Source organism: Eschscholzia californica, unplaced genomic scaffold, assembly GCF_041429995.1.
Source record: "Eschscholzia californica isolate CP2 unplaced genomic scaffold, dmEscCali1.0.p SCAF_3, whole genome shotgun sequence".
In the NCBI taxonomy this organism is placed as follows: Eukaryota; Viridiplantae; Streptophyta; class Magnoliopsida; order Ranunculales; family Papaveraceae; genus Eschscholzia; species Eschscholzia californica.
In genome coordinates this window covers 42,551,068-42,619,767 of record NW_028238420.1, presented here as the reverse complement: position 1 = coordinate 42,619,767, position 68,700 = coordinate 42,551,068, and the positions used below count along the sequence as shown (strand labels likewise).

Below are 68,700 nucleotides of genomic sequence, written 5' to 3'. Positions count from 1 at the left end.
GTATCATTAGAGATGAAAAGTCGAATTTCATTATAGCAGCAGCAGACTCGGTGCGGTGCCAAAACGTGGAAGAATGTGAAGGACTAGCCATCCTTTTTAGTATACAATGGGCGTTACAATTGAACATCACTCACGCTCACATAGAAAGTGATAATCAAGCTCTTGTCAAGTTCATCAATGGTCAAAGTGTAGGACTCCACTGACAATCCTTAAAGATTATGCAACAAGTTAGATCTCTTATAGATAAATTCGAGGGCATCATGTTCACCTTTGTACCTAGAGACTGTAATGCTCCAGCAGATGCGCTTGCAAAATGGGGAAGAAGAAATGAAGATCGAAAAGTGTGGAATTATGTACCTTCTTTTGTTTCGGTTCTTCTTTAGTTGTCTTGTTTGTATTTTGTACGCTCGTTTTTCATTAATGCAATGTTGCCTCATCAAAAAAAAAACAAACCCTCAAAGTCATAATTGTCAAGTGTCGATGAATATTTTCTTTCCTATATGTCGGTACAGAGCCACTTTAATTTTTATTTGTCTCCAATGGAAATCTCTGAAATACCTCTATTTAATGCACATGTCACTCTTCAACTCAAATAGGTAAAAAAAGTATTGTAGTTAAATAACAAGAGTTTCTATTGGTTAAAATTTTAAATCTAAAATTAGAGAGTCTCTACTAATAAATGGTCCACATCATCATAGAGTGTCTAATAGAGTTTTTCATTGGAGAAGGTTTTTAACAAAATATCTATAAATCTTAAGTGACATTCTAACAGACACTTTAAAAGTCTACTTGTCAAGTGTCAATATAAAGATACTCGGAAAATTTTTTTTTGTCTCCAATGAAGATCTTTAAAATCTCTCTACTTAATACACATGTCACTCTTAAATTGAATAGAGAAAAAGTAGTTAAGAATAAAAGGTTTCAGTCTTAAATTGAAGAACTTTTGGGTTTATAGTCCAAAAAAACCGACCCTAATAAGACATTTAGTCCTCTCTAATCCTATAAAGGGTTTCAAAACCAAAACATTAATGTACATGGATATCTAGCCCATTTGTATCCATCTCGAGAGAAAACACAAATCCCTAGAATACATATTAAATCATAATACCTAAACTAACCTTCCTTAAATATAAAAACTGGTTTACCTTTCAAATCTCCAATTATCTTTTTCCATTTTTATCTCTCACCTTCTCTCTCCAATCACGATTCTATTCAAAGTAACCATTATCTTCATTATCCTCCATAACGGAAGCCTGTTTATTTTCCCTCTCTAAAACCGAATTATCTAATAAATCTCCATTAAACTCAGAAATCTTGTTTCATCTTCATTAGAGCAGTTGAAACCTCCATCGTTTATCTGATTTTACAGTGTGAAAGTCTTTGTTCGTACCATTGATAAGATCTAATATTACTTCTCAGGTTAAAGTAACAGTTACTCTCTATCTGTATCATCTTTTCAAATCTTCATCATTATTCAGTATTTTCTCTCTCTTTAAGATTGATCAAAGATTCAGGTTTGTAATAGTGTCAAGAACAACAGTTTTTGTAATGTTAAAGGTTTTGGTTTCTTCTTTTCTGTTTAATGTTTTTCATCTTCATCTTTAACTTTGTTCATGAATTTCATTATAAGCAAATTTCTCTCTGTATCATCTAATCAAATCTTCATCATTATTCAATATTTTCTCTCTCTTAGATTCATAACCGATTTTATGATGTTAATGTTAAATCCGTCTTTACAATTCATTTTATTCGATTAAGAAGTGTTTGTCTCTATGTATTTTGTTACTTTTTAGTAGTTTTACGTTACAGATTTTGATTTTTAGATCATTTTTTTAAATCTTCATCAAGATTTCCGTACAATTTTTTATGCAGAGAAGATCTCGTAAGATTTGTTATAACTGAATGCAAACGATATATAATTTAAAATAAATTACGGATCGTTTACAATAAATTACATAACATTTTTTATCCAGAGAAGATCTAGTACGATTTGGTTGTAACAGAATGTAAACGATATATAATTTACACAACATTACATGATGTTTACTGAACATAACACATACATAAAAGTAGCATTTAAATTCTTTACTAAAGTTCTAGTACATTACGCAACATCTTCTATATGATGTTTTTATAACAGAATGTAAAATAGATGTATTTTGTTACAAATTATACAAACTTTATAAATAATATCAAAAACATCTTATAAATCTGCATACATTGTATATAATTTATTCAACATTACGCGTATTTTTTTCCCCAAAATAGTTGTCGTTTATAGTACAATAAATGTTCCAAAAATTATATGTAATTTATTGCACATTATACATATTTTTTCACATAACAGTGACCTTGTGATTCAAACTAAAGTTATGTTTGTCTCCTAATTATGAAGTTTAACAAACAGTATGCATAATTTATTCCATTATACATGTCGTTTCTAGTAAATTATATGTTTTGTTGACAAATGTATATGTTTTCTTTTTGTAGTTTTGCTGTTACTTGTGGAATTTCCTACAGAATCATTCAATCTAAGTAAAACCACAAAACTAAAATCTGATGGCTGAGATAAAATATTTACTGAAGTTGGTCAGTTGTTTCCTGATGGTGCAAAAGCATTTCGATATGCTCTTCGACAATATAGTGTAACTGTTGTTTGTCCTCCTCAAGACTACAAATGGAGAGTACATGGATGGGCACCATTTTTGAACCAGAGAAGATTTTGTACGTTTTTTTGTAACAGAATGTAAACGATGTGTAATGTAAAAGAAATTATGTGTACTTTATTGAACATGACACACATAAATGTGATAAACTACGTTGTATACATAATTTTTTTTTGTCAAGTGTCAATATAAACGATGTTGTAAAGTGACACTCTAACAAACACTTTAAAAGTCCACTTGTCAAGTGTCCATATAAAGATACTCTGAAAAAAAAAATTTGTCTCCAATGAAGATCTTTAAAATCTCTCTACTTAATACACATGTCACTCTTAAATTGAATAGGGAAAAAGTAGTTAAATATAAAAGGTTTCAGTCTTAATGAATAGAGAAAAAGTAGTTAAAAAGAAAATGTTTCGATTGGTTTAAATTTTAGAGTGACACTTATTGAGTCTCAAGGAGACACTCAACAAAAACTCAATTACTAATATGTCAAGTATGAATTAAGATTCTCTTTCCTACATAGAACTATTGAGATACTCAAACAAATTACTTCTCCAATGCAACGCTCAAAAGACTCAACATTTACTTTAAATTTACTCTTGATTTTATTTTAATATATAAATTGATGATGTGGGTCAATTGAGATACTCAAAAGTAGGGTCGGTCGCCTCCAAATTTAGGAGGCCCCCAATTTATATAAAATTGTATATATATATATATATATATATAGTATTATATATGTATTCTTTTATGTACATATATTTCAAATCTGTTTGAATAGTAACTAAGGTCAAGGGCTCGACTACCACGACTTACAATATATTTTAGATAATTTTTCTCTTAAAAATAGGCACTAAAAGTAAAAATATAGATACCAAACAAAAAAGTTTACCTAAATCTACTTTCAAAACACAATTAAATTAAACTTAATTAACTGCTCATAGCTTAAAAGACACCTTAATAAAAGAACAAAATCAAATTAAACACATATTCTATTTCAATACACCTTAATAAAAAAACAAAAATCAAATTAAACACATTCAATTTCATTCTCTAGAATCTCGGTTATCACACAATTACATAGAGGCAAGTTTTTTGTTCATTTCTATTACATAGATGCTGTTTGGTGCAACTAATTAAATTCAAAGTATTTGAAATTGATGGAAGGGTGTCTGAATGCGTGGATAGCTTGTAGAATTGTTTTGACCATTCTGGTTAATGTGACTTCTGCGGAGAGAAGTTTTTCAAAGTTGAAGTTAATCAAGTCTTGCTTGCGATCTACCATATCCTAGGAAAGGTTAAATGGATTAGCTTTGTTATCTATATAACATGAATTAGCTGAGAACATTGACTACACAAATGTGATTAGTGATTTTGCATCGAAAAATGCAAGAAGAACGGTGTTTAAGTAGTATTTGATTCATGTATAATTTTATCGACTATAAATTTTATAAAAAAAATGGCAACTTTTATCGACTATAAATTTTATAAAAAAAATGGAACTTTTATATTTTTTTTTCGACTTAAAGTGAAAGGCCCCCGTCGATAAGTTCACCTAAGGCCCCCAAAAGTCAGGGTCGGTACTTGAGTTTTCTTTTAAGTATCTAACATTTACTGTTGCCACATCTTATTGAGATTCAAGTTGAGTGTTGCAACTGGAGAATGTTTTTTTGCTAAAAACTCAAGTGATCCTTGCTGTCAATTTGAATTTTTCAAGTTGATTGTTGCATTGGAGATGCTCTTAAAGTGTCTCTCTTGAGTATCTCTATAATAAATGCTCTCACATCATGATGGAGATTGTAGTGTCAAATAGAGTGTCCTTAAGTGTTAGAGTTTGAGTATCCCATTGGAGATGCTCTTAAAGAGTATCGATGAGACACTATAAACATTTACTGTTGCCACATCATATTGAGATTCAAGTTGAGTGTTGCAGCTGGAGAGTGTTTTTTTGCTAAAAACTCAAATAATCCTAGTTGTCAATTTGAACTTTTCACGTTGATTGTTGCACTGGAGATGTTCTTAGATTGTCTCTCTTGAGTATCTCTATAATAAATGCTCCCACATCATGATGGAGATTGTAGGGTCAAATAGAGTGTCCTTAAGTGTTAGAGTTTGAGTGTCCCATTGGAGATGCTCTTAGAGAGTCTCGATGGGACACTCTAATTTTAGAGTGTCTCTCTTGAGAGCCTTTATTAATAAATTTGAAGGATATATTCCCTCGGTCCGAAGGAATGGTATCCTTCTAAGAGAATGTCCTTTGACCAAGATGGAAATGCGTACGATTTGGCGAATAGGATCATAATGACCTTATACGGAAGATCACTAGTCCGGTCGAATTAGGGGTCGTAATGCTTAGCTAGAAGCCAACTACGAGTGACGGATGACTTCGGTAATCCGCGACTAACATAGACCGGATCCTACAAGGGTTACACATAAGAGTGATGGTTTGAACAGAGAGAGATTGACTAGATATAAAGTGGCAAATAAGTGGAGTGGGTCCATTATTTAGTGTTCGGAAGAGTCCGAACAAGTATACATAAACCCGGGCTAAAAGGGAGGCCCAGGAGTGCCCATAAAGGGGTCGGCCATGTGATGGCCGACCTTAGAAAGGGGTCGGCCAGCACATGGCCGGCTAGACCTTAAGTGGGCCGGCCACAAAGCCCATAATGGGCTATAGTGGTCGGCCACACCATAAGCCCTAGGTTGGGTTTATGTGGGACTTCTAAGGATATGTCTTAAGTGAGATATTTTAGGAATCCTAGTTTGGGACAAACTCCTACACTATGTTCCCTATAAATAGACCTCATTAGACATAATTATGTAAGCAATCAAGAGCAAAGTTAAGAGAGCTTTTCAAGAGAGAAAAAGCAAGAAAGAGAAAAAGGAGTTTTCTCGGTTATCTAGTCAAGAAGAAAGTGTTCTTCATCTCAACCTTCAAAAAGGTCCTAGCTGACTCGAAGGAGGGAGTTCAAGTCATACACTCGGTGTCTCAAGTAGAGGAACTACAGTTGGAGTTCTTGATCTTCCAAATCTAGTCGGAATTTTGTTCGTGGGAAAGCGATTAAGGAATCTTGTTTTCATTCTAGTTCATTGATTAGTCATGTAAATATCGATCCTGGATGTCTAGTGTTAACATATAGATGTTTGAGATTCCGCAATAAACACTAAATAGTGTATTAGACACATACATAACCCTACAAAATTCTCCACATCTTCACAGAGTGTCTAGTTGAGTGTCCAATTGGAGAAGGTTTTTAACAAAATCTCTATAAATCCTAAGTGACACTCTAAGTTTTAGAATTTGAGTGTCCCATTGGAGATGCTCTTAGGTCCAAAAACCACTTTTCTTTGATATAATTAAATCAAAAGGCTCTACTTCAAAGAGCAACTCCAACCTCAAAAGACCTCGGCATAAAAATTGTGCATGTATGAAACATGTGTGTGGGTTTTTTGTGGGTATGTGAAAAACATGTGTGATTTTGTATATGTGCGAAACACGTGTGAGCTATTTTTTTTTTAAAATGCAATTTTTTTTTTGAAAGTTTTGGATATTGGTTTCAATTTATAGGGAACCAACCCAATTTAGGTCATTGGATCTAATCCAACAACCAGGAGACTTCCCCACATGACCATTGGAATCCAACAGTCATGTGGGGAAAGCCTTCAATCGACTCTACAAGTACAGTCGACTGATGGCTTCCTTTGGGCTGATCTCTTAAATTGGACCATAGGGGTTGTGGTCCAAGATTTGAATTTTAGGCATCAGCTCCTATGGTAGGAGTTACTCTAAGGCAAATAGTACGGAAAAAAGTCTCACGACTTCCAGACTCGTTATAGACACCCGAGTCTATTAGAGTTAAAGGACACCCGAGATCCGGAAACAAATCTAATTCTATTAGTCCGATGAAATAAAGAGGATGAGGTCTAGGTTTGAAGTGATTTCTAACGTCCCGCCCAAGTTTAACCTGTTAGTATTTTTGTGACACTGTTTATTAATGTTAAGCCCATAAAAAATGGAGAGGAAGAAAAGTGGTTTACATGTTTTGGTGACATTTATTTAGTATGTTTGAGTTTCTCAAATTTTCATTAAGTTTGAGTGATCTAGTGGCCTTTTTGCGTTGATGCGTTCATTTTGGATAATGCACGAACTGTCCTCCTTTCAGTAGCGCGCAAAGGCACCTTCCTTTTGGATAATGCACGAACTGTCTTGTATCTTGGAAGCAAGAATCTCGAAGGATGTGATGGGTTTGGACAGATTTTGGACACTAGAAACTTAAAAGTTACGCTCTCGAGTCTACACAATAAAGCTAATGATGCCTTTCAACAAAAAAAACGCTAATGATACAATTCCATAATCATATTGCCACGACAAGATTAGGGACTAAGAGCATCTCCAATGCAACACTCAAACTCTAAATCTTAGAGAGCTAGAGTGTCACATCAGACTTTTTAGAGTTTCTCTTCAAAATCCATCTCAAATGCAAAACTCTACTTGAATCTTTAAAGTGATGTGTCAAGATTTATTTTAGAGATCCTTAGAGCATCTCCAATGCAACACTCAAACTCTAAATCTTAGAGTGTCACATCGGATTTTTTAGAGTTTTTCTTTAAAATCTATCTCCAATGCAAAACTCAACATGAATCTCTAAAGTGATGTGTCAAGATTTATTTTAGAGATCCTTAAGAGGACACTCTAAATTTAGAGTGTCCACATGAGGATCTTTAAGTGCCACATAAGCAAATCAATTAGTTTTAAACCAAAATATAGGTTTTTTAGAGTTTTTCTTGAGTGTTGCATTGGAGAAGGTTTTGCAATAGAGTGTTTTTAAATGGCCAAATAGGAAAGAGAGCATTTAAAGATCCATTTTTCACACTTGACACATAGGATTTTTAGTGTTTTTCTTGAGTCTTGCATTGGATATGCTCTTAAGAAGACACTCTAAATTTAGAGTGTCCTCTTGAGGATCTTTTAGTGCCACATAAGCAAATCAAATAAATTTATACCAAAATATAGGTTTTTGGAGTTTCTCTTGAGTGTTGCATTGGAGAAGGCCTTCCATTAGAGTATCTCTAAATGACAAAGTAAGAAAGAGGCCATTTAGAGATCCACTTTTCACACTTGACGCAAAAAAATTTTAGAATTTTTCTTGAATCTTGCCGTGGATATCCGACCCCAACCTTAATAAGGTAATTTTTCTATGTGAGATTTCAAAACTGACTTGGAACAATTGGTTCTAGTCATATATTTAAGAAATAAAGACACCTAAATTATGTAATATCGTCACTAAGAAATAAACAGATAAAATAAAAAAAACACAAAAATAAAGACGGTCACTTTGGAGGCGGAACAGGTGGTCGAGGGTGGGGAAGATAAAGATCGACCTAGTCTCTTATACGACCTATGTTGTTGAAGTCAAATCTTATTGACTAAATATTGTTTTTTCCTTCACTGGATACTAAGGAATGAAATTTCGGTGGAAATTTCGATCGGTCCAAAAGTGAAAACGTTTCGTAGAAATGTTTCGGTCAGTGTGGAAATCTTACAAATCTACATAAATGATAGAAATATGATGCAATTATATATAACAAGATTATTAAACCATAATGAAGCATAAAAATGATATTTAACATTATCTATTAGTTCGAGGGAGTACTAACAATTACACGGTTACTTCCGGGAGTAAATTGAATAATTTTTTGGCTATAACACCTAGACGATAACATTCTTACTGATAATAGTTAATAGTTAACAAACTATGTTAGTTTGAGAAGGTATCATCAATTACACAGTTATATCAGGGGTGTTACTAAGATAACATCAATTTAGGCAGTTAAGTCAAGGCGTAAATCATTCAAATAGATTTAAAAACCATGGAAAACATAACCTAAAAATCAAGAGAGATCTCAGAGAAATGAAGATGAAAAAGACGAAGGAAGGGATATGTTTCTAGTATTAGTTTCTCCGATTTTTTTTGCTAGATTCCTACTATGTAGGTAGAAATCTCCATCATGTCGGTGGAAAGTTCGATATTTCCAACAAATTCGGTGGAAAGTTCGATCATGACGGTAGAAACTATGCAAGAAATAGTTGTAAGTATTATTTCGCGCACCTAATCTCATTTTAGGAAACGTTTCGTGAAATTTCGGTGGAATTTCGGGAAGTTTCATTCCTTGCTGGATACTACTATTTGCATTCAATTTTGTATTCTCTGCAACTTAAACAATATTAATCCTCGAGTGGCCGTCAAAACACAAAAGGTATAAGAAGAAAAATGAGATTAAAGTATAGTATTGCAAAATGAAAACTACTTAATTGAATCATAAATAACTACAAGTTCTAGTTACATCCAACGGAACGTCGCCAATCAATAAGCACAAGGGCAGCGCAATAATGCGCCAAGGCACCGAGTGTCACAAAAACATGAAAAATTTGATGACTATGCCCAACTAAATCAAACCAACCTGGTTTCCATCTCTCAGGAACCCTAGTAACATAAAATAATGTCCCTAAAGCATAAGATAAACCCATGGCTGCTTCATAACTCAAAGTTATATTTCTTCTAGGTTCATTCCAATTCACAATGGTAGCATGAATTGCAGGTATAATGCCTGAAAATCCCATTAGAAAGAAGAGCAAAGCTCGATAAACACGAAATTTATTTGTTGAAAAGACCGGTGTTAATAAGTATATGATGACGAAAATGCCCATGATTGTTATTCCGGATAGGTAGACTATTTGCCAATGTGGGTCACATTGGAAAATTAAGTAAATTGGAGGAAAAAAGGAAGTGATTATCATGACAACTATACCGATATAGTCGAATCTTGATAATAAGAGGTTTAATTTGTGAGAATGACAACAAAATAAGTGACATGCACTACTTGTAAGAAGGCAGAACATTGAACCGGCTAGGAATACAAAAAATGGCCATTCTGTTACCGGCAGTGGCGTTGTTGTTGGTGTTGTCGTTCCTAAGTTGACAGTTACTGTTATTTTCTGAAAGAAAAATATAACACTCTTAACATTAGTAACATAATATGGGTACGTATTTAAATTGTTACTTTCAACAACAAAAGAAGTCTATACTTATATTACTAGTAAGTAGTAACAATTTAAATTTTGGTCAAACATAAATCGTCTAACTAATGGACTAAATTGATGGCTAATTTAAGACTAATTGTGGATTCTCCAATGTTAAGCAAAAACATGAATAATAACCAACAACCCTTAGTTGGAGTGGTAAGAAGTATAATCTTCCACCTAGAGGTCAAGGGTTCGAGGCACACGCTGAACAATTCAAAAAAAAAACATGAATAATAACGTCCAACTCCTATAACAACTACAACAAGTGGACTAAATTGATGGTTAATTTAAGGCTAACTAATAGACAAAATTGTTCAGAGAATGAAGAATGAAGCAAAGAATAAACAAAAAAATTGGCTTACCGCGAAGATATTAGAGTCAAGAGAAACATTTGTCCTCGGATTTATTTTTAGAAAGAACCTGTAACAAGTAATGTTAATAGATGATGAAATAATAAGAAATGAAGAACAAATTCTATTAATAACTAATGATTAAGTGAATATTTAACTAAAAAAGTTAAACTCCTATAACTATAAGGCCATGGTAAATCTAACCGATTATCTGCCAAAAAAGGTAAATTTTCCAAAACAATAAATGATAATGAGTTAGAACAATCATATCCACAAAAATTGAATCTTGTTTTATAGTTATTGTAGTACACTTGTAAGAATAATTTTTTTTGCATAACAATGACAAGGTATTCACTTTGTTGTTAGTGGAATATTACGAAAATATCCATACAACAAAATTATAACAGTACGAGATTCATATTTTTTATTCGCATAAGAAAGAGAGAAATTTGAAGGAAGTAGTTACCTGTTAAAATTGTCAAAAACATCAGCTAGTTGAGGGAATTCAATCAAATTTGTAATGGTTAACCACAAGAACACCATAAAACCGATTAAATGCCTACAAACAAACAAATCAAAACTAATTATCCCATAATCATCATTAAAAAAAAATCATAATTATGTTAACCATTGATTAGAAGAATTACTAATTTTGAGAGAGAGAGAGAGAAAGGGATTTACGTCCAAATGTTGAGGGTTTCATTATGGCAACGGAAGAGACTGAAGAAAGCAATAGAGAGAGGCCAATCTGCTCTATAATAACCCAATATATACTCATTATCTTTCATATATTCTGGCAGTTCCTCATACGTTACCAACTCGTAACGTTTTTTTACCGTTTTATTTATCATAATCTTGTCTTTGTTAGTATTTTCTCTAGAAAATTTCACTTCTTCCATCTGATGAGGATTGGATGATAATCTTTTCTTCCTTTTCTTTTCCACTCAACACCTTCTTGCTGATGAACCTTAGCAATTTGAAGAGTTCATTAGTAGTAGTATTACAAATTAAAGGGAACTCAATGGCTCCTCTTCTTTCTCTCTCTCTGTATATGTCATAGCATGATAAATGCACTGACCAGCAACCAAACCCAACTACCCACATTAAATGGCACCTCAATTATCTGTCAATCTTGCATTTTGCGTACATGATCCTCTCTCTCTCTCTCTCTCTCTTTTTAGGTATCACTATTACCTAACAATTTTGCTATGCGGCACCCTATAAATTTATATTTTTGTTGAAATAGGCTCCCTATCAATTTAGTCCGCTGGTTAGATAATTTGTTTTGAATGACATTTTTATCTTGAATAATGCGGATCTTGGTCAAACTTTCTCGTGTAAGAAGCTAAAATTAACCCGCAGCAAATCAACTGACTAACTTTTCATTTTGGATGACCATTCAACACAAACCATCCAGATCCAAATTTTGATCATTGGATAAGTTGATGGTTAGTGTACTAAGGACGTACCGTGGTACTAACTGAACTACATGTGCTTCTTCGTCGGACTGATCTTTGTATAGGTGTGCATTGATTATATTAAGATCAAAAGATGATATACTAAGCTTAGTACTGTTCCAGCTAATATGAAGTAACTTTTGAATTGGCACAAATGTGTGTAGAAAGGGCATAACACAATATAAATCATCCATTTCTTAAAGTAAACTGTAGTATTAGACTTGATTTTATACATCTCGAATTTATTGAAGAAAGTTTCACGATCTAATGATCTATGGATCTCAGAAGAAATTACTCATTCCGTACTTTGAAAGTAGGATGAGAAGAGTCACGTGATTAGAAAGAAGGTTGAAGCACAAAGTGGTCTTCATTAAACATTTTTAAAAGAAAAAGAAAAGAAAGAAAGGAGAGAAGTAAGAATATTATAGATTGCTTGGAAGATTGAAAATTGCAAATGAGGGGTACAATCCTAATTTTTTAAAACAAAGGGGGTTGGTAATCATTTTTGCCATTATAAGTTATCCTTGAATGGATTAATGGAATAAGCAAATACTACATTTAGGGATAATTCCTTTCCAGACCCTAGGTAACGAACAGTTCCTCTCTTGACCCTAGATTTTAGTACAAATTAAAGTTTAGCCCTTATACTAAAATAATAAAAAAAAAAAAGCAGAGAATATCAGTTTCATCAAAAAATGGATTAGTGTTCTTTTTGTCGATTTCCGTTGGTAAACAAACTGTTGACACGAAATGAACTTTCTTCTTCTTCTTCTTTGCTTTATTTCACACCACTCCTCAAAGTGTCGGTCGAAGATTAAAAAACCCTAATTTCATCTGATTTTTTATTAGGGTTTCTCTTTGATCTCTACAAAGATGTCGTTCTTCTTTGGTTTGTTTATCGGAATTACAGTCGGTATTGGAATTATAATCGCTTTTGTTCATTCTGAAAACATTCGATCAAAACACCGATCTAAATTGGTAAGTTTTTTCGAAAATTTTCTTATCTTCAAAAGCAATTCTGTTTACTTATTTTTGATCAAATTTTGCAGGCGACAACAGTGGCAGCTTTCGCGAAGATGACAGTTGAAGATTCTAGAAAGATTTTTTCTTCAGATAGTTATCCTTCATGGCTTGTATTTTCGCAGAGACAGAAGTTGAATTGGCTTAATCTTGAACTTGAAAAGATCTGGCCTTATGTTAATGAGGTCATTTCCTCCTCCTCCTCCTTCTCTCTCTCTCTCTCTAGAAGTTCTCCTAACTCTCTCTCTCTCTCTATAATCTGTTTATGTTTATTGTGTTGTTTTCGCAGGCAGCTTCAGAGTTGATAAAAACTTCAGTTGAGCCAGTTCTAGAACAATATAGACCTGTTATATTGTCATCTCTTACATTCTCTAAGTTGACACTTGGTACTGTTGCTCCTCAATTTACAGGTTGGTGTTATTGGATCAGATTTTGAGTTTGTATAAAATTTCATGAAAATGTCAGATTCTAGAACAAAAATGCATCTAGGAGATTGTTCTTGTCTTCGAATTTACCTTTTTTTATATTAAAAAATTGAGCATCCCAAGTATGGAACCTGATTTTTTTTGCCTTATCTGGGTAATGTGATGAGATTCTAGGATACAAATTTCGGTACGTTTTACTCTCTGTTGTTGTATCTGGGTAGAAGTAAGCGGCGATGAAGGGGGAATTTTTGTACACGGAGCTGGTTTATAGGCTACTTCGATTGACAGATCACGAGGCTAGTTAGTATAATTCGGAAAGAAAATTGGCCTTATTAAAGGGAACCACGATTAGTAGGCTGGCAGCTTGAGTTAGCTTATTAGTAGTTCTGCCCCTGTTCGTGATGTTTTAGATTGGAATTTGGGGATAGATATGGGGTACGAGAATTTTTGGGGGAAATGTAAATTAAATGTAGTTCTTTTGTGTCTTTGGCTTTTCTTTTGTTTCTTCTCCAATGGTGTAATTATGGTTTCTTACTTCTGGGTGTCTACTATGTTAAGCTTGTGTCTTTGGCTACAGAGTTTAGGGTAATATACCTGTGTCTTAGATTCTTAATATCATTATGACTGGGCAGTGACATCAAGAATAGGTAATACGAAGTTGTCGTCCTTTGCAAGGGGACAGGGCCTATCTATGGTGCTTATAAGGTCCAAATATCAAATTCCTTTGCACCAGGACTTGGCAGACAATAAACACTAGTAACCTAGTTTTATTCACAATCATCAAACTGTTAGTGTTTTTGGTTTTGTAGCCATTTGAATGAACTTAATTGGCCATATAGGATCTTCGAGCATAGAAACTATAAATTAAACTCTATGAAATCTGAATTGTGTATACAGTAAGATGCTCGGACCTTCATTTCATATTCAATTGTTCAACTCGATATTTAGTTGAGTACTCTCAGTAAAGATCCGCTTTCCGAAGAGGTTTATACAAGTCAGTCAAAACAAGTAAAATACACATGAACCTTAAAAAAGAACCACATTAGTTATAGGCACCAACTGCTGCAAAGCAGTCAGAACAATAGTATTGTATACTATACTAAGAGATTGTATAGGTATGCATGAAGAGACTGAATCATTATTGGATATTCATGCTCAAACTAAGTATTTGTATGTGTTGCTTCTGTTAATGGAGTTAGAAACTTTTCATGGATTCGGTTATGGTAAATAAGGGGTTTTACTTCTATCAATTCATCTGGTTTTCTTTCGCATCTGAAGAATTTGCTTTTAAGACTTGTACTTGTTGACTATGATCTTTAGGAGTTTCAATCATTGAAGATGATGGAGATGATGGCATCACCATGGAACTGGAGTTACAGTGGGATGGAAATCCAAGCATCATACTTGATGTTAAGACCAGATTGGGCGTTGGACTACCTATCCAGGTGTTGCATAATTTACAACTCAGGCTTTGTGCAACTTTGCTTTTCTTACCCATTACCGTATATCATTTATTGACTGAAGAGTTTTAGCAGGTTCCTTTGAATTGTACGTACGGAGTTTGTTTAATTAATTATCTTTTTGAACGAAATATGCTGACGATGAAAAGACTTGTCGTAGACTCGTAGCTAAATGTGTTTGCATGAATTTTGAAATTTATGGATGGTCCCTGATCATTCTTTATCACAAGTTTCCAGTTATGTTATGCTTATATTGTACAGATATTCTTTTCATCTGAAGTGGTTATGATGACACTCCATAAGTAATATTCTACTCATTGATCTCAACTTATCAGACTCGTTGAGTTTTTGGGCCTTTCTCCAGTAAATCTGCAATTTGGAAACTAGAACCTTCAGATTTCTAGATGAATCCTTTTCCTTTCTAAATAAGTGAGACTTGACTCCACTCAGACATGAAATGACATAAATTGTTTTGGACTAGACTCCGCGCTTGACATGAATTCGTACATTAACAGCTTCCTTATAGTATGCTTTGGATCCTCAGGATAAGAGTAAAATCATTAATTTATTACGGCATCTATGCGTTTGACTTGTGATTGGAAGTTTCTTCTTTGTGATCCATAATAAAGTCCAGCTTATCCCAAATAGTAAGAGCTTAAAAAGAACACTACCTTGCCTAAAAACAACTTCTATTCCTTCAAATGATCTTCGAATATCCTCATCAGACATACTGAGGACATGTCTATGTAGTATGTTGAATGTATCTAATCATCTGTCATGTATCTCACAGATGCTCCATTCTGTTCCTATTATTTTGCAGTTCTACTTTTGTATCTCAATTGCATTCCTGTTTCCGAAGTTAAAATTCTTACCCATGACCACTAAAGTATACTGTTGGTCTATGTTTTTAACCCCTAGGTGTCTTTTACTGTGATTATAAGACTAAGTAATTGCTCATTTTGTTCCCTCTGTTCCTGCTTATATGTAGTAAATAATTTCTTCTCTTTAACGTGTTTGAGGTTATGTTTTATAAAACTTCGCATGTTTTTTCATATTTTCGAGTTATGACTTAAGGTTATTGAGTTTTTCTGCTTTTACCATAAACTTGGTAAGCTGACCAATTTCTTATTTGGTAATGTAGGTAAAAAATATTGGGTTCACTGGGGTTTTCAGATTAATATTTAAGCCACTGGTTGACGAGTTTCCGTGTTTCGGAGCCATTTGTTATTCATTGAGGCACAAGGTGCAGTTTTCTCTCTGAAAGTACTTTTTTTCAGAAGCTCCTTTGTATTAATTTGGTATCAAGCGGGCCTATGATGATGTCAAACGAACTTGATATGCTGCATATGCAATTTCTTGTGCTGATCTCCTGGGCTCTTAACTTGCAGAAAAAGTTGGATTTTACGCTCAAAGTTGTTGGTGGTGATATATCATCACTTCCTGGAATCAGTGATGCTATTGAGGTTGGTCGCAACTCTTTAGCTAATTTTGTTATTTCTGACAAGCTGGTTTACTCTTTATGAGATAATAATAGTTCAGCTGAGTATCATTTTGTTTCAGGCTAAACAAAATTCTAACGTTGCCCATAATCAATATTCAGTTCCTTTAAATTTTACTAGAGTAAATTTGATGCCAACCGTAACTCCATGAGAGAAGGGGCATACCTTGGTACTAAAAAAAGTTAATCAACTCTACTAGCAAAAGTTAATCAACTTTTACCCATAGGAATTATAAAGAAGAGCAGAAGAGATAAAGAAGACAAAGAGCTTGAAGGAAGATAATAGGTCATAGAAAGAAAAATGTAAATGATGATGACCGACACCTGTAGATATCAGACCCTAGAATAGGAGAAGATAGAGAAAGTCGTGACAAAAGAAGAGAAAAAAAAGAGACCAACTAGCTTGCTCAAGATGAAGAGAAGTTTCACATTTTTCCTCGACAAGACTACCATGCAGCATCACAACATAATTCTAAGGCATAAATATGACGCCCTCCTTGCATCAATAGCATATCACGACGTTCTCGTCCAACAATTTTGTAGATTTGAGTCATGATGGATGGCATAATTGTGACTCGACGCCAGTTGCTCCATGTACAAAACAAAAATGTCTAACTTTGTTGGAACACTAAATGGAATTTTGATTGTGTCTTGTTAAGTAATATGTTGTCGTTTGACTGCTCTGATTTTCTTTTATTTTCTTTTGGATTACTATAAATTGGTATATTTGTCCATATAGGATACAATACGGGATGCAGTTGAAGATTCTATAACATGGCCAGTTCGGAAAATCATTCCCATATTACCTGGGGATTACAGGTGCGATATGCTTTCGTAATACTGATCAGTCATAAGGCCACCACCTACCAACTACCTACTGTTAAGCTCATCAATTTGTTCACTATGTAACTGATTTTGTCATGATCCAGCACCTATAATTTTGCTTGTGACTTTGTGGTTTAGTGATCTAGAGTTGAAGCCTGTTGGAACGTTAGAAGTGAAGCTTGTACAAGCCAAGGAATTAACAAATAAAGACATAATTGGAAAATCTGATCCATATGCTGTATTATATGTGCGCCCATTACATGACAGAATGAAGACTAGCAAAACAATTGTATGTGAACTAGTTCCCCCCTCCTAAATATTTCTTATCATCTATTCTTTTTGGTGTTCGCTGGTGAAAACTTATTTTGAATCTGTTGCTGCAGAATAATCAGTTAAATCCTATCTGGAATGAACACTTTGAATTTGTTGTCGAGGATGAATCTACTCAAAATTTGGTTGTCAAAGTTTATGATGACGAAGGGGTTCAAGCATCTGAACTCATTGGATGCGCAAAAGTGCCATTGAAGGACCTTGAGCCTGGTAAAGTGAAGGACGTGTGGTTAAAGCTGGTCAAAGATTTGGAACTCCAGAGAGATAATAAGAACAGGGGCCAGGTGAACTAGATCTCTTTCTATTAATATTTTCCCATCAACTATCTTTGGCCTGCCTTTTCGCTTTTCAGTATTCGTCCATGTCCATATAATGGTAGAAGAGTAAAACCGGTTTATATTTCTACAATATGTAGTATACTAAAAAAGAAAACAGTAGTTTACCTATTTAGTAAATGGAAGTGGAAAGCAGGTCTGCAGGTGTCGCGGTAGACTGGTCGCAATTAACTGTCTTTAGTTCTTTGTTTGGAATTGTTTTCTTTTATTCATTCAAGGTTACTTGTAGTTTTAATTTCTAGTTAATAGTTTTCCAGAAACTCCTAAGTTGTAATTTTGGATTTATTTGGAGTAGCAAATTTATTTGTTTTACTCATTTGGACTTTGTGAAATTAAGTGGTATGACAAGTGTTGATTATGACTGGGTACTCCAACTTTGATGAAGCTAAGTGGATCCACTTATTGCTTACAAAACTGTGACCCTTGGTGATGGTTCCTTCAATCGTTTTGTAACTGTTCGCAAAATTCTGTGGATAATTTCAGATCTTATCGAGTTACCGGTCATGTCTCCTGGGTTTGTCATATATCTGTATCCTTACTCTGAATATGTTGATCATGTCAGTTTTGTTCTTTATAGGTTCACTTGGAGCTTTTATATTGTCCTATTGGCATGGAGAATGGGTTTGTTAATCCTTTTGCTCAAAGATATTCAATGACAGCCCTTGAGAAAGTCATGAAGGCTGGGACTGATGGAAATGACACTGCTGATGTTGAGAAAGCAAACGCCCAAAGGAGAAGGGAAGTCATAGTGAGAGGAGTACTTTCTGTGACTGTGATCTCAGCCGAAGATGTGCCAGCAACTGATCTAATGGGAAAGGCTGACCCATATGTTGTTCTGATGTTGAAGAAATCAGGAACAAAGAACAAAACTAGGGTAATTTTCCAACTTTACAGGACAAAGGAACTGCCCACGGTTCTTTAAGTTTCTCAATTTTATTTTGTCTTGGTGGGTGTATTAATTTACTCAAAATGTCTATTAGGGGTCTCTTAAATATTCATACCGGAAGACTAATTTAGAAATGTCATATTCTTAGGTTGTGAACAACAGCCTAAATCCAGTTTGGAATCAGACTTTTGACTTCGTTGTGGAGGACGGTTTGCATGATATGCTAATTCTCGAAGTTTATGATCATGACACATTTGGAAAGGTAAACTATCTTTCGAGCATTTCACTAAAAACTGTCCCGAATTTCAGTTTATATAGTGTAAGATTATGTCGCTAAGAACAGTAATTTTCCATTTGGTTGTTATCTGTCATATGTGATTGTTATTCATTGTTGTTTATATCCTTCCAAGTTTAGGCCTCAGACATTCTATGCTTATCCCTAACAGTCTTGTTTGTCCATTACTTCAGGATTATATCGGGCGATGTATCTTGACACTCACAAAAGTTATAATGGAAGGAGAATACAAAGATACCATCCCGTTAGACGGAGCGAAATCAGGAAAGCTAACTTTACATCTCAAGTGGTCTCCTCAACCAATATATCGAGATCCATGACCGATAAAGTCGAAGGCTGACCCTTATTTCGGAGCAGCGAGAACCTTTTTTCCACGAATTCACCCTAAACCCTCCTTACCCCTGGCAAGTAAATAAAGGTAGGATCTCAGGCCAGTGTTCATCTTAGTTATGTATAATAGGATTTTGGTGTTCTGATATTCCTACACTCTTGAGTGTGACCGAGTTTCATGCTATCTTTAGGCAACTTCCCACTTTATGTCTTGAGAGTTGGTGTTGTGAATAGGATGTGGCCATGGTAGCCCCACGACCACTGTGGTAGACTCTTGGTCGATATTTTTTCTTTGAGAGAAGTTCATGTGTTCTTGAGCAAATTCTATAGAGAAAGAGAGCTATACATTTTTAATCGAAGTAAATCTCTGTAAATGTGTTTTTTTGCTTTAGTTGGTATTTCCTTCTCTGGTTTCTCCCATCTTGGATTTGATCATTTGAATATACAAAACAGTGAACCATGGACCTTAATTCTGTGTTTGATAAGAAATTTTGATAAAAATTAGACATTTTTAAATGTAAGTTTAGGTCAAGAAGTGTTTACAAGCTAAAGCATTTTTGCGTCTAATGTCTAAAAATGGAAACCGGCTGATAAACTTCAATAAGGGACACTCACTCTTAGCGCCCCCACAGACTGGGGCAGTCCGAGACCCCCACCGACTGGGGCAGTCCGAGGCCCACGGATAGTGCTAAGAGAAGGGCGACCTGCGAGCAAAAAGACGCACTTCCCTGTTATTGTATTTTCTTTCCTTCTTTGTTTTCCCCTCTATGCACAACCCATCTTCTTTCTCTTTCTATCGGTTTCCTACCAACTTAGCTGGAAAATTAGTCTTCTATCTACGAAGGCATGACCCCTCGATTTAAATTTGATTTTGGAGAGGGAAAACGAGTTTTGAGATAAAGAAATTCAAGTTTGCTGTTTTTCCATTTGAGAGAGACGGAAAAGATTTCAGAGTTCTTACCAAGCGTGGTTTATCGTTTTTCTCAGTAGTTTTATCTATTACCACAGGTATGGGGTATTTTTACTTTCTTTTTTTCGATACATAATGTAATATCTCCCCACTCTCAATAACATTACAATGTCTTGAGAAAATTGAGAAATCAAAATTCGACAACAAAAGGAGAACACTGATTTCAGTTGTCACAGTAGAATATTCAAAAAATTTGCAGCACATAACAAGTCAGTATCAGACATCTCTCAGCAAGAAATCTGGGCTGATGAATTAAATTACAACAGGAAAACACGATTACTCGTCTGAATGGTTTTGTTTGGGTTGATTCAAGTCAGATGATTTAGACGACTCTGCTTCAGACGTTTACAAAAAACCTAAATGTGATGAAAACACCACACGTTTACTTTTATCGATATAATGACTAATTCAAAGAGTAAAATGCATAATTGCATATATATATATATATATATATATATATATATATATATATATATATATAATTGAGTCACCTAGGCGCTTTTCACCCCTAACAAGCTCTGTATATAAAAACCTCAATGACTTCCAATATGTTAGAGCAATATATGCATGAAAATATTTTACTCTCTCAGAAAACACCATATACTGGAATCCTCTATTAATAAATAGCAACCTGACTAGGATATACCGGATACCTCAGATGTTTTTTCTTCAATCTTCTCCTCCTAGACAGATTGCTTGCCCTGAAACATCACCGCATGTTGCTCCTCTTATCATATGTTATAATGTATGTCGAAGAAAATAAAAGAGACGAAGAAGAAGAAATAAAAAATAGACGCATATCTATAAATTCGGACGGGTATAACCACAGTATGCCATTATCATTTTTACCGCCATCATTGTTGTTTTTCTCTGTAAACAATACAAAGGTAATAAGATTTGACTTACCAGTACTGATTGAGGAAAAGAACCGAATCTGTCGCCACGTTTTTACCATCATCGTTGCGGTTCCAATGGTATAATGCATGGGTTCTGTTCATTATCTCCAACGTTGAATGACCATAACTAGCTTCCCTGAATGCAGAATAATCTGGTTGTGGGTCTATAAACCTAACACAAATAGAAATAGCAGTGATCATGAAGTTGTCGTAAAGATAGGTTTGAGAGAGAAAAGGAGAGACTTACTTCGATGCAAGACCTTCCTGGTTTCCTCCATCACCAACGGTTAGGTAAACAGGAGCTGATTTGTCTGGTACGGGATAGGGATCCCCAGTCGATACATTGTAGTGTATGTTGGAAATACGGTACTGCAAATCAACATATATCTCAAGTATGAGATCCCACATGAAGAGTTGGATCTAGTTGATTTTAACAGAACAAGTAAACAATATGTAAAACTAGCCATAAAATAAGGAAATGCAAAGTGCGTGTTGGTTAAAGAGACAAGTTCCTCCATTTCCAGGACGAAACATGATAATTTTGTTTTGATATTTGAATTTTCACTTAAACTTCAACATTGATGCTCTTAATACAACTAAGTCCAAGAAGTGCATAATTTAAAAGAAGTTGCTTAGGTGAAACGGCATACCGATCTTTCATAAGCATGAACATGACCAGCAAAGACGAAATCAACTTTATATTTTACGAACCAACTCTCAAAGGCAACACGCATGCTTTCTCCCTCCATGAAATGTGCGTCATTACTGTTGTAGATTGGTACATGCATGAGAACAATAAGCCAAGGCGTTTTCTCTCTGTCAACTCTGGTAAGCTCCTCCCTTAACCACATCCATTGAGGTGTATACTTCACTATTAAAATTCTCAGTAAATGTAAGTGAATCAGTTAGAGTTCGGTAAATGCAATTAGGTGTTAGGCGAATAAAGTTTAACTAGTCAAGGTAACAACTTACCAAATGACGAATAGCTTGATAGTACGATGATATGAGCAGACGCACGCCGAATTGCATACCAGAGAGGTTCTGTACTATTTGATGCTATGAAAGGTGTAGAATATCTATGTAGAAATGATTTGAAAGGTTGAATTTCTCCCTAAAAAAGTATATGTGATCAATAACATGTTAACAGATCAACTTTATTACCATTAACAAATTTCTTAAAGCATAAATCAGGACAAAAGACAGTGCTTTTGGAGATCGGGATACTTCGGCATTGACATAGACACTTAAGTTATGGATGTTAGAAAAGTAACGAAGGAAATCTAAATAGCACTTGTTTTAGATTATGTCAGAAGGAGAATCCTAGTAACAGACCAGAAAGAGTTCTGATATGCCAAATATCAGAAAAGAATTGTCTTTTGCTGATTCAAACTTTAGATGAGAAAAGAAAAACAAATTGTGTTGATAATAATAAATAAATATATAACATACCATCTCAGGCATGTACTCGATTTCATGATTGCCGGCTAACCAAATCCATGGCTGATACGCAGTGCTACGTTCGACAAAGCGTCCCCATGAGTCCCACCTGATACCAACGTCGTTATATGTATATCTATCAGCATAAGAGAGATCTCCAAGAAATAAAACTGTTTGTCCTTTACTCTCCATGTAGTGTTCAAGGGTTGAAAGTGAATTATATGTTTGCCCTAAATCACCTGAAACATATAAATTGATATAAATGAGATTCCAATCATACTGCATCTTACCTTGCTTGTAAAGATCGAATCTCCCATTGTAGCAAAGAGTATGAAATTAGTAATATATATATCCCTGTACCTCTCTTTTCCATATTTCAACTCCTATTATCTCGTGAGCCTCTTCTCCTACCCATTAGCATCAGAATAGGAAATTGAGCCATCATAAATTACAATGAATGGCATTTTATGACTACTAAATTAACAGATAGGTCCAATACATTTACAGGGTGCAGGAGCAAAGGTCAAGATGAGAAATAATGACATAAAAAAAAACTCACCAATGATGCCAAAAGTATATGTAGAATCGGGATCAATCTTTGGAGGTGTCCAAAACCAAAATTCTCTCGCCGAATTACCAGTTCCAATCTTGTAGTAGTACTTTGTGTCATACTAAAAACAAGAATAAAACCAACATCAAGATAAACTATATTCGAGATATGGTTTATAAACAAAAAAAAGGACTCTGTTTGACCAAATTGGAAAAGCTCAATGACAATAACAATATGGCATCTGTAACAAGGGTAATCTCATAACTCAAAAGTCAAGTTAGAATACCTCAAGACCATCAACAAGGCAATGATGAATGTAACCAGATTTGTATTGATAAAATGTGTAGTTTGTAACTGTCCCATAAGCATTCATGTGATATTGATTCTCCGATTTTCCATATTGCACCTTACTGTCTCCAGGTTCCTCCATTGTAACCCATGAAATTATTACAGCCTTTCCATCATAGTCGCCTTGAGTGATATGTACCTAAGTGCCAGAACCGAAGTTAATTTCGAGTCTACAAAACGAACTACACCACTTTATAATTTCAAATATCCTATAGCATCTTACTATCTTAGGATGTTATACTTTAAGCCCATTTTTGGCACGCGGGCAAATAGTGTTTGGGTACATGAATGAATCACGAATCACATTCCGATGAGAAATTTGATTCCTCGTAAAAGGTGGTGTGGGTTTGTAATTTCCTTCCCCTGGAATCGCCGGTCAAATAATCTACGGGTAAAATCAATCTCCGAAAAATTTATTCCTAACCCAACCTAAACATATATAAGGTATTGTATTTACTAGGAATTACACTACATTTTACGGGATTGCTATTCCGGGTAAAATCAATCTTCGAAAAATTTATTCCTAACCCAACCTAAACATATATAAGGTATTGGGAGAGACACTTACTTGCTGTGGCGCATTACGACCATTTGGAACAGCAAATATTTCATTTTCAAGAGGAATATCAGTAGACGGCCATTGTGTACGAACAAACTCACTAGTTTCTTTTGCCCTAATTTTCTCCACACAACTCACAAGAACCAATTGAACAAGTAAGAACTGAAACAACAATGTCCAGATCTTACTAGTCTCAAACATGATTCTTTTAGTCCTTCAGCCTGTAAAAAAAAACATAAATTGAACTTTATCAAATTTTTTGAACAAACCTAAGATCTCTCAAAAGTCTAATAACAAACCCAAATTGCAATTAACAGTAAATACCAAAAATTTCCCCTTTTTATACGAACATGCAAAAAAATCTATTAACCATATTTTCCAACCTTTTTATACGAACAAAATTATAGTTATTAAGCTTTCCCAGAATGTGAGGTTGAATCAAAATTAGGTACGATATCGAAGACTAGAATGAGATTTAATTAAAACACTAAACTCAGTAAATGTTCGATTAGGGGACAAAATTAAACATTAGTTAGTTTCTTTAAAAGAGTACTTAATAATGAAAATTATTGTAGAGTGAGAAAGAAAGAAAGAAAGAAAGAAAGAGAGAGAGAACCTGAGAGCTCTTGAATTGTAGAGAGAGAGAGAGAGAGAGGAAGAGAGAGAGAAAAGGGATTATGTAGTTTGTAGTTAGAATTTAGAAACGATGTGGAATAGGGAGATCGGGCCAAGGTCATAAATAAACAACTAATGGCAGGTCCAAAAAAGTGACTTTTATTAGAGTGGTTCACGTGTGATGAGAATATTTTTGTGTCATTAATATAAAAATTTTGTGTCATTATACGTAGCCTAAAGGTTTTGTATACATAAGAAAGAGGTAATTTCTAAAAAGGTCAAAATAATATTGAAAATAAGTAGAAAAACACAAAACATTTGAAAATTATTATTCAGGTCAAAAAGTGTGCAAATACTAAAATACCCCTTTTTGTCATTTTGTGTAACTAAATTCTTTTATTCTTCTTTAAACTTTAAATCGATATAACTTTTGTTTGACATGTCGGATTTCTATAAAAAATATATATTTAGAAATGATTTTTCATTAGCTTTCTAACAAGATCCACTTTCAATACTTTTTTTCAAAAAAAAAAACCCAGAAAAAACGGCGTTTTTTTCCTTTACGTTTTTATGCAAACGTGTTTGCAAAAATATGTTATGCAAACGTGTTTGCAACAATCTGTTATGCAAACGTGTTTGCAACAATCTGTTCTGCAAATATGTGTTTGCATAATGTAAACTGCAAACATGTGTTTGCAAAATATAGATTGCAAACATGATATGCAAGCTTTGCACAATATAATCTTGAGTTGCATATCTTGTCAACTCGATTTGCAAATCGAGAATATAAACGTTAATGGGTAAAAAATCCAGAAATCATGGAACCCCAAATCACATTATCCTTTATTATTAACTTATCAAAGATTAAACGAGCAGAATCAACATCCCCTTGCTTTTGAATAATGAGAAACCATAATAGTCTATGAAACTTCTATTATCAGAGACATTTCGTCAAACATATAACTTACATTTAACATACAACCACAAGAACTATACATAAAAATCAATGTATTCCTGACAAAACATGACAAAGAAAAAAGAACAAGTTAAGATATTGGAATAGATAATGGTGTTGGTGATAGTGAATTCCAACAAACAAGACAAGAAACATTTAGTCTTAGCCAAACATCATCAACACATAAGAGACCACCTCTTGGTTCTTTGAACACATTTTGGATGTCAAGTAACATCTCATAATGCTTGAAACACTCCAGCTCCCCATAAGAATGGGAAAGCTGCTTTAAATCACATTGCATATTGTAGCCTACATGTACTCAACAACACATGAACCAATATTCAGTCAGTTGTTACCTTACCACTGATGATCGAGAACTCCACATTGCATATTGTAGCCTACAAGACAGGAATTCCACCTCCACATAGTATGAAGGTTTTTGTTAAATCTCTCTCTAGATTTGTTTACTACTTTCTCTCTCTAAAATTAAATGGAAACGAAGAAGACGAAAGGGAAATTGAAAATTTCTAGTATTTGGTTTTAGTGTGATTTGTGTCAAATGTTTTGGGGTTTTTCTATAAGAAAAGTTAGAGAAAAAGGCGGGAGTTCAATTTTTCTCGTCTGTGATGTATAAGAGATTTCGGATTCCATTCGTGATTTCGAGATCAATTCAGGTGGTGCAAAAAGAAGAAGAAGAAGAACGATCAAAGAAGTAGAAGGATCAATGAAGAAGAAAGATCAGAGAAGAACTAAAGAAACCCTAAAAAGTAGAAGAGAAGATTTCGAAAATAAAGAAGATTTGGAGAAGAAGCATGGAAGAAGAACCCTAAAAAATTTCTGATTTTTATTAGAGAGAAAGTGAATTTTGATATGAAAGGGTATTTTGGGAACAAAAACATTAGAAAATGACCTGAATAGTAATTATCAATATTATTTCAAACCTAACCTCTAATTAGCCATAATATTTTGATAGAAAATGACTAATAGTAAAAGATTGGGGCTTTTCTAGCTATTTTGAAATTTTTTACTACCCAAATAGTCATTTTCTCAAAAAGAAATAGGTGGCCCATTGCATAAAAGACACAAAAGAGAGTCATTTTGGCGTTGACTTATTGAGTCAGACTGGAAGGTAACCCGGTTATACTTCGGGGGCCAATGTAGACATAATTCTTTTCCACAAGGTGAACACAATTTTGATGACCAATGCATTTTAGACTCTTTTCAACAAAAAAAAAAAAACAATGCATTTTAGACTCTTCTCAACAAAAAAAAAAACAATGCATTTTAGACTCTTTTAGACCCTACAAATGTCTAACCATTTGTTTTTGTTCTCAAGGGCAAAAAATTATTCATCTACTTCCAAAACTACCCTAATGACAACTTATACAAAATAATTCATTTTATCTCTCTCTTACACTTCAGTCACTTACTCCATACATCTCTCCACCTCACCTCTTATCATTCACCAAGGTCATTATATTCTCCTTCTCCCACCACCACCCGCCACCACTACAAGCAACTCTCGCTTCTCTCCCTTTTTTCTCTCATCTCTGTCCGAAGAAGGGTTCGCCTTCTCTTTCACGGGCAGAGAAGAGAGAGGGGAGAGAGAGGGTAAAGGCATCATAAAGTGTTAAAGATGTCTCATTTCCTCACACTTTCTCCCTGCCCCTTGAAAATACTCTTATTTGAAGTTTAACACATACTACCACTCATTTTAAAACTTTACTTGTGAGTGGTTTTTACCTAGAGTATTTATTACTGTTTCCTAAAAATAATCCTTATGATGTAACAAGGGCCAAGTTAGGTGCGGGAATCAGGCGCCCACGAGCACTCGAAGTATCGGGTCGGGTACCAAATTACAATGCATACTAGGGTTAATCAGGCGAGCAATAAATTCACCTTGCGGATTGCGTGCCTAAACCCATTAAGAAGTTCGAGTAATTCGAATATGGGCGGGCGATTAACAGTAAGCACGTAACTTGAAAAATCTCACTTCATCCTCTCTTTTTATAAAGTCCCATACACTTTCCTAACTCTAAAGAGGCAATGCGAGACTAAAACTAGAAGACATTTGTGTTGCTCTTTTTAGGAATTTAATAATGAAGAATTTTCATGAGATTGCGGTAATATAAACTTATCTCACTCCTTGTTCTTTCAAGCCAAACACACGATTTCACTAACTCAGAAGGACTTCTCTTAGGGCATTGCAAAGCATGGAAACATGGATTGTTGGACTTTCATCAACACAAAAGTATGTAATTTGGTCGTACTTCATTCGGATGACGCTAAGTAACAAGTTGAATCAGTTAATTTGGTAAAGTCTTCAAAAAAAAAGAAGATAATTTGGTAAAGTAATTCATTCATGTCACAAAACCTTAAAATTTTCATATGATATGAAAGTTCCCCAACTGTCTTTAACAACAACAACAAAAAAATGCCCCAATTTGCTCTCTTTCTCTACATCTCAATATCTTCCAACACATGAAACTATGAAAGTAAAATTTTACTATCTTACCTACCATCTTAGGTTTTGACCAATCAAAAGTCTACAATAATTGGGTTCTAATTCAAACACACCATCTTGAGAGAGAAACAGAGAGAGAGAGAAGAAACAAATCTTTAAGCTGCAAATGTATACTACTAAAAAAAAATAGAGAGATGGTAATCTAACATCAAACCCATCCATCCCTATCTGCTAAAAATATCAAATTCAACAACTTTATATGATATCCATTTTTGAGACTACCCTGTTCACTATTTCCATTTGTTGTTCTATTCACCAATTTTCAATACCTAATCCCATACAAAAACTCCAGAGTGTTTTGTTCTTTCTCATCAATTGATCAATCAAACTTAAACTTTTGATACCCATTTCATTTTTGGGACTTTCTGTTCATTATTTCCATCTGTTATATAGTACATCATATTTAGGACCTAATTTATGCACAACACCAGAGTGATTCTTGTCAATTGATCCACCAAGTTTATCTCTTTGAAGTATTTTGAATACACGACAAGTAAGTAAACTATCTGAACCAGCTTGATGACCAGGCCCAACCCTATCAACTTTAAAATAATCAGCTAGGTATTCTAATCCACCATGAAGATTACAGAATTTCATCAAATGCTTGATATCATAAAGAATTGGAAAGTAAGTCTTGATCAATTCAAGAAACTCATTTTGATTATCAGGGAGATTCTTGCCAATAAGAAGTTTTATCAAATACCCAATATCATTACGACCATCAAAAGTTACCCATTGAACACTATCATTCATAAGAATCCCAGAAGGCATTAAAAGTTCAGCAAATTTAACACCATCGATACCCTTTTCTTTGTTCTTCTGAAAATTAATCCCACTTCTTGTCAACAATTCGATCGAAGCTTCGACGGATTTATCTCTATCAACATCAAAATCACGAAAATTGAATTGCCAAACAATGTATTTATCTGTTTTTTTACAAATTGGGAGTTCTCCTTGTTCATTAGAAAAAGTTAACCCTAATTGGATTAGGTTCGTCCCATTCACATTTTTATGTAACATTTCGTAACAATGATTACTGATGGTAACCCCTTCAGGTCGATCGTCATTATAAAGAGTCCCCGGGAATTCGGTATCCATAGCTATATAAGGGTACTTATTAACTATATCTTGAATTTCTTTGATTTCATATTCAAGATTATCACTCCATACTTCTCTGAATTCAGTCGCTCTGACTCTAGGTTGTTGACTCGAACTCGCCATTCTTAAAGAATGGATTAAAGAACAAGAACTGATTATTAACAGGTAATCAAAGAAAGAATTTCGTAACTAAATTTTAACCTAATAAAATTGTACTAGCTGATCTTTCTTTCTTTCTTTAAGTCGTCGATCTTCAAAAACCCTACCACCTTATTAACTGTAATCGAAGAGAGAGAAAACTGGATATAGCGAGAGAGAGAGAGAGATCTCACCTGAACTGAACTGCCTTGAATTGTCGTCGTGAAATCTCTCTCAGAAACTAGGGTTTCAGTCACATTACTGTGAGCTCGCGATAACAGAATTTTCTTTCTTGGTTCTTGGAGAAATGGAAGAGAAATCTGAAGACGACGAAATTCCAGGGTTTATGTAATACTTATACTACTATAAGAATCAGAATCTTATCCAGTATTTCAAAATTAACCCCTATGCTTTTGGATATCTTTTTAGATGATCCTCGGACCTTTTCAATTCATATTGACCAAACTTATTTGTTTCATTTTATTACTATTAATGATTTTTTTCTTTTTCTTTTTTTTTTTCGTATTTTTCAGCAGATTAATGAATCTGACCCCCTTGCAACAACAAAAGGAAATCCGGTCCACCACCCTTTGGTGTAACGGTTGGACACCCCTCTTAAGCCCATGAGGTCGTGGGATCGAGTCTCGGTGGAAGCAGTTTATCACCCAGATTTATCCAATGTAATTTAGACAATAAATAAAGTAGATATTATCGGGCTTTAGACTCTTTGTTGTCAGACTTTATGCCTCTTTAATGATTAGTTTAACTTAGGCGACATCCTAAGTCGAGCGGTCGAACCAAATCCAAACGGTTTAACCCCTATGTTATTAAGTTTTGTGGTAGTTCATCTTGATGCAACGGTAAACAATTTAATTTGTCGTTTGATAAACTTCTCTATATATGCCCAATCTTGCACTCCTCAAACTGGTTTGGTTAATCTTCAATATATCAAATAATTAGACCTTTCGATCATCCCTTGTTGGCTGATAATGATTGTATAGACCTAAAGTTTCATATTTACCTACTAAACTTTATTAAGCAATCAATTACTCACTAATACACTATACAACTTCAAAGAATTCATTTTTACAAGATTTATTAAGCAATCCAACCAATTGATAAGGCCAAAGAATACACTACATATAACAAAAAAAAAGGAAAAAAAAGGACCATACTAATCGAATCAGCCATCAAAAAAAAGGGGAAAAAACCATACTAGTTGAGCTTCGGTTACGGCAGTGGTTGCTTTGAATTAGATCGGATAGGATGAACACGAGGGAATTGATGTGAATGAGGAAGTCAAAGAATAAGGTATGGTTGCAATAGGTTCACGTTGACATGCTAGATCGTTTATATCTCGAACGATGTTAAAAACTGCTTCTGGTTGTGCTAGTTTAAGTGCATTTTCTGACATTTTCTTCAGTTCTTCTGATTTTGTGCTGAACCATTCGGCGACTAGTACTGCTGTTTCTTTTGGACTTCGGAAGAAAACTCCTGCACCGTTATCTACAACATAGGGGACGTTCCCCCTCTCCTGGAAGAAAACCAAATATTCTTTTTTGATGAATTCAAGAACAACAAGAAAAAGTAAGTAAAAACTAAGATCATTCTAAGGTCGTGTTTCGTTTTTTATGTTTTAAATTCAGATCTGAAATCCCACTCGAGATTTAAATTGAGTTGAATCAGATTTCAAAATGTTTGTTTTTTGTATTTGACTTGTGTGTCTGACTCGTCTAGCTGATTTTGGTCCATTTGACTCCAACTTAAAATAAGGTTGAAGTATGAGCTCATTTTCTGAATTAACCTAAAATGGCTATTGTGCCCCTGATTGAAACAAGTCAAACCCAAAAAAACTTAGATTCAGACAAGTCAGACTCATAATAGTCGGATTTGTAGAATAAAGCAACACCACCTAAATGTTGTCATTTTAGGCGCTAGTGCACATAAGAGTTTCGTTTTGCAGTTCTATGTTGATGGATTGCAACAAGAGAACAGAATGCAATGGTTATAAAAACAGGTTTTTTACAGGAACAACCAATTCGACATCAGCGTCTAGAGTATATAAATCTCAACTAAAAAGGCTGATATGGAACTGTAAATAAATTTACCTGTCCAGGGATAAAATCATTGAGGATGATAGGAAGACCCCTTATAAGAGCCTCGGCTATAGTACCTGGTCCAGCCTACAAACATCAAAAGTGTCGTGAATCCGTGAATTAGAGAAAAACATTATGAAGATTCAAGACATCAAAAGTCTTGAATATAGAGAAAAAACATTATCAACAAGACAGACAAAACTTTAGGGACCTACTTTGGTAATAATGCAGTCACAAGCTCCCATCCATTTCTCCATTTGAGTCTCAAATCCTCTTATCTACAACAAGAAATATAAAATTTAAATTGATTCTTGACGAAATGAAGAAAGTCTTTTAATAATTTGACTGGTTAAAGTAAAAAATAACTGGTTTCCCGTTTAAGAAAAATTAAAGAAGCAAGCGAATCACCTTCACAGGGACTTTCCATTCGATTGATTCAAGAGTAGATGCTAACATTTTGTTACGACCACAGATGATAACGATTTGACCAATTGGACGACCACTTTCTTTGTCAAAGAGAGATTCCCCGAGAGCCTTTGCAGTTTTCTTAACAGGGCCCATTCCTTCACCGCCTCCCATCAACAAAACTGCAGGCAAGTCAGCGTCCATCTCGAGTTCCTTCCGTATCTGATCCTGTACAATGAAAGAAGTCGAATATACTACCAATATAAAAAAACATTTTTCCTTGCATTAGAGGACCTATGCACAATTGGTGTCGTTTACATATATACCTATCGATCTTAAATCTAACCTTAGAAAGAATCGCCCGACAAAAAGAGGGCCGAACTGGCAAGCCAAAAACACGAATCTGAGAAGATTCTAATCCATCAAGTAGAGCTCTCTTGGCTACCTCCTCTGAGGGGCAGTAGCATCTGTTGACACCGGTGTTGAACCTGAACGAAAAAGAGACTTCTCATGTTAAAGCCCTCGCTAATCTATTTCCCTTATGTGTCAACAAATCTTATATATTGGGCTAAAAATCAGGCCGGGTTTGGGATCTAGGTTCAAGAAAATGAATCACAAAGTCGTAAACCACGTAATATCTATCAAGAACAAAAGCTCTTTTGTTTCCAACCAAAACATCTCAAAGTACCTGCAAACACTATATCCATAAAAAGAAAATAACAATAAGATAGTTTTTTTTCCCTGTCCTATCAAACCATCCGAATTTTGAACCATGAGAATGCTAAAAACAGAACTTTAAAAGCTACCGACTCACCATGTTCGGTGACAGGTATTGAGGTCTGTAATTACAGTAACAAATACTACTTTCTTCTGAAGTCCTTGCCATTTAAGCACCCACAAAGGAATATGTTGCATAAGAGGATGAACGCTGATTATAATGTCTGGTTTATACTCCATTAGACCAGCTTCAACCTCTCTGTAGTTACACATTCATGTAAAAAGTTAGTAATTTGCTAACATATTCAATGCTCTATAATATTATACCACTCAAGTTTCCTTCATAAACCGTTTAAAACACTTGAACTAAGATTGAATTTCAACCACAATATGATCGAGGGCAGAAGCAATATAATTTGAACTCACAATTGAAAAGCAAGATTAGACATACATCGTTATGACATAATAGAATTACATAAACTAATTGCGGAAACAATTAATTTTGGTCACGGATCACAAATGAGAGAATCTCAAAAGTTTTGAATTTGCACAATAACCAAAAGCAAGATTAGAGACAGTTACGATTTTGGGCTAACTAGATAGTGAAAGACTTGAAACAAAAACGTACTTGGCGTAAAAGGCGGCAATGGCGGCAAGATAAACACAGTGAATCCAACGAGGGGAAGTACTATGAAATGCAACTTTCCAAAGTTGAACATGTTTCACCATGAATTTGTATTGACTCTCCATGTCATTCAATGGCCAACCTGTATATTCTTTCCATACATCCTTCACAAAGACCTAAAATCGAACAACCCAAATATGCAAATACATAAATAAACAGAATTGTTCATATTTTATGGGATCTTAACCATAATAAACTAGAAAGACAATATAAAATTCTAAAGCAAAAAATAACAAGGAACACCCAAAATCAAAGGAACCCTAAAAATAAACTCTAGAAACAGAACACAATTTCATAACTAAACTAAAAACAAACAAAAACCCAAATGAAATTAGGAAAAATAAATCAAAACCCAGAATTCAGAATTTAAAATAAAGTTCACATACCCTATATTCATCCCCAAATTCTAATTTAAAAGCATCACGAATAGCTTCAGCTGAAGCACGATGACCACCACCAGTATCACTCATCAAAATCAAAACGTTTTTTGTAGTTTCAGCTCCAATTTGAGTCAACTCAACCGTGGTCGATCCATCATCATAATCATCATCATCTGAAACCCCTCCATATGAGCATCTCTTTGGGTGATGATGATGATGATGATGGTTATTAAAATAACCAACACTCTCAAAAACTGCATCTCTTATTGATTTCCTCGGGGAAGCCACTGATGTAACCATGGAGATTTTATAGTGATATACCCACTTGTTAAAAATGGAGGGTTGAATCTCTTAGAAGTTTGCCGCCGGGGAGAAACCAACCTCCTGGCAAAAGCCAAGGAGATGGGTAAAAAAGTTAGAGAGAGAAAGAGTGTGTTGGTCTGTGTGTGTATATTGTTGGGTGGGGGGGTTAGAGAAGAAGGAAGGAAGGGTAAACGGAGAGAAATGCACGGTGGAGCGCGACAACTGGACAAGAATATGTGAATGGCCGTTAGTAGTTTTTAGAGAGAGGGAGAGAGGGAGAGAGGGAGAGAGAGAGAGAGAGAGTGACCGAGCTGGCCTATAATATTAATTCGGTGGAATTGTTGGAAGAATTTATTCGCTGGTTTATTATAGCATTCTTTGGTATTTGAGAATAGGACAATTTCGAATATTCTTATGACATCCGCATCTTTCAGCAGTATGTCATTTGATATTAAACACTTTCATATTGTGCCATCTTTAGGGCATCTTGGGGGACAATATGCCCATACAATACTTTTATAAACCCATAAATTAATTTTTTTTTGTTGGAAAATTTACTAGCACGATTACATTATATAATAGAAATAAGTTTGGAAATATATTTTCAGAATCTATTGTTTTGAGTTATCCGAAAGTATTTCGCGAGTTTGTTTGCTGCTTTATTGTGGATTCCGACAATGTAGGAGAACTGAATGTTGCTGAGTAGAGGTATAAAATTTTTAGCTTGTTGGACGAAAAAAAAATTAATCTCAATACAACACTATGTTTCCTTAAGAATAATATAGAGACAATGAGTATTATTCAACGAAAGGAGGGTCATTCATGAAACAATAGTTCGTTTTATTTCAATTGCTTAGCAGAGGTATTTTCTGGTAGTAAAATTCACCTTAAGTTCGTCTCTGTCTTAGCTAATTCACCATAAACAATTAAAACATATTCACTGAAAGAAAATAAAACATTTTATGGGGTTGTTGTGTTTAAATTTATTCTGGGTTCGTTTATGAGCCGTTAGCCCACGTAGAATAATAACTTGGAAGAAAATTCATGCACGTAAAGTGACGTTTTTGTCTTTCTAATATTTTTAGTTGTCATAAGAAGAAATTACTCATAGAAATAACATATTATGAACAACTAATTATATTTCATAGTAGTTCATAAGGTGTTGTAAATTAGGAGATACCTAAAGAGAAATAAAATCTTAAAATCGAATATTATCTTTTCAATCACGAGAGAAATATTTTTTTGTGAAAATTCTATATAAAATATCATGCAGATAATGGCCGATGCAATGATATAAATAAACTAACAAGTTCGTCAATCTAAACCAATCACAAAGTAACATTAATAATATCCGTTCCCATCCCTTCACCTTTTCAAGTATTCAACAATTGAGTTTTCTTTTAAGTATCTCAACATTACATTTATTGTTGTCACGTCATATTGGGATTTAAGTTGAGTGTTGCATTGGAGAATAATTTTTGTTAAAAACTCAAGTAATCCTAGGTGTCAGTTTGAGTTTTTGAAGTTGAGTGTTGCATTGGATATGCTCTAAGTGTCAATATAGAGACACTCTAATTTTTGTTTGGAGGGGGTAGCCAGTAATGACTTAATCAGTGGCGGGCTGAGAGTTCGGGGGCCCGGTGCGAAAAAATATTGAGGGCCCTTTCTTTGATAACGTTAAAACCCCGAATTTTTTTTTCAAACATAATGCATTTAGCAAAAATCCAAAATTAAGCTAGAAACTTTTTCTTATCTCAAATGAATCTAAGTTGTCTATTTTTTTTCTCCGAAAACTTTGTTTAAGCAAAAAATCTCACACATCGAGCTAAATTTATTCTATGAAAAAAAATTAACACTAAATAGCATACTTCACAATTACGCTTTAATTAAAACTAGTGATTTATCTACAATTAATAGTTGTTGTTACTATTAATACTTCGAGGGGATAATGAATTGAGATAATAAACAAAAAAAATTTGATAAAGGGAGTGTATCGAACTTGTGACCTTATGCTTGTTGTGCAAAATATTTTCCAACTAAGCTACAATTCATTTTTTGAATCATTTTAATTACATTTTCTTGTTACTAGACTTAATTTAAGATTTAGGGGTCCTCCAGTAAAGAAAGGAGGCGTGTAAGAAAAAGAAAGATGACAGGAAGGAGAGGAAGAAAAACTTTGAAGCTTTATATATCTAGTTTTGTTCTTTTAGTTTTATTATCGGCATCTAACTCGTCTAAATAAACATGTTTATGAAATAATAATGACATTTTGTCTAGAGTCATGGTGGAACCAACCTACTAGTATTTACCTAAATGTCTATGTTGGGGGCTACAGAATGATAACGTTGGGCCTTATAACATCATAGCCCAGATCAAGTCTTGTTGTCCCATAAAATGGAAAAAACAAAGAAAAAAAACCTAAATTGTAGCCAAACAAACTCAAACCCGTGACCTTGATAGCACGAGCCAATGCACGAGCCAACTGAGCTAACATGATAACACGTTTTATATTTCCCTTTAAATTATAAGTTCGTTGCTCAATTTGATTTTCTAGATATGGGACCCTTGGGAAGAGGGGGTCCGGTGCGAAGGCACCGATCGCATCCCCTCACCCACGCCCTGCCCTGATGACTTTGCATGACATTCCAAGTCTTCAAATGTCAGTGACATTCACTAACAGACATTTCAAAGTCTGTGATTGTCAGTGGCATTCAGTTACAAACTTTTTAAAGTCTGTGATTGTTACTGACATTCAACTACAGACATTTTAAAATTCGCAAACGTCAGCGGCATTCGCAAATCCATTGACTCTGGTAGACTTGGACATTCATTGATATTTTGGTGGATTCTAGTCTAAAAAGAGAGTCAAATTTGTCAACAAAAAAGTAAGAGACTTTCATTGACATTTCGATGGCTTCTACTTTAATTTATAATTAAAATGACATATTTTTACTGATATTTCAAAAGTATTTTGATATTTTCCAAAATCTATTTCACTTTTAAATTTAATATACATTATTCTCAAAGTTTTTTTTCTTATACTTCATTTGGTTAATTGAAATCGGCCAGGCCGACCGACCAAACTCAACCGAATCAAATTGAACCGAACTTAACGAAGTCGGTTGACGATTTGATCGGCTCGACCTCGGTCGATGATTTAGTGGACATTGAATGGTAGAATTGAGCTTCCATGCTCCCATGATGATCTTAAAGGTTTTTGTATGACCTTTAAAGTCCAAGATGTATTTAGTGATGGTAGTTAATTAATGTATTTTTTTCATGATGTATCCACACTATATTGATGTAATGCTCGTAGTGTCCCTGTAAAAAAATAAAAAATGATATTATAGTAATATATTTTATATGATATGATATATATATATATATAATAATATCATATTGGTTATTAATCTATTTATCACAGTATGTTACACTTTCATAGACATGAAATCCATGAAACTCCATACAATGTCAACGAAAATTGACATTGAGAATCCTTGCAGAATTATACAATGTCAATATAGATGTCATTGAAATCATAATGAGAATTAATAAAAGTCCGTGGACTCTCAATTGTTAATGAAAATGTACATGGACATGAAGTTTACGAATGTGAACCAAAATCTTGATTGACAACCCCCCTGTCTTCAGTGAAAAATCTCTAAAACAACTCTGCTTTTTAATGCACATGTGAGTCACTCTTCAATTCAATAGATAAAAAGTAAGAGATTTCTATTGGTTAGAATTCTAAAGTGATACTTAGAGAGTCTCAAGGAGACATTCTGATTTTTTAGTGTCTCTCTTGAGAGTTCTCTATTAATAAATGTTGCACATCATCACAGAGTGTCTAGTTGAGTGTCCCATTGGAGTAGATATTTTAACAAAATTTCTATAAATCTTAAGTGACACTTTAAGTTTAGAGTTTGAGTGTCCCATTGGAGATCTCTTATTCCCTCAAATTATTAAAATCAAGTTTATCTTAAAGATTAAAGGATTATACGGCAAATGAATCACAACTCCTAAATAATATTCATATTTGAAAAAAGATGTTTGTCCTAATCAATCTTTTCCTTTCTATTTTGTTATATAGATTACAATACTTCATAATGCATTATGTGATGAAATACGAGATTTCACAAAATTTAAAAGCGATAAAAGTATGCTGAGAAAAAACCACGTTTATTATGAGTTTTTATTTTTGAAATATTTTCATCTGAAACTGCACATATTTGGGTAATGATTGATATTTTTTTCTTAAATATCTAATTGTTTATGAATCTAATGTTTACCCTATTAAGTTTGGGGAATATAGCTTTATCTTGAATGGTTGGGATACATTTCATTAATTTATTTTTTGAAGTTTGAGATAATGTTTTTCAAACTTGTCTTTAAATTTACACAATAACATTTTTGTGCTTTTACTAAATTCTCTTAAATTTAATTTTCTAACTTTTTTTTCTATTTTAAATTTTGGTAGAATTGTCTGTATCTGAGAATATTAAGGTCGTATTTCCATGTTATATAATACGAGTAATTTTCATTGATCCTATCTATAAAAGTTGAACTGCAATCACAAATAGACATTTGTTTTTGATAAATTTGTGCATCAATCAATCAATACTGTGTGAAACTGAATATGACCAATTTTAATATTATATCCGAAAATATAACATTAGTAGCGGAATGGATTTTCTCTTGGCAACAACAGTCACAACAATGCTACACATCAAATAACATCCATTATGCCACTATTCTTTGGATCATCTGGAAAACACGATGTGACCATTGCTTTCAACACAAAATTAATACTCTAAGCACAATGATCAACATGATAACAGCTTTTTCGAAAAACGCTCAAAAGGAAAATAAAAACAACCCGACAAAGTCAAGAAAATGGACACCCCCAGATACACCCTTCCTCAAAATTAATGTAGACGCTTCATTTACGAATATTGAATCCATCATTGGAACAAGCCTAATAATACACAACGCAGAATCTAAATTCATAGAAGCTCACGCCACAACATCCAGGGTAAGGAATAGTGAAGAAAGTGAAGCTATAGCTATCCTAAACGACATATTATGGGTGGAAGAACACAACTACAGTTACATTATAATAGAGAGTGACCACCTTAACTTAATCAGCAACATAAATAACAGGAGACACGCAGTTCAGTGGCAATCGATGATACATATACGAAGAATTCAAGAGATCAGAAACAAAATCGAGATAGTCCGATTCAAATACACAGGAAGGAGCTCAAACTCGCAGGCATACAAACTAGCAAAGTGGGCTAGAAAGAAGCATAGAACGAAGACGTAGAAAGATGTTCCTTTGCTTTTAACTTTTTAAATTCTTAATATAATGAATAGTTTCAACAGAAAAAAAAAAAAATAGGACCCACCGACCCAATGGGTCAAATCATAAACTATACTTTCATGTTATGTGGGTCTCACTAACATGATTGTGATGAACTGGCAGAAGACCAAGTCTATAATTGTCGTTTTTGGGTAAGATCCTCATACGAAGGTAGATGTTATATCACTCTCATTACATTAATGATATTAATTTATTTAACTTCAGAAAGGTATAGGACCACTTGCAACAAAAGAAAAGGGTACAGTATTGAATGGATTTTTTTTTTTTTTTTTTTTTTTGAAAACAAAAATGTCCCTTTTTGTGTTTTACGGTGGTTACAATCCATATTGCGCCATGTTTAAATAAATACATTAATACAAAACAACAAACAAATCTTAATGACATGGACGGATGGATCTAGGATTTAAACCCAAGGAAACAAAGTTATACGCTAAACAAAAAAATTACAATTCACAATTCATATACCAAACAAAAAGATATATACCAACAAAAAAATTTAATTAACACACATACATATAAAGTGTAGAGTGTAATAAATGTACATTATATCAAAGACGAAGTCAATTTTTTTTACGTTAGACCGAGCCGATTATAAATTAAAACAGTAAGAAAAATTTGGGTTCATTAGTTTTGGAGTAAACAATTTCGAAAGTAAATACAATTGATTGACCATCGCCAATGAATAGTTACATTCATATTATTTTAAATTACTTTCTCCAACGGAACAAAATAGAAAATTAAAGGAATTGACTATATGACTATTTATGTCTCAAGTGAATCAACAACCACCAAACTACCATTCTTTTTAGGCTAAGGTAATGCATATACGTATGTTATTTTTCTTTTACTAGTAATATTAGAGAGGGATTGGCTTTTTACCAATTGTTGTTTTTATGGAGACTATCAACAACAACTCTTATGGTTTTGTACTATAGATACAAGTCTATCCTTTTTGTAGTAGTCATTAATGGTACAATATTCACACGATTCTGCAATTTCCCCCACCAGGTTGATCTCATTGCTCGCTCCATTCCCTAACACTGTCTTATGTTTAAGGCACCTTTACGAATTCTAAGCAGATATTTTTGGAACCATCAACTCATAGCACAACCTTCTCAAGGTACTATTTAGGTTCCTCAACAAAAAAAAAGGTACTATTTAGTTCAAAAAAAAAAAATGTAGCTTATCAAAGATTTAGCTATCTCCAACTTCTACAATAGGAAAGATGAAACAATCTTTTGCAGCGACAACATGTAACAATATTGAAGTATCAGAGTTTTACCATTGAAGATGCCGTTTGATTTAGTTTAAAAAAGGTATATGACAATGAAAATGGCCTATCATGGTAACTGCGATTATAGAAAATGACTATTTAGGTAGTAAAAGATTTCATAATAGCTAAAAAAACAAGTATATTTCTTTATTAACTAAAACTTGTCAAAATATTATCCCTAATGATATATCAAGTCTAAAATAATATCAGAAATTATCATTCAGGTCATTTTTTAATATTTTGATTCCCAAAATACCCTTATCCATAAAAGCCCCTTTCTCTCACGAAACTGACCAGTTTTGTGGGCGTTTTTCTTCTTCTCCGTGGTTCTTCTTCCTTCTTTCTATTAGTTCCTGATTGTCATCATCATCTTCGCGTGAACGATTTTTGTTTTTCAATTTGTTTAGCAGGGTTAATATAAGCATGCTGAAACCCTAATTTCTGTAGTTCAGAGACTAAGAATTTTGTTTTTCTAATTGATTTTAGCAGAAACGAAAGTTATTGCCTCTTACTTGCTCGCGCTTTGGGGGAAACACAACCCCAGCCGGTGATAATATCAAATCCATCCTTGGATCAGGTATTTTTCTTATTTTATGCTTATCCATCTTTCTTGCTTTGAACTTTCTAAAATTAGATTGTTAGTATGATCTATAAATTAAAATTAGTATGCACACAATTTTTAGGGTTTTCTTTAAATGATTCGTCTCTTGATATATTAGGGTTTTTGGTTTCTAGGTTCTTATGTATTCACTTTGTGGTATTTGAAGTTTGCAACTTTCTCTTGGATTATTAATTTTTAGTTTAGGGTCATATTTACTGTTTGTTTTAATTGGTTCTGGGTGAAAATTGGGTTCGATTATTTAGATTTGAAGTAGTGCTTGGGCTAATCAGAGTATTACAGATTGATGTTTGACGAAATTGTGTTTTACTGATTTGATTAAACTGAAAGTATCATATTGTATTTGCATGGAGAATGATAAACAAGGAAAGATCTAACCTAATCCAAAGAATAAATGTATGTCAAAAACTAGGTATTTTAGGAATTTAAATCCTTACTGGTACGAATTTGTGATAACTGGTTCTAGGTACTGAAGAATCTGATTTTCCTAGGTCTGGTTAGTGGTAGTTTGATAACTTTTAGATCAAGAACTCGTCTGAATTTTAGTCGATTAGTTTTGAATATTTTCACATCAAGATCAATGTGCCAATATCTTCATAGTTATAACATCAAATTTGTTCACCATCAACTAGAGCATTGTAATTGTTCAAGCAAGAACTCGTGCTCGAAGGGTCTTGATGTCTTGTGGGAATCAATTCGTTCTGCAGTTGCAATTGACGGTTAAGAAAAAAATAATGTGAGTACTAAATTACTATTAGAGAAAACTGGATTTATGTGCGGGTGTTGTTGCGGAAAGAAAATACGCCAAGTGATTGAGGAATAGATATATGTCACTACCAAGTTAGCCCCAACTTTTATCGTTTAATCGACAAGCATTTCATAATTAGTATGTAAGATGGATGTTGTGTGTTTGTTATCTACCTTAATGAGTTTTAAGTTGGTTTAGAGGCGTGGTTCTCAAGCGACACAAAGACAAGGTGAAGGTGCAGTACCAAGGTTTAAAAGATGCATTAGATGAAACCAAAAATTTGGAGGTAAAATTTCTACTATCTATAACAGTATTAACTTTTATGCAATGGTTCAAACATATGCTTGATCCAACATTGTTTGGGTATCGTTCTGAATAATTGATTATATACATTGTTATTAATACAGTTTTGATTAAATATGTGTTGTTCAATGATGCAGGAATGGATTCCAGCGTTGAGGATTGCGATGCCTGACAAATTGGGTGTCCGTTTGTGTGGGAGAACAACTATTCGTCCTGATCCATCAAAAACATTATTGGGTCTTGTTAAAGTTGGCTCCCTTGTGGATGCATGGTGGAATGATGGATGGTGGGAAGACATTGTGGTTTCTCAAGAACCAGATGATGAAAGATTTCACATCTACTTAATAGGTAAGGATGAATGACCATGGTTACATTTCAAGTAACACTTGGATTACTGAAGCTTGATGAAATGAAAGCTTTATTTTCAAACCTATTAGGAGATAAGTAAATGCCTTTATGTTGTTCTGCTACTATGTACTTTGTTTAAATTTGAGCATTCTTTTGATCTTGCAGGTGAAGGGCGATTTTCCACATTTAGTTCCCGCGACTTATGACGTTCACAAGATTGGATGTGTAATGCTTGGAGTAACATTAAGGAAAGGCCGGATCTTGTGAGTTTGATTTTATCTGACCTAGAAAAAACTAGGAAAAATGGAGCTAAGTCCTGCAATGGCGATGTTCATTCAGGTTATATGGCGATTTCACACAAGAGACATCTTAATTTCTTTGTTTTGGGTTATTGTTCTTATTTTCTCGGAACTGGGAGGATGTGTTGAAGGATGATGCACTTTCAACTTCATTTGATATTTTTTCAATATCTTGTAAAATAACAGTTGTTGTTTTAATTAAGATTTTGAATAATTTTGTGTGTATGGGTTTTCAGTTATTTGTTACTGTTATCTTGTTCTATTTAGTGATCATAATAAAGGCTAAAGGAGGAAAGTAAGCTACTCCTAAATGAAATTTATTAGCCAGAGGATCATCTTGGAAATACTCTTGATGTTTTTAAACGAATTATTTACTTTCAGATTTTTAGTTGTATGCATTAATGGGAGAAGGGATTCGTCGTTTAAGCCATCTAGTAGGAATTCTTCTTTTCCCATCTCTCTCTCCCTCCCTCTTTGGGTTGCAAGACATGCAACTGAAGATTATATTATTCAAAGCTTGCAAATCATGTTTGCAATCTACATTTTGCAAACACAGTTTGCAAACTATATTTTGCAAACACAGTTTGCAGTTTACATTTTGCAAACACAGTTTGCAGTTTACATTATGCAAACACGTTTGCAGAACAGATTGTTGCAAACACGTTTGCACAACAGATTGTTGCAAACACGTTTGCACAACAGATTGTTGCAAACACGTTTGCACAACAGATTGTTGCAAACACGTTTGCATAAAAACGTAAAGGAAAAAAACACCGTTTTTTTCTGGATTTTTTTTTTTGAAAAAAAGTATTGAAAGTGGATCTTGTTAGAAAGCTAATGAAAAATCATTTCTAAATATATAATTTTTATAGAAATCCGACATCTCAAACAAAAGTTATATCGATTTAAAATTTAAAGAAAAATAAAAGAATTTAGTTACACAAAGTGACAAAAAAGGGTATTATAGTATTTGCACACTTTTTGACCTGAATAATAATTTTCAAATGTTTTGTGTTTTTCTACTCATTTTTTGACCTTTCTAGTAATTACCTCCTGCGATTATTATTCGTTGACATTTACAATCCGTCATCAACAACTCGCCTTATTAAAATCGATAGTTCTTTTGGATAAAGTAAGTTTGAGGCACGTAAAATCATTATCTTTGCTTTAAAATTTGAGTATTTTTCAGTTCGGGCATGTATTTTTTTGTATAACTTTTCCCTTATGACTTCGATAAAAAGAATATGTACATAACTGACATGAAACAATATTACTACAAAAAATGTTAACAGGCGAATGGGTCATGATAAATAACCCTTAAAGAGGATTTAGATGGTATTGGGCTACAAGCCCACGGCAAAAGAAAGAAGATTGTTAAGATTCCAAAATAGCCCGTTATTAACGTTTCTTCTAGGTCCTTCAATTTCATTTTCTTCTACGCCTCTCTCTCTTCTGCCCTAATTTCGAAAAGACCCCCAATTTTTAGGGTTTCAATCTGCCGCTACCTTCTCCCAACACTGTAAGTTCTCTATCAAAGTTCAGGGTTTTGGATCTTATTTTCAGGAAAAAAATTGACAAATTTCCGTTGAACACTCTGAATTTCGTTTAGCTTCTCCTCTGTTGACGAACTTGAAGATTCACGTTTTATTAGATTATGCAAAAATCGAGTCAATTTTACATATTGATTTGAACACTTGATCTGATTGTGGAGATACATCTATTTTTACAGCAGATCTGATTAGGGTTCTTCTCAAATTGACCTTTTGGGTTCACAATAATATGATACCAGCTACTTATCGTCAAATCAGTTGTTTATGTTTCCTTTAGCTATAGTAATATGCTGAATTGACTGTAAAAGCATTAATTACTATACACAATTGAGAAATCTTTAACCTTGTTTTGTTTTTGTTTGGATGATCGTAGTGATTGGGTCCATCATGTTCATGGGTTTTATCTAAATTTGATTTGGTGATGCGAATAAATTTTTCGACTGAATGTTTTGATGTTCGAGTGAGAAAAATCTCTTAGGAGGGACTGGTCTGAGATGAGGCAAATGCATGAAATTTCCTTACTTTATCTTCAAGTTCGTTGGTTTTGATTCGGACTGCTTATAGGGTTTTTCAAGGTTTTTCACCGTACCTTGTGGGTTTTTACTCAGTTTCCATTTTGATCCTGAATTGGATTCAACTCTCTAGTTAAAACCATACTTAAAATCAAATGAGGTTAGGTCGCTACGCCTAAAAGGATAGACAAATTCGGAAGGCAATAACTTCTATGACCTTGAAAAAATTTCACATGCATCACTATCCTATCCACACTGCATCATCTTCATACATCGGTTCATTTAACTGTAATCAGTGACTAGGACTTAGCTTACGATAATGTCTTTTAGGATAAAAGTGACCAAAAATTAAGAGTTCTGTGGTTGATTACTTGAATTACAGGAGCGAATAAATATGAAACAGTTTTCATCTAGTCCTCTTGAAGGTTACTAAATGTATGGTGGAAAGTGTTGGTTGAGGTTTCAAATTTCAATAAGGAGATCATAGTCATAATCTAGATAAAATTATGCTAACAATTTCCGCTGATGGGTGGTGGCTCAAAAAGTTGTGTTGGATTCTGTTTCTTGTTATTTCTTTGAAACTCGTTTTTCTTCTGATTTTCATATGTGTAATGTTCTTGGTAGAACACATTTTTTCATTAGAGTGAACTATTATTTCTTTTAACTGCTTGAGCTTATTTTAGTATTGAGTAAACTATAAGCATTTATGCATATCCCTGAACCAGCTATCATGTATTTATGTCTATTTTCTCTGCACTTCGTCTTACATTTAGGAACTTAATTTTCTTTGTCATTTACACTATAGCGAGATAGATTTATTTTTGTTCGAGAGAAATTAGCCTCAGTATTAAGAAATAGAAATATATCAGGGTTTTGAGAGGGAAATACCCGAGTTGAACAACATGTAAGAGTATTTATATTTTCTTTCATAAATTGGTACATGTTATAACTTCCGTTTATAATATTAAAACAATTACCCACTAAACACTATACTCACTTACTTTTCCATACATTTGCATATAAATGAACTTCACTACTGAATAATAACCAAACAAAATAAACTAATTTTGCACATTATTGATTTATTTCCCATCTGTACGTCTTTCTAATTTTCTGCTGATAATATCCTTCTAGCCTTTCATGCGAGACCATGGCCGGGCAAACATTAATACTGATTTGTCAGTCTGGTGGAAAGTTTGTGCCTAAAAGGGATGGAACTTTGTCATATAATGGTGGAGAGGCACATGCTGTAGATGTTAATTCTGAGAGCCGGTTGGATGATATCAAGTTAGAACTTGCCAACATGTGTAATATTGACATAAACAGTATTTCTGTCAAGTACTTCCTCCCTGGTAATAGAAAGACTCTGATTACTCTATCTAATGATAAGGACCTTCAACGAATGATTGATTTCCATGGGGATTCAGCATCAGCAGACGTTTTTGTGGTGGAAAAGGAAAAACCTAAAACTCCCACTAACAGGTAATTGAAGTCCCGATGTTGTTTCCGCTGATCTTTAAGCCTTACATGATATCTCATTGTAGACTTGGGTAGTGGTTGCTTTTCTATATTTTGAATCTGAAATCTAAAGTGATTTTGTATGTTAATAATGAAGTTCTTTATTCTTTTGTCTCTCTAATTGATTTAGATATCAAGCAATTTTCTGTCTCAACGCACAAATTTTCAACTATAAAATATATCTGAATTTGAATGGAAGACTTGTTTTAAAATCTGATTTTATTAAAAAAATATCTGATTTTATTGAAGAGATAAAAATATGCATGAAGTCATGGATGTAAACTGCATATAAGTTAAGTCATTTTCAGGTTCAGATTTAAAAAATAATAATTTGTGTTACTTTTGCAGGCCGAATCAAATTACTCAAGTGGTTGCTGAAGCTCCACCTGAAACTGCCGCCGATGTGATTAATTCAGTCCTTGCTGATCTTGAAACTGCTGTCCCCATGGATTCTGTCTCCACCCCTGTTACGAGTCCTGCTGGCACTATGACTAGGCCCTCTGATGTTGCTACGCCGGTATCTAACCCCGTTAGCCCATGTACTGCCGGACTTGTCGATATTCCAATAACCACTAATGATGCCATAGATGTTAGGAAGAAAAGGGGAATTGCATCTTGGAGACTTGGCGCAAATGGGTTCACAATTGTTTCTGTTGCTGATGAAGTTGGACAACAAGCACAGACAAGAATCACTAGATCTAAGAGTACAGCTAGCAAACGTCGAAAGAGTGCTTCCTCTGATGAAGATCCCGTTCAGGATATATCCAATTCGTCCTCTGATTATGATCCCGGTCAGGAGATACCTTCTTCTGATGAGGATACTGATGGGTTCATGGAATCCGGGGGAGTTGATTATAATCCTTCTGATTCTGTCTCTAACGATGTTGGGACTGGACAACATAATGTGATGTATTCCTGGAAAAATGGTATAAGAAAAATAGGCCAGGAGTTTAAGGATGTGATTGAATTCCGTGATGTATTGCGAAAATATGCAATTGCAAATCACTTTATGTACCGGCTAAAAAAGAATGAAACTCACCGTGTAAGTGCCAAATGCAGAGGTATTGGGTGCCCATGGAGAATTTATGCATCCTGGGTTCCAGCTGCAAAAGCATTTAGGGTAAAAAGGTTTCACAAATATCACGCATCTGGAGATACTTGCAAAGCTGCCATTCAGTCCCAATCTACAAAGCATTGGTCGTCAACTATAGTAAAGGAAAAAATGCGAGATAGCCCAAATAGCAAGGCCAAGGAGCTTGTGAATGACATATGTCGTGATTTTGGGATTGAATTGAAATATTCACAGGTTTGGCGTGGAATGAATATGGATAGGGGAAAAGTTCAGCAGTCTTACAAGGATTCATACAATCAGTTGCCATGGTTTTGTGAGAAGGCGATAGAGGCAAATCCTGGTAGTGTTGTTACACTGACTAAGAACGATGACTTGAGTTTGGAACGTCTTTTTGTCTCATTCTACGCTTCACTACATGGTTTTGAGAATGGATGTCGCCCCATCATCTTTCTCGATTCTATATCATTAAAATCAAATTACCTAGAGACTTTGTTGATTGCAAATGCCGTTGATGGGAATGACAACACTTTTCCTCTAGCATTTGCTATAGTTGATATTGAGGATGAAGATTCTTGGGTTTGGTTTTTTCAGCAATTGAAGTCGGTAGTGTCATCATCTCGAACCATAACATTTGTATCTGATAAAAATAAGGGTTTAGGTGAAAAAGTTCTAGAGGTATTTGAGAATGCTCACCACGGGTACTCCATGTATTACCTTATAGAGAATTTCAAGCAAAGCATAAAGGGTCCATTTCATGGTAATAACGGGAAAGGGTCTCTGAAAGTGAACTTCGTAGCTGCTGCTCATGCAATCCGACTTGATGAGTTCACAGTACGTATGGAAAAAATTAAATCTGTTTCATCAGCAGCTTATGATTGGATTATGAATAGTGAGCCACAATTCTGGGCAAGTCATCTGTTTAAAGGGGAGCAATTCAACCATATCACAATAAATGTTGCCAGAGAATTTGAGGACTGGATAATAGAGGCTCGCAAATTACCAATACTAGAGAAGATTGATATGATAAGATGTAAGATGGTGGAGTTGATTAATACTCGAAGGATAGATCCAAGCAAGTGTACTTCAATACTAGCTCCACAAAAGGAGGAAAAATTACAAGACGAATCGATAAGAGCCCGGGGCCATAGAGTGTTGAGATCATCGGAGATCTTGTTTGAGGTTCACGATAACTTCACATACGTCGTTAATATGGACCTACAAGAATGTACTTGTCAATGGTGGAAATTTTCTGGCATACCTTGTTCGCATGCAATTGCCGTTTTCAATATTACTGGTAAAAATTGTTATGATTATTGTTCTAGGTACTTCACAATTGAGGCTCTACAGTTAATGTATTCAGAATCGATAAACCCTTTGCCGGAGATAGAGAAGATCACGAATAGTGAAACTGCAGACGAGAATCATGAGATACTAGTACAGCCTCCCCGTACTCGAACCCCTGAGCAACTGAAGAGGAAGAAAGCCGAGTTCCCGAAGTTAGTAAAAAAACGGCGTCGTTGCAGTAGGTGCAACGAAGAAGGGCACAGCAAAACTTCATGCAATTCAATAATAGAGTCTTGACTTGTAAGTTTAGGTTCTTTACTTTGACTCCCTTTATAGTGTTTATATGGAATCATGGATAGATTAAAATCTTGTCTACCTTGAACATAAGAAACTTAAATCGATCTTCTATTTTCTTATCCGTTATTAAACGAGTACACAGTAATGTTCAGTTCTCTATACCATTCTACATGATTTCTTTTCATTGTAATGTCTGGTCGAATAAAGTGATTGTTTGAACATAGAAAAAAACTTTTTCTTCTCCATGAGTTTCACACATGTGATTTACGTTATGTATAGAATAAATCTGTATGATGAACCCCCAACTTAGTTGAAAGAATGATGATCCTAGATTCTGCAATCTTCATTTACGTGGCACTCCTAAAATGAAATGATCTTTTATTGATTTTATGCTCTTCATCATCGATCAATTTTTTATTATGATAATTTGGTAAACCCTCTCAGCTTGAATTTTGTATGGAATAACTAGATTGAATGTTATTATGCCATGAAATTCTAGCATGGTTGCTTATCTGCAGAATTATAATTTTCTTTTATTTGATGTCTTGTTCGTTTGTGTTAGGTACTGGGCTCTTACTGCGAGAGGAGCACTTGGAATGTCAACTCCAACAGGAAGTCTGTATCAGCTGATCCGAAATCAAGACCTCTAATATTTATGTCTTTCAGAGTCCAAAATCTTGTTTATAACTTATCCTTTTACTGTGTTAATGGGAGAAATTTGAACTCAGTATGCTCCTTCTGTTGTTTCAAATGTTTTTTTCTGCGTATGAGACTGATTTAACTGTTATACACCTTTTTGTGTAACTTGAACCATATACATTTGCTGGATATTACTCCGTATGATGTTTATTTATCAACTGACATATTCCTTGACGCTGATGGTTTTTGTAGCGGAGGTGGTCTGGTAGTGATGGTCAATACTGCTATACCAATTCGAAGTCATGTGCAACTTTGTGTTGACTATATGCTTTACGGAATTGGATATTATAATGTTTATCGTTTGGGTCATAGCTTCAACTAGGTTTGGAGTATTAGCGCGTTATCTGGTTGCAGCAGTGGTTGCATAAGGGGATAAGACAAGGCTCTCAAAGGAATAATATATAAGCCTATATTAGTCTTAGTAGGGTTAGCGGATACCCTTTCTTGGTCCCTCACTGCACACTTTCTATATATCTGTCTCCATTTGCGTCTGCATGCTATCGGAGCTACGTCAAGACTCTCTTTCGAAAGTGGGATCACCACCGGAGAGGAAACACCTAAAAGCAGCCGTTCTCTTATATATATACGATAGCCACCAAAAAATCGCATTCCTCCGTATTCTCTTCCTTAGCAGCTCCTTCTGGAAGACGGGTCAATGACTCTGACAGCCTTTCCTTTCCTTCACACAAGGTTTTTAATCCTTCTCTCCTGCTTAGGACAGTACAGTAAGGGGAAGTAGCGATATTCCAATTCCTTCGTGGGGAAGGGGGCTGGATCAACTTGCTCTGGCTCGTCGTAAGCAGCGTCACATCATGTAGAGTTCAAATATAAACGATTTTTTTAAGGTGGAATTCTATCTCAAAATTTGCCATCTTTCTCTATCTGAAAACTATAGTTGAGCAAAAACTGATAGAATTTCATACAATAGACAAATGATGTGATTTTCAGCCACAATCTAATTTTAGTCGTCCTATTTGGATTCAAACTTTAGAGAGGGGAAAGGTTTTTAAATTCCCCGACCTGATCGCAGTAAAGCTAAACTATAACTGTTATCAGTTTTATCCTCTGCTATGTGAATCAAACATAAATGATGAATAAAGTACAATATTCCAATTCAGAACAACAAGATAAATGCTTCTTTACCATCAAAGACGAACATGGTGTTCAATTGTTAAAAAATGAAATTGCGTGTAAGAAAAATAACTATTGAAAGTCAATAAACGGCGAATGTATTGGAGAATTACAGAGAAAGATCAGCCAAATCGAAAGTTCTTGAGACGGCTTTGCACCAAGACTCAACTCTTCTCTTCCTATGTTCTTCATCCAACTTGGGTTGGAAAACAACTGGTTTCTCGCCTCCTTTACCTTCATCGTTGAAAACATCTTCTTTTGTCCAAACTCCGACAGCTAATCCAGCAGCATAAGCTGCTCCTAATGCTGTTGTTTCAATGTCAAATGGTCTAACCACTGGACTTCCTAATAAATCTGCCTGTTAATCAATAAGGTTACAAAAATCAGATAGTAGTCAAACAAGTAATCAATAAAATCTGATGATTCTTGGATGAAACTTCATTAACCAACTCATTCACAAATACAACATTCAACTAAGACTAACAAAACACCAATCAAGATTTAAGTAGATTGGGGACTTGGGTTCCTTCCTAGCCAAAGGCAAATTATAAGCAAAAAAGACTAAAGATTTAGTAGGTATGCTAAATTAAGATACCGGATCGCCAAAATACCAAACAACGGTACCATAAGTCCTCCATGTGGTACGGAAGGAGAGTCGAGTATCTGGTAAAATTGGGCGAGCTTTATATTTGCGGGAGATATGTACTAGAATGAGGCAAAGGTATAGAAGAAAAGATAGAATTCAAACCTGAATTTGCATAAGCAAATTGTTAACAGTTGCTCCTCCATCAACTCTAAGAACAAACTCTCCCTTTTCATTCTTAATTTCCCCTTTCTCTCCTGCATCTTTGTGCATAGAATCTAAAACATCTTTAACCTGAAAACACATACTCTCAAGAACGGATCGAGCAATGTGAGATTTGTTAGTAAATCTTGTGATTCCAATACAAATTCCTCGTGCATCGTCACGCCACCAAGGAGCAAATAAACCATTAAAAGCAGGAACAAAATAAACACCACCCGAGTTTTCGACTTTCTTAGCTAACTCTTCAATCTCACTAGCACTCTGAATTATTCCAAGACTATCTCTTAGCCATTGAACAGCTGCACCAGCAATAGCAATTGAACCTTCCAAAGCATAATTGGTAGGCTCATTCGGGCCTAGTTTGTAAGCAAGTGTAGTTAATAACCCATGTTTCGAATTGATCACTTCATCACCCGTGTTTAATAATATAAAAGCACCTGTTCCATATGTACTCTTTGCCTCGCCTTTTTTACAGGCTTGGCCTACCATTGCAGCATGTTGGTCTCCAAGACATCCTGCGATTGGAATACCCGTAATTGGCCATCCTTTTGAGATTTCACCAATAACCTCAGAATTACTAATGATTTTCGGTAGGATTTCAATAGGAATTCCTAAAGTATCTAATGTGGGTTGATCCCAACTTAGGGTTTTGAGATTCATAAGCATTGTTCTAGACGCGTTCGACACGTCTGTCACATGTAAACCCGGCAGGCTTCCATCGAGGCCCGGGCCTCCTGTTAGGTTCCAAATCAACCAAGTATCAATTGTTCCAAATAGAGCATCCCCTGATTTAATAGCTGATTTAACTGCATCAACATTTTCAATTAACCAGAGAAGCTTAAGTGCACTAAAATAAGTACTAATTGGCAATCCACAAGTTTCAACAAAATGGGTTCTTCCTCCTGATAATTCTCTCTCTAATTTCCTACAAAAATAACCACACAACACCCAGAAAGTTCTATTCAGAAACAAAAATAGCAAAATAGGCAAACAAAAAAAATAGATAGGTTTCTTCTATGAATATCAAAGAATTATTATATCAAACAGTTGATAATCACAAAATCTAAAACATGGGTTTTGATCAATTCTGAAAATAAACAATACCCAGATCTTTAAATCCTGCAAATCAATTACCTGCAAATACTTGTAGTTCTAGCATCCATCCAAACAATGGCATTATAAAGAGGTAAACCAGTAGATTTACTCCAAACAAGAGTAGTTTCTCTTTGATTTGTGATTCCAATAGCTTTTAATCCTTGATCAATATTATGACCTTGAGCAGTTGCTTTATCAAATGCTTTTGCCATACAAAGTCTAGCACTTTCTAAAATCTCAATTGGACTGTGTTCTACCCATCTAATCAAAACAAACCCACAAATCAAAAAAAAGCAAAAAAAAAGTTTAATTCTAGAGAGAGAGAGAAAGTAAAAGAGATGGGTTGATAAAAATTGAATTTGATTACCCTGCTTGTGGATAAAACTGAGTAAACTCAGTTTGATGAGATGCAATAGCTTTAGCAGATTTATCATAAATGATGAATCTAGTACTTGTTGTTCCTTGATCAAGAGACCCAATATAAATCTCTTCATTGGGTGACTTTTTTTCTTCTTTTCCAACATGATCCATTTTTCTTCCAAATTCTGTCAAACTCCACAGATTTTTAGAGAGAGAAAGAAAGAAAGAGAGAGAGAAGAATGAATGATTAAATCAGAAAGACAGGGATAAATTTTCTTGGGAATGTAGAATTGAAGTATATCCTGAAATCGAGAAGATAAATTTCTTAATTTAGGTAAGATTTTAATTATAGTTAAAAGATTGAAGCTATTCTTTGTTTTTTTTTAGAGAGAGAAAGTTTTTTAATTTATTTGTGACGTTTATCTTTTGACCTATCTTTCCATAGATCTTGGTTTTTGTTTGGAACTAGATCTTACGGATTTTAACGGTGATGATATTATCCACGTGTGTAGTTTAGATTGGGTAGTTGGTTTTGTTTGACTTTGAGAAAAAGATGCCAATTGTCTTCATTTAAGCAAATTATGTTGACTTACGTGGCTTACCTTTATATGGTGAGGTCAAGTTTCTTGTGAACAATGTTTGCTATTTAGAAGTATGTCCTTGGTACTAATTTTTGTATGATTAAGTCCTTTGACTTCTTACTTTTATTTTTGAGTCTCCTTTACTACTCCATCATTCTCTAATTCTTTTTTTGTTTTAGTTTAATGAGAGATCCAACCGTAATATTTTTCCCCATGAGAACAAATTTATATTCATAAGAGATACCCACAACAAAAACAACACTAATTATACGAAATATACATGATGATAGTTACAGAGGAAAACATAAAAGAATACGAATTACTTTTCTAAAAAATAGAAAAATATTGTGACGATTTTATAATGACAAAAATAATATGACAGAAAAATTATTTATCTACAAACTTCATTATGATTGGGTAATTAATGCTTCCATCACTACCCTTATACAATTAAATTACATCACGATTGGGTGATTAATGCTTCCAGCAGGGGCGGAACTATGTGGAGACCAGGCTGGGCAGTTGCCCGTCCTGATCTCCACATATAGAAACTAAGTTATCACTATCTACAATAGATTGTTTTAGTTTTGGCGGTGGAGTTTGCATGCTTCCAGTCTAGAGACATAAATTCGAATCTCTGGGCCTGCCTCCTTGCTCTGTTTTTTCATTTTCATTTTGGTTCAAATTCTCACTCTCCTTTATAGACTTTAGGCTTGCCGCTTGTCCGACCTTGTATGAGATCTTGGTTCCGCCCTGCTTCCAAGTTCATTCTTTACCCTTATATAATTAAACACAGTACAAGAGGTTCAGCAAAAAAGAAGACATTATTAATAGACATGGCTTAATCAAAAACACAGGCTTCTATTATAGAAAGTATTTACATTGGGCCCTGACCTAAGCAAATTTTTTTCCTCCAATCTATTTTGAGGAATAGTTTTTATTTTTATCTTATCTAATGGGCTGATATTGACTACACAATTATAACAATGTGCATTTTTTTTTGTCGAAATGTTGATTTAATGTGTGTATATATCTACAACAAATTATTGACTTTGTGGGTTAAAAACTAATTAATTTCTAGAATAGTCAGGATAGTGGGCTAGCAAACAATCACGAGCGGGCCCAAGTAAACAATTATGATCGTATCGGGGAGTACTACAATGATAGAAAAAAATGATTTAATTTATGACTTTGCGACTCACCTCCACTAAAAGAAAAAAAATGATTTAATTTATGACTTTGCGACTCACCTCCACTAGAAGAAAAAAAAAAGTTTAAAATTTGACTACGATCTATCTAGACTGTTATTTTACCTGAGTGGGTCATTAAGTCATAAATTAAGTCAAGATCTTAAGTACCTAAATGGTTGGATAGCCAACCAGATTAGACCAAAAATAGGTGAACCAACGTAACCATAACTCAACTACCAAATCATTTGCTCAATTATAAGAAGCATAAGATATATAACAATCATTCAAACAAAAATTATAATTTGCTCAATTATAAGAAGCATAAGATATATAACATTCATTCAAACAAAAATATTAAAAGAGTCAATATCATTAACTTCCTCACAAATGATATTTTTCAAACATTTCTAAAATCAAGCTCTTCATTTATCTGCTAACTCTAAATACATAAATTCTCGATGCGTGTGCTTTTAAATGATATTTTTGAACATTTTCGACGTTATATACACCCAAAAGCTTTCCTGAAATTCATCTCTGCAAAAATAACAACAAACAAAGGAGAAGACGAATTAATAACACTCGAGCAAAGCAATATAAACGAAACTACATTCCAAAATTACCAACGAGCACATATAAAACTAAGATTTCAATACTTTGTGACAATTTTGAATAAATTCAGACAAATCAATTACTAAGAGCAGGAGGTATAGTGTTCACAAATAGGGCAAGACAAGAAATGTTTGATTCGAACAAAAAATTGTTTCTTTTTTAAGTATACAAGAAGAATAACTTATTTCTACCATTCATACTTGGAAAGCAATTACCTTGAAGAAGCTCCGACTCGTAAATCGTTCTTCCCCTTCATAAAGTATTCCAACAAGCAGCGAGTATAACAGTCTGAGAGTCGAAATCCGCCAAAAGAAATTCCACATCGTTGTAGTCTCATCAATCATCAGTCTAAGCTACTAAGGATATAAAACTGTTTAATTATCTTCTTCTAGTCGATCTCTTATGGTGGATCCGCTTGAGAAAGGAACAGACTCCATACAAATTGGACAAGGGGGATCCCATTTATCCACCTCAGATGTTCTTTCCTCCAAGCAATCTGCATGATAAACATGACCACAGACTAAAATTGCCACGATAGAGAGTTCGCTAGAACATTCTGTATCGTCTTCGTTATAAGGTTTTTGTTTCAGTACTCTCAAACATATTCCACACACTATCTTAACGACATCGTGTAATGTTGCATCCATTACCAACGAACTCGATCTAATTCTTTCAGGCTCGTAGAAAACCTTTCCACTACTCTCTGTAAATCAAAAAAGAAAAAAATTGATCTGAAAATGAAAATAACAAGAGAACTAAACAGTGAAATAGTAAACACTGATTTACCTGCTTGACATCCAGATTGAGAGTACCACCTATTAGCCAACTTGGAGAAGAATCTCTCGTCGAATATCGGAATAGGACTCTTGGTCAGAAAGCTTAACGCATCGGCATTGCTACTTGAAGCTCGATGAGAGAACTGATTGTTAGGGTGATTACGTGAACGTCTTAATAACATCGAACGACTAATACCGTTCTGGAAATTTGTAACGGAGGAACGGGTATTTGGCTTCATTGAATTATTTGTGGTATTCTTAACAGATGAATGAGGGTTTCCAGTATCTGCATCACCCGGTGAAACGAATGTGGAAGATTTCTGCAGAAGAAGCAAATCACTTAGGATGTTACAGAAGCAAATTAAAGTAGCACTGGCAAGTAAGAAAAATGATAAGAATCAAATAGGAGTGGTGAAGGCATAGTTGAGCAATTAACCTCTTCCGATGAAGCATCCATCGGGAACAAGCATGGTTTGGTATCTGAAATTCAAAATAGTGAAAGATTTTTTATCATACTAAGGACTTCACTAAATAAAAGCATATATAAAAGCATATACTAATCTCAACTCAGTGAACATGACCAACTACAACGATGAATCAACAATATAAAATTTTCACTTTACGATAAAGTGTGCAATCCCATCTAAAGAGTCACAGACCCTCTGAGCAAATGATGTCTACGACCAGAAGAAAACACAGTCCCATATACTCAAAATAAAAACAAATATGAGATGATAACCCAAAGTACTACTGGAATAGGCGACTATCCAAAAACTGGAGCTAGGCAAAGTTCATCAATTTCCAAATCAAATGCCATATATTGTAACATGCTCGACGAATTCCCCATTAATGTCTAAAGGCATGAGCTTATCAACTTTAAGCATTCAAGAATCAAGGGAAGTCTACTAAATCGCCGAGAATCAGTCGAGTCCTATTCGTATAAGACTGTCAGAATATGGATTTTTAACATCAAAATCATCCTACTCTTCTTTATCAATAGCGATAACGTATAAGACTACTCGAATGCTATACTATTTAACATGGACACGGATTGGTTTGAGGTTCCAATTATGTCAATTTTGTGATGTTGTACATTGTTGATGGGTTTCAAACGAATTCCAATTCAGTTTGATAGCAAGATTTCTCTTTGAAATAACTATCATTCTTTGCTACTCATGATAATAAAAAAAAATGTTTATAACCCTAATTACAAGATTTTTACTATCAAATTGTATGAATTCAAGTACTATAAGCATGAAATTATCCTCCAAAGGCTAGAACGAATTTCATCATTATTAGGTGTCTTCCTCAATAATCAGCCTTAAACATTAAAATAAATATTTTGACAAGCAAAAGCTTTAAGATTAAATTCCAATTCGAATCGAAACAATCAAATAAAACCTTAATTAGATGGATCATAGCAGAACAAACAACCCTGATTAAGAACTAAAATAAATAGGTTATAGCAGAAAAAAACAAACCCTAATCACATTCCAAATTACCCATGATCATGTATCTTGGAAAAATGAATTTGGGGCAAAAATTGTAGTATAAAAATTGGTCAAATGCACACCTGAAGAGAGAGTTTTTCCCCGGCCAAGCTTTCTCTTCCTCTTTCCCATGATGATAAAAATAACATTTTGTCTTTCCCTTTTTCCCCTTTTTAGGTTAAACGGTTATGAAACTAGTTGAAATATCTAGGGTTTAGATTCTCATGCGGTGTTGCTGTACTGATGCAGATAAGAACGGGCGTCCTCCATTAATGTACGGTAGAGAGAGAAACATGAAAGAGAACAAAGAGAGAGAAAGAGGATTAAGGAGATTCTATAGACACCACTACAATTGCTATGGGCGCCCACATTCTAACGGCAAAATCATCAACTGCGCTTTCGTCTGAGTCATGATTTGTTTGCTTTTGTCTGACTCATGATGTCTGACTCATCTGAATGACTTGAGTCGGTTTAAATTTAGGTTTGTTGATTCAGATGTGCTAGAAGAGTCAGATTCTGACAAAAAAGAAAACCACGATCAAACTGACTGAAACGTTTGGACATTATTGAAAATTGCAATACAAAATCCACGTAAGGTACAAACAAGAAAAACAACACCTTCATCACACTTTTTTGAGGGTCAACAACAACTTCAAGGGGATCAAAATGGTTTTGGAATGAGCTATATTATGCACTGGAATTGCAGAATCACAAGATATTCATAGCTTAGGGTACAAAAGAGGAAAAAAAAACGACCATATGGAACAATTCGAGCAACATTAGCTGTTGGGACATATCCGCTTTTCAACTTCAACGCCATGTCGTCAGATAATGTGGTACATATAGCGTTACTTGTTACAAAGCATTCACCTTTCCTTGGATCCCGGTTTTAAGACCCAACCAACTCCTTCGGCTACTAGCCTTACTCTAAAGCTAGAAGGTACGCTTCATCTCAATGATTTCGTGGTATAGTCCATCTAGTGAAATCATTGAATGGGTTACTTGCTTAGAGCCTTAGAGTTGTCCAAAAAGAGTACTTTTTCAGGATGGGTAGGCCCTCTTTCGCCATGTTGGATCGTGCAATTCCAATTCATCCTCTCGGCTATGCTCTTTATTTTTACTATGATATCAACATGATCTCGTATAATAACAACCCCTTCTGGCCTAAGAATGCGATGAACCTCGAATAAAATGTCAAGAATGTCGCACCTAAAAGAAAGACCAGAAGGAAAACTTCATACATGATAGGAGAAATTTGAATTCGAACACAAGTTGCTACAGATTCAAATTGTTCTTATGTGAACGCTTAGAAACAAGGAGATAGAAAGCTTACTTGCCCTTGTACATGGTAAATATCCTATCTGCGTGTATCAAATCGTATGTTCGTGGATATGTCGAAAACGCTTCACACCTACAAGCAAATTAGCACGTAAACTTTTCTCTTTTTTCGGAACAAAGATCAAATACTGTAAACTTTTCTCATAGTAGTGCTTACCAGTTCATATATGTACCTATAAGTCCCCGGTCGTAGATCACACCGAGAGTGTTGGGATTCACATCAAATGGAACTACATTCATAACCCAAACTGGGTATTTGGAAAGTGAAGCAGCAAAACCTCCTAAACCAGCATTCATGTCCATAATATTTCTAAATTTACCAGTAGAGAGAGATTCAGTAATTCTTCCGTAGTGAGAGAAAACTCTCTGGTTCCATAGCTTGTTATCTTCATTAAAACTTCTGATTTTCATCAGTTTACTGATTCCGTTCCTAAACCTTGGTGGTTCGGCATTTAACCTTTTAGGCCAATTCTCAAGAGCACCTCCAGATATGGTTTTGTAATTCTTAACCTTTGGCAGAGGTGTAATGCATGGCTCCATCTTCGTGTACCTGCAAGAGACTTTCATTAGAGCACACATAAACGGGATAGAGGTAAGAAGGAACGTAAAATAGCATATCGTGAAAAAAGGAGTAAGAGTTTTTTGACACGTGCACGACGAGAGTCTAGATGACCCACAAAGAGATTTTTCGGAACTTGAACAGCAACTCTATTTTAAATTCAAATGAGTTAGCGAAATGTAGTATTGGATGGTGGAAAACTCACCAACCAGCATCAGGATCATTTGCATCACAAAACTGAGGAGATTTCTGAACTTTTGAGGTTTGAATGCAATGAACGTGGTTAGTAGGTTTTCTCCATATAGCAATGGCACCATGCTCTGAAATCTTCTTCCAACATAATTTCCTCGCAAGATCTTCCAAATCAGCCTGCTCTTGTATCACATCCTGTGGACGTCTCTCCCATGCTTTATAGCTAATTTTGCCACTGATAGGTGGCCCAGACAAGACCCAATAACCACCAGGGCGCAAAACTCGGTCAATTTCCATCAGATGCATCCCACCTAATTTTTTCAAATCAGAAGGTGATGTTAAAAAATATCAAAAGTGATACTGGAGCGGAATGTTCAAAGAAATTTTATAGAAATGTTGAAGACCTAATTTCCTGCTGGTCTTGGTTAAAAGGACATGTCAACGCTGTTTTGGGCTTGTGCTTCCTACGCAAACAATGTCCAAACCTAACAAACTATGTCCATGCCTAAAAAAATATTTTGGCTTAGGATGTTTGGCCATTTTTCCCATCTAGAAAACTGAAAAGTCTGTAATATTAGCTAAATTGCTTACTACTTCACTTCTATTTATTTATTATTTCACTGAAAGCTAAAAACTATTCTTAGGTCGTTGATTCAGAATTGGAAGGGGTAGAGTGATTCAAACAGGTTACTGCCAGACCTATTCGATATGAGATCGGGAATAACAGTCGTAACAAAAAAGATTCAGAATTGACTAGTTGAGTTCCAATTACCGTATTTAGTCCAAGGAACTAAGCATCGAGCACAGTGGGCCATATCAAAAGACCTAGAAGGGTAGGGTAATCTGTGAATGCTTAGTATTCCAAGCATGGCTGGTAGTCCTCGTTCCAGTGCAAACTGTACTTGAGCTTCATGTATGTCTCGAGGTGCAACTGACATTGTCAAGATGTTAAAGTCCAGAAGTGCTGCACCAAAAGTCGCCACCTGATGAGTGAATAATTGAGGATGAATTGCTAAGGTTTCCGATATAAAGTGAATGAAGCATTACTTTTTCCAAATTAAATTTGCAATAATGACTATGCTCAACAACTATGAAAATGTGACAAAATCAGATACGCATACGAGGGACCTAAACACGGAAAAGAAGAATAACATTCACATAGAAGGGACCTAAACACGGAAAAGAAGAATAACATTCACATAGAAGTTAATGAGCGACAGAGACCCAAAGTATGACAAGCTTGCGAAAATACTTGATATAATCCGGGTTTGTAATTAGTTTTAAGTTGGCTGACCACAAACTTAACATGTTATCAAAGCTAGGCCCGCACGTGATAGTCTTCATGTCACCCAACAAAAAAACACACGTGTTAGACTCAAAGAACGCCACACATGAGGGGGCATGTGAGAATAATCCCACATGGAAAAAGGGTACTCTAGTAACCAAGAATATGATATCTAGGTCATCTCCCTCATTGCAGATAGGTTTTGAAACGGGCTTATTTTTATTGCCGGAAAGAGCAAGGACTAAGGATAAGGATTTTCGCAAACCTAGTGTTTCGCCCCACTAAAAGAACATGACATTTTTGTACATCCCTCCTTAAAATCCTTTTATATTGTTTCTTTGTCCATGAACCTTTTTACATTTAATAGAGTAATATCACCACAAACTAGTTCAAAGACAAAAACTACTCAAAGTAGACATGGCTTTCAAAATCAAATTGAAATTAAAGGCAATGCAAATATAGAATTTTCAAATCCTATGAATCATAAATACTAACAATTTAAGCAAAGAAAGATATAAAAGAAAATTTACTCACCCCACACCCAATATCAAGAACAGTCCTCAAACTCCCAGATTTCAAAGGAATCACCTTTTTTATCTGATCAATATAATCTTTAACACCTAATCTAAAAGAAGTTCCACCACCAGGAAAAACCAAACGATCACCTTCCAATCTTACCCAATTCTGAGAGTTCTTATAAACTGTTAATTTCTTTGAAGGTATATTTCTAAACCAAGCAAATTTCTTACTCTCAGGCCATTTAAATGGTGTTTGATACCCATCTGGAATTGGAATCAAACATCTAACTACTTCTTCTCTCTTGGGACAATGTCTTTCTCTATGAAATTTCTTCTCCAAACTAAACTGATGTTCTCTTAATGGGTCATGACAAGGAGAGTAATCAGTGAAATTTTTAGGACAAAATTTGAAGAAATCTTTTGAATAAGTGAAAGAATCATTTGTGGGTAAAGAAATTCTATGATGGGTTTCAAAATCTAAAGTTGGTGAAGATGGTAAGAGAAATTTTGAAAGGTTTGATTTTTGGAAAGTAAGAAGACAATTAGGGGTTTGAGAATAGGGTTTTGTAATTTGATTTTTGTTGGTGTATGAACCTAAGTAGTAGAAAAAGGAACATGAAATTGTGAGAAGAAACAGTTTTACTAGGGTTTTTCTAAGTGGGTTTAGTTTGGGGGTTAATTGACTTGCCATGTTTAGATGGATTTTGATGGTGGTGAGTTTCAGATTTATTTTTGGAGTTCGCAGAGTTTTAATGGTGATTGCTGAAAACCAGAAAAAGTTTACTGTATTATAGTGTAGTACTATTTTAAATTAGGGGTCTTTAGCGACACCCCATCCTAATGATGATGATGAAAAGGTGTATTTGGATCTAACGGTAGATAAATGAAGATTCGTACTGACACCAGTGACACGTATTAGAACTACTTGGCGGGTAAATGATGGTGTCTAATGCCAAATTACAAAATCGCCCTTCTACTATAAAAGTGTACTTTTTTTTTTTTTTTTTATACCATTGAAACCCTTTTCATTCATAAGTGATTAAACCACTGATTTACATGGCAAATAGTAATTCCTCTCTGTTCAGCGACATGAGAGTTACATAAGTAAAATCTAAGAACTTCGAATGTAAATACTCATAGATGATAATAAATTTGGATAGGTGTAAAGTTTGCATAAACATGGAAGTTGTTTTTCTATTGTTTCTCTAAGCGGTTTACAACATGACTGGTGGTTTAGTTGAGTTCAAAAAAGTTGCACAAGGTATCAAACCAGAAGTACAATCTCCTTGTGCTCTTGTTTTTTCCACCATAGAAATACCCAATACCACCATCATCATCATCATCAAAACACTAATCCTTGAAAAACCCATGTTTCTATTCTCTCTCTAGAACTGATTTCTCTCTCTAGAACTGATTTCTCTAAAAGACTAAGATTTTAGGTCCTCAAGACCATCATCAAAGGTCCTCAAGACCATGAATTAATTGAAATCCCGAAGAAAATCCAATAAACCACTGTGAAAATAGAACTAACCTCCTGTAACTGCTAGTACGCCGCCCAAAACTGTCTGATTCACCATGAGTAACAGAATGGAACCGTTTCCTCCGCTGCACACGCTCTCTCTAGAACATGGCTTTTTGACCCTTTATTGTATTTTTTATTTTTGTTTTGTAGAAACTACTATTGGAATATAAAATTGTACTTAAATGGACACGGTCATTAAGAAAAGGGAAGTTTTATAGGGCCTCCCCAATTTTGTTAAAAGGCCTCCCCATGAACCATTTTACTTGGTAAATTATCACTAAGGGGGCCCTTTTAAGAAAAATGAGGGGGCCCTATAAAATCTCCCTTTTAAGAAAATTGTACTCAAATGGTATTTTTCTTCACTAAAAAAAAAAGACTACAAAAAAACAGAAGGTTCTCGTTTTCCAAAAAATGCTCTCTCTCTCTAAAACCGTCTTTTGTATAGAGTACCAAACCAGATCATCGATTCTGGTGGAGGGACCCTTCGCTGGAATCTCCTTCACACTTGAAGGAGAGTTCCCCTATTGTAGTATTAATTTAAATTTTCTTTTGTCTTTTACAATCTTTCTTCGTCTTTTAGTGATGAGGAAGGGAAAAAGAGGCGTTGGTGTGATGGTAGTTATTCGTTCTTCATGGGGTTCTTCTTCCATTTCACCAAATTGAAGTTGTCTTACAGAAAGAGAAATGGGCATCATACAACAACTTTGATTTAATTTTTAAACGAAGATTAGTTTATAGCGGTGCGATCTGTTATAGGATTTCGTTCGTGGTGATGCGATCTGATTTTTGGTGGCGCGGTCTGATTTAGGGTGTGGTGGTGGTGGTGGTCGAGTCTGGTGGTGTTTTCAGTGGTGGTGGTGGTGTGTTCTGTGGTGGTTTTTCAGAGGAGGTGGTGCTTTCAGTGGTGGTGGTCGGGTCTGGTGGTGTTTTCAGTGGGGGCGGGGTGTTATGTGGTGGTGTTTTCAGTGGTGGTGGTGTGTTCTGTGGTGGTGGTACTAATGTGGAGAAAGGACATCATTCATATTGCGTTTTAAGTATCTGATGCCACAACAAACATCGAGAAGATGATAGGAAAAGTAAAAACTAATTTATCTTCGTTCAAGAAGATAAAGTTATGAAATAACTCAATCTTCATCTTTAAAATCAAATGTTAATGTCTCCGGTGACATTCATAATTCTCCTTCGAGAAACTTGCTGGTTTTTTTGATGCAACCGTCATTCGTCTCTACTTTGTAAACGGTAAAATGTCTACGAGTCGAAAAGTCCAACAGTCAACGGGTTGACGGTCAGAGTCTTGTCGGGTCGGGATGGTGCCGACCTAAGGGGGCTCCGATGGTTAAGTCAGATACTCGGTCAAATATAAATAAAGTCAAAGTGGGCGATAGAAGGATAACCGTTGTCGGAGTACTTAGGTGTCGCGGCTCGTAGAGTTGTCGGAACAGATCTCCACGGTAGTGATATACTTACTGTAATGAAGAGGCTGATGGTAATGATATCGTGACGATAACCTGTTGGTCGTCAATGAGTCTTGCAATAAGACTCTGGTCGTAAGTGGATCGAATGGTGAGGATCTGTAGGTGGATGATGTCGATACGCCTAGCTTCTTATCGCTAAGTGAGTGGTGCCGTAAGAAGATGGTTGTATAAGGATGGTGTTACGACCAGCTAGTTACTGCTGGATGGGTGTTACGACCAGCTAGTTACTGATGGATGGGTGTTACGGCCAGCTAGTTACTGCTGGATGATGGACCAGGTGTTGAGGATAGGGGATGCAATAAGAAGTTGGTTGTATGTGAGAGGGGTCGATACCCCTAGCTTGCTAGTGTTGGATTTGAGAATGTGAAGCTTCTTATCTCCCAACTTCTAAGACAATGAGTCTGAGACTTTGGGGTAAGTGGGGAACTCTCACGAGATGACTACCAGAGAGTAAGTGAGTAGAGAGAGAACGGAGTAGAATAGACTGCTATTGCTTAATATTGGATCCTCTAGTCTGAATGTATCCTATTCTATTTGTAGTGGTAGAGGAGGGTCGTCTTGATGACGTCCAGCTAATAGCCGACGTAATTATTCTGTGGCATTATTCATGAGAAGTACGTTAAGGGATAGGAGATCTGACGTATCGACCACCAGATGAATATTTGAATTCCTTGAGGGACGTCCAGGATGTTACCGCGTGTGCGATAGGCTACTGGCCGGTAACGCCCGTCTTTAAGTGGCGGATACGGAATATTTACCGCCAGTGAGGTTACGGATTGCGCAATATCCCTTTGTCCTTCAGATAGCTTAGTATTAGCAGGTGGCTATCGCATGACACGTGCCAGATATACTTAGTGTCAAGCGGGTATGGATTCGTCGGCCAGAGTGGCGACTGGGGCCATTATCGGGCTTGTGATCGTGCCTCGCGGATTTTATCCTTGCGAAGCAGTTGTTCCGTTATTTTTCAGGCACCTTGTTAGGCTAATATTTGCCCACACATACTTGGTTCATTCTTCTTCATTAAGTATAATAACGTTCACGACCTTTAGGGTCTTCTCATTCGTGATCTTTAGGATCTTTTAATTTGTAACCTTTAGGGTCTTTTTATTTTATTTTTGCAATATTGTATTCATTTTCCTTTATGTTGTCTTTACTTTTGTAAGTTTCATGTTTTGTAGCTTACGTTGGTAAATCCATTTTGTACTCAAAGGAGTCAAAAGTCTCAAAACCATGTAACGTATCGAATTGAATTACTACGAATGAATGAAAATTCTGGTTTAACTAAAAAAAAACTACTAGGAGGCATTGATACATCATTAAAATGTGATGAGCGCGATAACTGCCTAATTTAAACCATGAATGAAAGATACCGAAAACCAACAACATGAAAGAGGTCTATAACCCGACAAATTTATTTACTTTATTTATATCCTACTTAAAGGATATATTTGATTTTCAGGCAAAATATTTACTTGATTTAGATACCCCCTTAATTTTCATCTCTTTATTTCTTTTCAATCTCTCACCTTCTCTCTTGCTACTTAATGTTTTCTCTCGTTCTCTCACTCTCATCGTCTATTTGACTGCCCCATCTCTCCCACTTTCCATTTTTCTCTCTACCTAACTATCTTTTTTTCTCACAGATTTCACGGAAGTGAAGTGTTTCTTTAACCAGAACCAAACCTCGAGAAGGGTTTCGTTGGAAACCCTCCTCGATGTCTTTTGCCAAGGATTTGGAATGAAATAGAGAGAATTATATAGCGACATAGTGAGAAGTGAGCGAAAGAGAGAGAAAGACATTGAGGCAAAATGGGGGAGAGAGAGGTAGTAAATCTCGTGAGAGGGAGAGGGTGAGAGAGACAGAGCGAGAGAGATAGAAGATAGAGATCCAATAAAAGAGAGAATGAGATAGAGAAAAGAGATGATATGAGGGGGCATATTTCAATGAAGTAAACTTTTAGGCTAAAAAAATAAAATGCCTTCTAAGTTCATTTTAGTTGACTAAGTCTTTATTCTCCGGAGATTTTTCTTTTTATTCAAAATTCGCAACCTTCTTAAATACATGGGTTACTCAATTACATATCTTTCAAGGTTAATTATGTGTAGACTTCCAACTTGTCACCAACTAGCAGTTTTGGCTTCTAATTGTGTCTACAATTTTGAGTACTTAATCTCCAATTTTTTTTTCTAGTACGGTGATTACATTTTTGTAGTTATTCTTATATATACGAGGGAAGTGGTACTTGACACAATAAATTTCCAACGTCACGTTGATGATGTCGCGTGCAAATCTGATTTTGTCTGGCTATTCAACTATTTTTTGTCGAACTAAGTAGCACTTCTTTAATTTCAACAAAAAAAAAAGTAGCACTTCTTTTTTTAATACATGTCTACTCTCTTTCTCATCCACTCCACTCTCTCATTCTTCCCCTTAATCTCTTCGTCTCGACATCTCCTCCACCCCACTACTTTTTTTTTTGGAAGATGGTTGTTTGTTGGTCGTCTAGCGGCCCAAGGAACAAGATTACCTTAGCTCGATAGCGGGCCCTAAATCCTAACTAAGTTAGGTCAGATGGGTGCCCATTCTGAGGGGTTAGGGGTTACTTTACGGGTAGTTTTAGAGGCCCCTCCAGGCGCATGTTCCCTCACAAATTCAAACTCGAATTTGTCTTAACGAACGTGCCTCTAACACTTATTGGAAGCGCCTTTAAAACTTCCTTTCTAATGACTTCACAAACAAAATAATCTCTTTCTAGGGTGTGTTTGATTGGGAGTTTCTCGGAGAATAGAAACAATTTCTCTAAAATATTAGATTTCCATGTGTTTGTTAGGATTTTTAGGGAATCATAAACTTCCCCTCACGGGACAAAAATTTCTTAATTTTCTATAAAAAGAGGGAAAGTTTTTACCCACCTCCCCCCTAAGAATCTCTTTCCCAACTACCCTCTTATCCATCTTGCTATATTTCTCTCAACAACTTTGACCCAAAACTTTACCTCCTAATAAACATACGATATCTTTTATGAGAATCTTCTTCAGCCATTAACTTCTCTCTAACTCATCACCAAATCTGATTCCAAAAACTTCATCATCTTATCTATCAATCTTTTCTTCCAAATTTGTTTTCTTGAACCATGGAAGAAGATATCTTATTTTGACGAAGAAAAACAATATTAATTCTTTGATTTTGAGTAGAAATAGAGGTGAAAGGGGGTTTGATAGTTGGAGTATGTTTGATCTTGATGTTATTGAATTGCCAAATCTAACGTGTTTGAAGGGTTTGTCATTAATATCCCTTTAACCTTATTATTCATCAATGTTGCTTCATTATAAGCATCTTCCAGAGCTTTGGTGTAATTTGGAAATTGTTGAACTATCAGAGTGAACAATAACTACTCTTTCATGGTTCAATTTTCTTTCATTCTCTTCTTATTTCCTCTTATCACAATGAACAAGAATTGTTAGAACTAATAAGTATTTGTGGTGATATCTAACAAGTTATTTCAATAAACTAGGTTCCCACCGCGCCCTACGGACGCGGTAGATCCCTCTTGGCTAACGCCGTTGTGGTATATCCATCTCAGATTTGTCAGTGAATTACTTTTTAAGAATTCCCCCAATGTGCGTATACCGTGATTACATCACGTTAAGTCGAGCTTACATGAATAAGTGCATGCACCACGGTGCCCATTTTCACCTTCTGGCGACATGTGGTTACCTGTCATCTGAAATCAGTATGTGATTTCATTCGAAATCAGTACATGATTTCAGATGACAGGTACTCGCGTGACCCCACATCGTGTAAAAATGGGCACCGTCGTGGATGCACTTATTCATGTAAGCTCGACTTAACGTGATGTCATCACGGTATACGCACACTCAGAGAATTCTCAAAAAGTAATTCACTAACAAATCTGAGATGGATATACCACAACGGCGTTAGCCAAGAGGGATCTACCGCGTCCGTAGGGCGCGGTGGGAACCTAGTTATCATGTATTTCATCGTAAAATCATTAAAAGTTATAGTGAAGTTGAAACGGAAAACTTAAAAAATTACTACATTAACAGAAGTTGAAACGTAAAAACAACCTTTGTTTTAAAAGACGTTCGTAAGTTTAGTTTTAAAACCTATAACTCCATTAACAGATGAATTAGATGTTCATCGCTTCTTTAATATTTAGGGAAATCCAAATATAAATTTGTAGAGATCTTTTAGATTTTTTTCAACTTAAACC

At 34.9% G+C, this 68,700-nt stretch overlaps 8 protein-coding genes, 1 long non-coding RNA gene and 1 pseudogene across 18 annotated transcripts; 3 read left to right on the top strand and 7 right to left on the bottom strand.

The window, feature by feature from the left end:
* Positions 1-8,952: 8,952 nt before the first annotated feature.
* LOC147550503 (heptahelical transmembrane protein 1-like) lies at positions 8,953-11,175 on the bottom strand. Of its 2 annotated transcripts, none has more exons than XM_086672614.1 (4): positions 10,782-11,175; positions 10,567-10,659; positions 10,113-10,170; positions 8,953-9,663 (listed from the first exon to the last, which is right to left on the bottom strand). In XM_086672614.1, the coding sequence occupies exons 1-4, from the start codon at positions 10,997-10,999 to the stop codon at positions 9,004-9,006; spliced, it is 1,029 nt and encodes a 342-aa protein (XP_086528740.1). In that variant the 5' UTR covers positions 11,000-11,175; the 3' UTR covers positions 8,953-9,003. The 2 variants fall into 2 exon arrangements, with proteins under 2 accessions (XP_086528740.1, XP_086528741.1); XM_086672615.1 differs by having other exon boundaries at positions 8,953-9,275; positions 10,782-11,138.
* A 751-nt stretch (positions 11,176-11,926) lies between these two features.
* Positions 11,927-19,352, top strand: LOC147550502 (synaptotagmin-5-like). Its single transcript, XM_086666821.1, has 12 exons — positions 11,927-12,535; positions 12,607-12,762; positions 12,867-12,987; positions 14,323-14,447; positions 15,604-15,705; positions 15,851-15,925; positions 16,700-16,779; positions 16,924-17,074; positions 17,169-17,399; positions 18,028-18,324; positions 18,485-18,598; positions 18,805-19,352. The coding sequence occupies exons 1-12, from the start codon at positions 12,431-12,433 to the stop codon at positions 18,949-18,951; spliced, it is 1,704 nt and encodes a 567-aa protein (XP_086522947.1). The 5' UTR covers positions 11,927-12,430; the 3' UTR covers positions 18,952-19,352.
* A 740-nt stretch (positions 19,353-20,092) lies between these two features.
* LOC147550501 (bifunctional purple acid phosphatase 26-like) lies at positions 20,093-24,509 on the bottom strand. Of its 3 annotated transcripts, none has more exons than XM_086669456.1 (10): positions 24,338-24,509; positions 23,731-23,942; positions 23,101-23,301; positions 22,824-22,935; positions 22,277-22,503; positions 21,800-21,938; positions 21,478-21,698; positions 21,075-21,196; positions 20,838-20,999; positions 20,093-20,632 (listed from the first exon to the last, which is right to left on the bottom strand). In XM_086669456.1, exons 2-10 carry the CDS (start codon positions 23,920-23,922, stop codon positions 20,548-20,550), a joined length of 1,461 nt encoding a protein of 486 aa, XP_086525582.1. In that variant the 5' UTR covers positions 23,923-23,942; positions 24,338-24,509; the 3' UTR covers positions 20,093-20,547. The 3 variants fall into 3 exon arrangements, with proteins under 3 accessions (XP_086525582.1, XP_086525583.1, XP_086525584.1); XM_086669457.1 differs by lacking the exon at positions 24,338-24,509 and adding an exon at positions 24,105-24,333; XM_086669458.1 differs by lacking the exon at positions 24,338-24,509 and adding an exon at positions 24,046-24,156.
* A 3,124-nt stretch (positions 24,510-27,633) lies between these two features.
* Positions 27,634-29,376, bottom strand: LOC147550500 (putative CCR4-associated factor 1 homolog 6 pseudogene; annotated as a pseudogene). The gene has a single exon (XR_015236721.1). The product of XR_015236721.1 is annotated as a putative CCR4-associated factor 1 homolog 6 pseudogene (transcript).
* A 684-nt stretch (positions 29,377-30,060) lies between these two features.
* Positions 30,061-33,997, bottom strand: LOC147550499 (monogalactosyldiacylglycerol synthase 2, chloroplastic-like). The gene is made up of 8 exons (XM_086665259.1): positions 33,341-33,997; positions 32,898-33,070; positions 32,367-32,528; positions 31,899-32,040; positions 31,556-31,780; positions 31,363-31,425; positions 31,160-31,234; positions 30,061-30,585 (listed from the first exon to the last, which is right to left on the bottom strand). Exons 1-8 carry the CDS (start codon positions 33,632-33,634, stop codon positions 30,304-30,306), a joined length of 1,416 nt encoding a protein of 471 aa, XP_086521385.1. The 5' UTR covers positions 33,635-33,997; the 3' UTR covers positions 30,061-30,303.
* Positions 33,998-40,581: 6,584 nt separating this feature from the next.
* LOC147550498 (uncharacterized) lies at positions 40,582-42,853 on the top strand. Of its 2 annotated transcripts, none has more exons than XR_015238936.1 (4): positions 40,582-40,867; positions 41,856-41,943; positions 42,098-42,308; positions 42,474-42,853. It is a non-coding gene; the product is annotated as an uncharacterized LOC147550498 (long non-coding RNA). The 2 variants fall into 2 exon arrangements; XR_015238937.1 differs by having other exon boundaries at positions 40,587-40,867; positions 41,847-41,943.
* A 946-nt stretch (positions 42,854-43,799) lies between these two features.
* LOC147550497 (uncharacterized) lies at positions 43,800-49,713 on the top strand. Of its 2 annotated transcripts, none has more exons than XM_086665257.1 (4): positions 43,800-44,126; positions 45,804-46,151; positions 46,536-48,843; positions 49,403-49,713. In XM_086665257.1, exons 2-3 carry the CDS (start codon positions 45,820-45,822, stop codon positions 48,838-48,840), a joined length of 2,637 nt encoding a protein of 878 aa, XP_086521383.1. In that variant the 5' UTR covers positions 43,800-44,126; positions 45,804-45,819; the 3' UTR covers positions 48,841-48,843; positions 49,403-49,713. The 2 variants fall into 2 exon arrangements, with proteins under 2 accessions (XP_086521383.1, XP_086521384.1); XM_086665258.1 differs by having other exon boundaries at positions 44,121-44,732.
* A 939-nt stretch (positions 49,714-50,652) lies between these two features.
* LOC147550496 (glycerol kinase-like) lies at positions 50,653-53,351 on the bottom strand. The gene is made up of 4 exons (XM_086671260.1): positions 52,938-53,351; positions 52,610-52,831; positions 51,419-52,400; positions 50,653-51,028 (listed from the first exon to the last, which is right to left on the bottom strand). The coding sequence occupies exons 1-4, from the start codon at positions 53,099-53,101 to the stop codon at positions 50,780-50,782; spliced, it is 1,617 nt and encodes a 538-aa protein (XP_086527386.1). The 5' UTR covers positions 53,102-53,351; the 3' UTR covers positions 50,653-50,779.
* A 1,636-nt stretch (positions 53,352-54,987) lies between these two features.
* LOC147550495 (uncharacterized) lies at positions 54,988-58,110 on the bottom strand. 2 transcript variants are annotated; one of them, XM_086669696.1, is made up of 5 exons: positions 57,660-58,110; positions 56,523-56,566; positions 56,097-56,406; positions 55,526-56,013; positions 54,988-55,235 (listed from the first exon to the last, which is right to left on the bottom strand). In XM_086669696.1, the coding sequence occupies exons 1-4, from the start codon at positions 57,706-57,708 to the stop codon at positions 55,685-55,687; spliced, it is 732 nt and encodes a 243-aa protein (XP_086525822.1). In that variant the 5' UTR covers positions 57,709-58,110; the 3' UTR covers positions 54,988-55,235; positions 55,526-55,684. The 2 variants fall into 2 exon arrangements, with proteins under 2 accessions (XP_086525822.1, XP_086525823.1); XM_086669697.1 differs by having other exon boundaries at positions 57,568-57,665.
* Positions 58,111-58,120: 10 nt separating this feature from the next.
* LOC147550494 (putative methyltransferase PMT19) lies at positions 58,121-62,258 on the bottom strand. Of its 3 annotated transcripts, none has more exons than XM_086669695.1 (6): positions 61,485-62,258; positions 60,438-60,629; positions 59,679-59,976; positions 59,072-59,464; positions 58,910-58,987; positions 58,121-58,785 (listed from the first exon to the last, which is right to left on the bottom strand). In XM_086669695.1, exons 2-6 carry the CDS (start codon positions 60,601-60,603, stop codon positions 58,575-58,577), a joined length of 1,146 nt encoding a protein of 381 aa, XP_086525821.1. In that variant the 5' UTR covers positions 60,604-60,629; positions 61,485-62,258; the 3' UTR covers positions 58,121-58,574. The 3 variants fall into 3 exon arrangements, with proteins under 3 accessions (XP_086525821.1, XP_086525819.1, XP_086525820.1); XM_086669693.1 differs by having other exon boundaries at positions 60,438-60,648; positions 61,485-62,254; XM_086669694.1 differs by having other exon boundaries at positions 59,088-59,464; positions 60,438-60,648; positions 61,485-62,244.
* Positions 62,259-68,700: the final 6,442 nt, after the last annotated feature.

Coding starts and splice junctions, on each gene's coding strand:
- LOC147550501 (XM_086669456.1), bottom strand. CDS start 23,922: ATGTTTGAGACTAGTAAGATCTGGACATTGTTGTTTCAGTTCTTACTT. Junction 21,699..21,799: donor ATCAAGCTATTCGTCATTTG/GTAAGTTGTTAC, acceptor GAATTTTAATAG/TGAAGTATACACCTCAATGG. Junction 21,197..21,477: donor TTCATGCTTATGAAAGATCG/GTATGCCGTTTC, acceptor GTTGATTTGCAG/TACCGTATTTCCAACATACA.
- LOC147550497 (XM_086665257.1), top strand. CDS start 45,820: ATGGCCGGGCAAACATTAATACTGATTTGTCAGTCTGGTGGAAAGTTT. Junction 46,152..46,535: donor CCTAAAACTCCCACTAACAG/GTAATTGAAGTC, acceptor TTACTTTTGCAG/GCCGAATCAAATTACTCAAG.
- LOC147550503 (XM_086672614.1), bottom strand. CDS start 10,999: ATGGAAGAAGTGAAATTTTCTAGAGAAAATACTAACAAAGACAAGATT. Junction 10,171..10,566: donor GTTTTTGACAATTTTAACAG/GTAACTACTTCC, acceptor TACTTGTTACAG/GTTCTTTCTAAAAATAAATC. Junction 9,664..10,112: donor TTGACTCTAATATCTTCGCG/GTAAGCCAATTT, acceptor TTTTTCTTTCAG/AAAATAACAGTAACTGTCAA.
- LOC147550499 (XM_086665259.1), bottom strand. CDS start 33,634: ATGGTTACATCAGTGGCTTCCCCGAGGAAATCAATAAGAGATGCAGTT. Junction 32,529..32,897: donor ATTGCCGCCTTTTACGCCAA/GTACGTTTTTGT, acceptor GTGTAACTACAG/AGAGGTTGAAGCTGGTCTAA. Junction 31,781..31,898: donor GTCGGGCGATTCTTTCTAAG/GTTAGATTTAAG, acceptor TTCATTGTACAG/GATCAGATACGGAAGGAACT.
- LOC147550495 (XM_086669696.1), bottom strand. CDS start 57,708: ATGGGAAAGAGGAAGAGAAAGCTTGGCCGGGGAAAAACTCTCTCTTCA. Junction 56,567..57,659: donor GGGAAAAACTCTCTCTTCAG/GTGTGCATTTGA, acceptor TTTGAATTTCAG/ATACCAAACCATGCTTGTTC. Junction 56,014..56,096: donor TCAATCTGGATGTCAAGCAG/GTAAATCAGTGT, acceptor TTTGATTTACAG/AGAGTAGTGGAAAGGTTTTC.
- LOC147550502 (XM_086666821.1), top strand. CDS start 12,431: ATGTCGTTCTTCTTTGGTTTGTTTATCGGAATTACAGTCGGTATTGGA. Junction 15,706..15,850: donor GTTATTCATTGAGGCACAAG/GTGCAGTTTTCT, acceptor CTTAACTTGCAG/AAAAAGTTGGATTTTACGCT. Junction 15,926..16,699: donor GAATCAGTGATGCTATTGAG/GTTGGTCGCAAC, acceptor TTGTCCATATAG/GATACAATACGGGATGCAGT.
- LOC147550496 (XM_086671260.1), bottom strand. CDS start 53,101: ATGGATCATGTTGGAAAAGAAGAAAAAAAGTCACCCAATGAAGAGATT. Junction 52,832..52,937: donor CAGTTTTATCCACAAGCAGG/GTAATCAAATTC, acceptor TGTTTTGATTAG/ATGGGTAGAACACAGTCCAA. Junction 52,401..52,609: donor AGAACTACAAGTATTTGCAG/GTAATTGATTTG, acceptor TTATTTTTGTAG/GAAATTAGAGAGAGAATTAT.
- LOC147550494 (XM_086669693.1), bottom strand. CDS start 62,159: ATGGCAAGTCAATTAACCCCCAAACTAAACCCACTTAGAAAAACCCTA. Junction 59,977..60,437: donor AGTTCCTTGGACTAAATACG/GTAATTGGAACT, acceptor TGAAAAAATTAG/GTGGGATGCATCTGATGGAA. Junction 58,786..58,909: donor TTTACCATGTACAAGGGCAA/GTAAGCTTTCTA, acceptor TCTTTCTTTTAG/GTGCGACATTCTTGACATTT.